Source organism: Rutidosis leptorrhynchoides, chromosome 11 (assembly GCF_046630445.1).
Source record: "Rutidosis leptorrhynchoides isolate AG116_Rl617_1_P2 chromosome 11, CSIRO_AGI_Rlap_v1, whole genome shotgun sequence".
Classification (NCBI taxonomy): domain Eukaryota; kingdom Viridiplantae; phylum Streptophyta; class Magnoliopsida; order Asterales; family Asteraceae; genus Rutidosis; species Rutidosis leptorrhynchoides.
The window spans coordinates 64,505,493-64,577,581 of NC_092343.1; the positions used below are offsets into that span (position 1 = coordinate 64,505,493).

A 72,089-nucleotide genomic window follows, 5' to 3' on the forward strand; every position below is an offset into this window, starting at 1 on the left:
TTATCATAATCATTCATTTTTATCATTTTAATAGACCACGAGAATTTCATTTCCATTTCTCATAAATATACGTCCCATGCATAGAGAAAAATCATTCATATGGATTGAACACCTAGTAACCGACATTAACAAGATGCATATAAGAATATCCCCTATCATTTCGGGAAATCCTTCGGACATGATAAAAACGAATTCGAAGTACTAAAGCATCCGGTACTTTGGATGGGGTTCGTTAGGCCCAATAGATCTATCTTTAGGATTCACGTCAATTAGTAGATCGGTTTACTAATTCTTAGGTTACCAAGCAAAAAGGGGCATATTCGGCTTCGATCATTCAACCATATAATGTAGTTTCGATTACTTGTGTCTATTTTGTAAAACATTTATAAAAATTGTGCATGTATTCTCAGCCCAAAAATATAAAGGGTAAAAAGGCAAATGAAACTCACCATACTGTATTTTGTAGTAAAAATACATATGACGACATTTAACAAGTGTATGGTTGGCCTCGGATTCACGAACCTATATATATATATATATATATATATATATATATATATATATATATATATATATATATATATATATATATATATATATATATTAACACATATAATTGAAGTCGAATAAATTTATATATTATTAGTGATTTAATTGTTATTTTATTTATGTGTTTCATTAATAACCTAATTAATTACATTTATTCGTTTTTATTATAAAAGTATTACTATGGTTATGTTACATGTAGTAAATATGGTTTTATATAATTAATAGTTATTTGATAAAATAATATTGATAATAATATAACAAGAATAGCGGCTGTAGTAGCAGCTTAATAGCGGTGGTACGTGGCGGTGGTTAACAGTAGGAATACTGACAGTCGAAAGGTGTTGCAGGTGGGAAGTTTTGGGTACATGTCGGCCATTAAGTTTTTAATTTGCTCCACATGCACACTTTAATAATGTGTTGTGAAGTAGCACTCAATCCTATTAAACAAATACATATGTCCCTAGTTTCATTTAGTTATTTTGTTTAACCGAAAAAAATATCGTTACAGTCGTGGGTTGTTGGGTTATTCGTACAAGGAAATAATCAAGTTGAAAGGTTATATTATAAGATGATAATGGTTGATATGATCACGATCAATAACCGGTTGGCTACCGTGATAACATCAATAAATGGGTGTGTTTTTGGGGTGATAATCAAGTGGGTTCATGGTGGTGTTTGAAACGGTTTTAATGGTGGTTGAAGTAGTGGAGGTACGGTGGTCGTGATGGAGAATGGTAGCGTGTGGTGGTGTTGAGTGGCGATATAAGTGGTAGTTGTTTGTTAACGTTGATCGACTTAAAGCAGATGAGATGGTGACTCCTTGATCGAATATAATTTGCAAGAAACAAGTGTGATCTTTAATGGTTGTTCCAAGGTGGTCTTGTGTTGGATTCACAAATTGAGAAGGTATATTAGAGAGAAAGAAGAGAGAGTGATCGGGTTGGTGTTTATATGCACAAAAGGTGTACATATATGTGGTTTAATAATATTAATAATTAATAATATTACTATCATGATGAAACTGAATTCAAAGAACGCACAGTAATCTAAATAGGATAGCAGCCACAGTTTTAACATCTTATACCGACAGTTTTAACGGACTGTGTATCGTGGTAAATTGGTGGCGGATAAAAGTGTTCAGAAAAATTCCATATTTTTAAATTAAGTATATTTATTTATTTTGGCCATTATGGTATAAAATTCAATTATTAATTTAATAAATAAAAATTACATCAACTGTCCCTCTCAATTATGGGTAAAATATGAAAAGTGTTAAAACTTAATAAATAGTTCCTAAATACATTTTTAATAAGCCTAAAATTTATAGAACTCATTTTCGTATCACCGTTTATTTTAAAATTACATTTTACAAGTGTATGGTTGGCCTCGGATTCACGAACCTATATCATTTATATATATATATATATATATATATATATATATATATATATATATATATATATATATATATATATATATATATATATATATTAACACATATAATTGAAGTCGAATAAATTTATATATTATTAGTGATTTAATTGTTATTTTATTTATGTGTTTCATTAATAACCTAATTAATTACATTTATTCGTTTTTATTATAAAGGTTTTACTATGGTTATGTTACATGTAGTAAATATGGTTTTATATAACTAATAGTTATTTGATAAAATAATATTGATAATAATATAACAAGAATAGCGGCTGTAGTAGCAGCCTCATGTGACTAAATCACTTATTATTTGAATTTAATAGAGTCTTTGTGCTGTAAAGCGTGCGAGTCGCTCAAAGATGCAAGAGCCTCATGTGACTGGTACAAAATCGTTTGCTAGACTTGCTCATGAAGAGGTACTCATTTAATTTGAAATTTAATTGTGTAAGTTTGATTATTTCTTTAGTATTATTAAAATGTAACTGATTATTTATACAGGCGATGAAAAAAGATGGTGTGTATCCAACAAGAGCCGAAATTTACATAAAAAGTCACACACGCAAAGATGGAAGTATTGTCGATAACCAAGCTAGAGAAGTTGTGGTATGTGAATTAGGAACATAAGATATTTAATGTATATTTATGAAGTTGTTAAAAAGTGTTCATTTTATGTAGGCTTCATTACAATCTGTTACAAGTAACTCTACCAACGCACAAGGAGTTGATGATGATTTTTTAAATGACGCCTATTCTAAAGTTAAAGGGCCTGAATAAAGGGGGTATATTCGTTGCATTGGGAGGATGCCGGCTGTAAAAGAGAATTGTGCTTCAATTTCCACAAATGAGCAAACTGTTCAACGATTACAAAATGTCGTGAACGTTATGTTTAACCTCTTTCAACAACACATCCCAAATGCAAACATAGTTGGAGTCCTTAACGATCTTAACATACAGGTATGGTACTGACATATACAAACAATTTATTTGATATTAGCCCCACACTTTTGAATCTGACTCATTTCTACTTAAAATTATTTTAGATCCCTGGCATGTCTTCGTCTTCTATTCCGAACGACTCACCATCAATTAACCAAAGATCTCCCGGTGCAAGTCATAATAACAATGGTAATAGCATTTTTACTCATCTTAATTTAGTATTTATGAGTTTTTTTGTATACCTGTACAACCATGGCACTGTTCAGATTTGCATCCATTCCTATATATTTAAATATTCTTTTTCCTATTTTTATTTGTTGCCTTTTAATCAATATTTTTCTTGCATGAACAGGTTCTTAGTCTCGTTCAACTAGATACAACACCAGCTGATAAAGTAGGATAGGTGTTTTTTTGATGAAGTTTCAACTGATTTAGCCATCTAGTGTTTTATAAGGTAGTTTATCTTTGGTGTAGTTTAAGATTAGAATTTGTTTAACTTTTGCTTGTAAGCACATGGAAAGATGGTTGAAAGATGATTGATGTTTTGTTGCAAGTAATGCAATTAATGTTTTATGTATATTAATGTAAATTGTCTATGTTTGCATTTGATAACAAAAACAAAATAGAGCCAATTGGAACAATAAAAACGATGTTTACTGTCATAATATTTAAGAAATTTGCCTCTAAAAAGAGCATAATTGTTGGCTTGTAGTTATGTATTTAATCGCATAAAGTTCATGTCACTAAAGCATTCTCATCTATAGTGACATTTAAAAACTCCCAGTATAGCCTTGGATAGTTTCGCTGGCAAATTCAAAAAGTCCCACAAAAAGGATTTAGTGGGAGCGCTTTTAGTGGGACTTATTTTATGTGTCACCGATTCCCATCTCGGCATATGGTGGCACTTTTTGCTGATTTAGTGGCACTTTTTGTATGCCACTAGATGTCATTTAGTTTGTAGTGAGTTTGAATTTAACTTGCTTAATTTCAATTGGAACATCAAAGAGTATTACAATCATTTAATATTTATTTTTAATATACTTTATTTATATTTATAGATATATTTTAAATAATAATTATTATAATATCATATTTTATTTTGCATAATAACTTCTAAATATTAAATCATATAATATTTCAAATTATAATGCAAATTATTATTATATATTTAAATATATACGTATCTATTTACAAATAGTGGTTCGTGAATCGTCGAGAACAGTCGAACGTTAAATGAACTCATGAAAACAGTTCAAAATTTTTGAGACTCAACTTAACAGACTTTGCTTATCGTGTCAAAAATATAATATCGTATTGAGAGTTTGGTTTAAAATTAGTCAAAATTTTCCAGGTCATCACAGTACCTACCCGTTAAAGAAATTTCGTCCCGAAATTTGATCGAGGTTGTCATGGATAACAATAAGAATGTTTTCATGACGAATATGAGTTGATAAATAGAGTTTTATCATCATTGAGTAATATAGATAAAACAATTCAATTATTCGAAGAGTACGAATGAAGCTATCACTAAATAGTGAAATGAGAAAGACATGTTTCATCATAACTTTTGACTAGTCATGGTTGAATTCCAGAATTCAAGAGAAAAGATAGGACTATCAAGAAAATATGTTCTTGATATGTTTATATATTAGATAGAATGTAAAAGTCGTGTAATATGGTACATGGTGACGTTATGATCTGTGAATCATCACGTTCCATTAGAAACTCAGCATGACTTATTGTAATATAATCACGTTGATCAAGTGTCATTATATTATACTAACTCATGCTTCAGTTCCCAACACTTCTTCAAAAACATTCATAATTTAAACTCGAGGGTTTACAGAATATAGAAACTATACAGTTTCCTTTATGATGTAATACTGATAACGCGTGAAAATAAATGATTTCAGATAAGAATATTTATGAAGATATCTTCAGAAATATTGAGAATATTAATATTGAAAGATACGATAATATCTTAGAATTTTAGAATCAAATTGTGATGAAGAAATTCATTCACGATGATTTAGAGCGATTAAGGAGCAAGGTATTCACTAAAGATTTCATCAGAAACAGAATCATCAGGATTCTTTATGTACAAGTTTAGTCCTTGTGATTTGTTCAGAGTTTCAGAACGAGATATCATAATTCTAAGAGATAAATGTTATATGTATATATAATTTTTGATGTAGAAACGCTGCGAGATTCCAAATACTGATTGCTGATTTCCCGATACTTGGTATGGCAATTCCTGTTACAAGATGCCGATGAGTTCATGATAAGACTTCAATAGATAAATATAGTGTTTTGTCGAAGAGATTTAAGCCAAGGAACAACGAAGTTGCTGGTACGTCTGCAGGTAATATGATGGAATATAAAAAGTTCCCCGGTAACAATAAAAGAGCACACATATATATCAAGGTTATAATAAGGTTGTTTCGAACGAAAAATCGAAGTTGACTTGTTGGAGCTGTGACAAAATTGGCTAATTTGGAAAGAGATTGCAAAGTTATTTTTGGTAATAATAACGCTAAAGGAATTAGCACAGCTACGCGTTAAACGTTTACTCAGTTTTCGAGAGTTTTCAGGTGCATAACTATATGCATCGATCTTTTCTTCTGTAGATGAAGTGCGGTTGGTTCATCCTCTCGATTGAGGTGTTTTCAAGAATTATGAAAGGTTTGAACGCAGATTGTAACCGTCAAAATACCATTGAGGTTTAAGATGAAATCAAGTGGCAAACTTGAAGAAATGTTTAGTTTCATATGTTATAAATAATATTTTAATTCATTTTAATTGTCCAATGTTATTAGTCCACAGTCGATAGTCCACAGTTAACAGTCCAATAATTCATATATAGTTTAATTTATAATATTCGAATTAATTAATACATGTCATGACCCGTGTACATGTCTCAGACTCGATCACAACTCAAAGTATATATATTATTGTAGAATCAACCTCAACCCTGTATAGCTAACTCAAGCATTACTGCATATAGTATGTCTATGGTTATTCCACATAATATATATAGATGCGTCGATATGATATGTCAAAACCTTGTATACGTGTCCCGATATTTAAATGCGTAAATAACAGTATTTAAATGACGATAAATAAAGTGCGTAAAATAAATAACAGAAATTAAATGACGATAAATAAAATTGCGAGAATTAAATTACGATAAATAAACTGCGATAAATAAAATGTAATCAGTTAGCTAGGAACAGTTAGTGTGGATTCTTAACAAAAATTTTCTCATAGTTAATTTGTTTGTTTCTAACAAATTTTATTTTGTCCAATGTTTTCTTCATTATGCTACTTGTTGGATTCTGATAGGTCAAAATTCAAATATGAAATTGAATGAAAATGGTTATTCTGTGGTGAACGGATACGTATATCTGTGGATATAAGTAGGATAGTAAATGGCTGTTGAATCAAATTCGAAGAATGTACAGTGTAACTTATTAATGTGAAATCTAAAAATTCCTCGGGTATTACCTACCCGTTAAAATATTTTTACCATTAACAGTTTGTACAAAAGAATTTTTAATTACAATCTTTATGAAAACATATATACATATATATATTTTCTTTAGATGTAATCATGGATTTAATGAGTTAATATGATATTAAACTCATTCAGTTTTCGGTTGGAACTAGAATGAATAATCTCTAAAACTTTAGAGATTACATATTCTCCATGTTGAACGAAGATAAATGAGGTAGAACGATACGTAGAACGAAGATCATACTCGAAGTACAGATAATGATATTGACGCATGGATTGTTGATGGTACTGATGCTGTTATTGATGGTACTGTTGGTGACGGTGATGTTGCTGAAGCTGGTAAATTTTGCACCATATTCTCCAAATTGATTACTCGAGCGCGAAGTTCGCTGACTTCTTCTATTATTCCGGGATGATTGTCGGTTGGAACGAGCGGAGGAATAAGGTTTAGAATTTTAGATAGAATATAATCATGGCAAGATATTCGGGTAATGAGGGAGAAAATAGTATTACGAACAGGTTCGCCGATAAGTGCTTCAGGTTCCTTGCCAAGAGGGGAATGTGGTGGATGGAAGGGATCGCCTCCTTCGCGTCTCCATTGGTTAAGTCGACTACGAACCCATCAGATGAATTGGGGATGGCTGATTTGGTTGATTCATTCTGGTGACGCTGCTTTCGGAGCTCGAGTGAAACTCCATATCGGAATAGCTGTCGGAATCCGAGGAATTCGAACTGGTTGAGGGATTTATCTCGTACGATTAGATGAAGGATTTTCGATAAGAAATAGATTATAGGATGTAGATTAGTACCCTGCTATACATAATTTACGTATGCATATATAATACTAAAATCCCATAAGTTACGGAGGAATCTACGAAAGCTGCCAGGCAAAGGTAACAATAACAGATACGCTAAGATACGAATTTATCTATACACTGTCTATATAACAGAGGCAGTAAGACATGTCTAGACTAAGAATGATAAGCAGGTAATTTCCTAAGGATGATAAGCAGATGATTTCCGACTAGAAATGATAAGTAAAACTTTTGACATGCAGACACGGTCGAAGTCCAGACTCACTAATGCATCTAAACAACTATCAGTTAGACACACTAATGCAAGACCTGGTTCACTAAGACCACCGCTCTGATACCACATGAAGCATCATGTGGGGACAACCACCGTCCCACCCAGTGCCTTCCCAGCTAACCGCCTAGTGACCACTGAGTGTACCTCAGATACTGATTTTAGGGCCTGCCTCTCAGCTACTGCCAACCCTCGTAAGGGATCGCAAGGAGTAAGAGTCAATGCTTCGTCACATGTAACACTGTGAGAACCTCCTTTACGACTAACCCGCCACACATGGACGGCGTTATACCAGCTCTGATACCACATGTAAAGACCCGTCCTAATCCATAAGAACGAATACAATAACATATGATTACATCGCGAGGTATTTGACCTCTATATGATACATTTTACAAACATTGCATTCGTTATTAAAAGACAATCTTTCATTTCACCGACAGTTGATGGCATGCATACTATTTCATAATATATCCAACTATAATTGACTTAATAATAATCTTGATGAACTCAACGACTCGAATGCAACGTCTTTTGAAATATGTCATGAATGACTCCAAGTAATATCTCTAAAATGAGCAAGTGCACAGCGGAAGATTTCTTTAATACCTGAGAATAAACATGCTTTAAAGTGTCAACCAAAAGGTTGGTGAGTTCATTAGTTTATCATAATCATTCATTTTTATCATTTTAATAGACCACAAGAATTTCATTTCCATTTCTCATAAATATACGTCCCATGCATAGAGACAAAAATCATTCATATGGATTGAACACCTGGTAACCGACATTAACAAGATGCATATAAGAATATCCCCTATCATTCCAGGAAATCCTTCGGACATGATAAAAACGAATTCGAAGTACTAAAGCATTCGGTACTTTGGATGGGGTTCGTTAGGCCCAATAGATCTATCTTTAGGATTCGCGTCAACTAGTAGATCGGTTTACTAATTCTTAGGTTACCAAGCAAAAAGGGGCATATTCGGCTTCGATCATTCAACCATATAATGTAGTTTTGGATTACTTGTATCTATTTCGTAAAACATTTATAAAAATTGTGCATGTATTCTCAGCCAAAAAATATAAAGGGTAAAAAGACAAATGAAACTCACCATACTGTATTTTGTAGTAAAAATACATATGACGACATTTAACAAGTGTATGGTTGGCCTCGGATTCACGAACCTATATCATTTATATATATATATATATATATATATATATATATATATATATATATATATATATATATATATATATATATATATATATATATATATATATATATATATATATATTAACACATATAATTGAAGTCGAATAAATTTATATATTATTAGTGATTTAATTGTTATTTTATTTATGTGTTTCATTAATAACCTAATTAATTACATTTATTCGTTTTATTATAAAAGTTTTACTATGGTTATGTTACATGTAGTAAATATGGTTTTATATAACTAATAGTTATTTGATAAAATAATATTGATAATAATAATAATAAATAAAAGTTGTTTCAATTTTTACAATAATAATAGTAATAGTAGTTATTATGATAATAATAGTGATACTAGTATTAATAATAATAATTTTGATAAAAATGAAAATTTTCTAATAATGATAATAATAATAAAAATGATACTTTTAATACAAATGATAGTTTTATTTATAATGGTAACTTTAATATTAATGTTACTCTTAATAATAATAATAATAATAATAATAATAATAATAATAATAATAATAATAATAATAATAATAATAATAATAATAATAATAATAATAATATTATTATTATTATTATTATTAATATTAATATTAATAATAATAATAATAATAATAGAAGTACTACCTTAATGAAAGGAGCTTTAAAAAAAATCAACACCCTTGCCTGTAAGACCTGGATTCTGATTCTGCCCAGTCGCGCACCGCGCGGGGTTATGGCGCGCCGCGCCATATGTCGCTGGCAGACCCCTTTGGCTATTTTAGAGTTTTTAAAAGGGCATTTTGGTCTTTTCGCATTTGAGCCAGATTTGGGGACTTAACCTCATCCACCCATTTCATTTATTCATTTCTTTTTCCTTTTCTTTTCATATTTCTCTCAAGAACTCAAACACCCATTTGATTCAAAGGGATTTTTGGAAACGAAGAAGCGGGTTTTGATCTTTGGCGTAGTAGACAAGTTTGTTCTCCCCGTTCTTAGCTACACGGTGATACTAGTGGTAAGCTCTAACTTCGAATTTCATTTTCGTGTTCATCATTCAATTTTGGGGCTTTTGCTTGTATGATTCATAGATGGAACCCATTTAGTTGTTAATTGAAGATTAACACCAAGATTCGGGTTTATAAGTGTTAAAAGGCGGGTTTTGGGTTGGTTAATGATTTAACCATGTTTAAGACTTGAAAATGGTGTATAATCACTAGTATTAGTGATTATTGATGTATTGGAGACCTTTAGGGTTCTTGTGGTTGACTAATTTTGACTAGAATCAAAATTAGGGTTTGTTGATGATTATGATTCGAATGTCGATTCGATGAGGTTTATGAACTTAAAATGGATTAAGTTGAAGTATAAAACCGAGTTATATATGTTTTGGTGTCAAAACTTGTAATTGGTGAGATTTTGACTTTATGGGTCAAAATTTGGGTTTATGGGCGTTTTTGAGAACGATAGGTGTTTAACACCTATGATTGGGTTATATTGGCGTATTAGGACCATTCTCACTTGTGTTAGTGATTATTGGTTAGTTTGGGCGCGGTTTGTGCTTGGAGGTGCATTTGGGTCGAAATTGCACTAGTTGTCAATTTGGGTTGATTTGTATATCCACCCTAATTGTGTTACTTGTTATGTGATAAATGGAATAGGTACATTCCATCGACGATTGCGGATTATTCGGTGGCATTCTTCAAGGCGACAAGGTGAGTGTTAATATCCTATATGCATATGTATGTGTAGGATGGGTGCGGGTCGGGTGAAGTGGTTCTCGGTTATAGAGCTCACTTCACATATAGGTGGATTTGATGGACTTGGGAACACGTCCAATTGGTACGGTTGTGCGTTTTGGTTGACCACCTTTGGCGAGGTGCACACTTCGTGTGTACATTATCACATGGGCTTGTGAGTTGAATAATTATATACGTATGTATATGAGTTATTTATTTGTGGGGTAAGGGTTTAAAGTTTGTTGTGGACGATACCGTACCCTAGAGTATATTGTGGTGTTAATGAGGGCTTAAAGTTCGATGTTGACGATACCCCATGTATGGAATTTAAGTTCGATGTTGACGATGCCATACTACTATTGTAGTGACGTTGATGAGGGTTTAAAGTTCGTTGTTGACGATACCTCATATGTGGGTTTTAAGTTCGATGTTGACGATACCTCATACGTGGGTTTTAAGTTCGATGTTGACGATACCACGTTAACTGGGATGAATGGGATTTGAGTTCGATGTTGACGATACCATTCGTAGAGCTAGCCTTGAGATCTTGAATACTTTTGGATGTTGTGAACATTCGATGTTTGTCGTATTATTGTGTGTGTGTGTGTGTGTATATATATATATATATATATATATATATATATATATATATATATTATCGTATTGTTGTGATGTAGCTAACCCTCTGGGTGTAGCTTAATGGCGTTGTTCACATCGTCGTTGGTGAACTTACCTTATTGTTGACATTGTTAGCTTGTTGCTTAGTGATCGTACGGTATGCTTAGACTAGCTTGCCTTTATGCTTGGATGCTTCGGTATGCGACATTTGATTATTTGTGTGGCGTGTCCATTTTATGCATATATATATATGTAGTATATTTTCACTCACTAAGCGTTAGCTTACCCTCTCATTGTTTACATTTTTATAGATTTGCTTGGATGAGGTGGCTCGGGTAAGCGTGGGAACTAGTGGCTCGCGTAGTTGCTTTAGAAGGCTTGCTTTTGAATTTGATTAGGATTGGGTAGCGTATCCCCAATTGCCATGCTCGGCTTTATTTTGTGTTAAAAATCATGTGGTTGAAAACTTGTATTTTGTACAAAAGTCGTAAAACGGCCGATGTGGGCCCGGTCTCGTAAAACTCATTTTATTATTGGAACGTGTTATTTTAACTAATATAAAATGTTGTGAAAAGCGTTTGGCCTAAAAGTGTCGGGAAGCAAGAGATCTTTTTCGCAAAAAAAGGAAAAGTTGGACATGCCGTTTTGGCGCCCCACGCAGGTCAGTGGCGCGCCGCGCCACTGTGCTGTACAACAATATTGTTTTTTTAATTTGCATATTTCAATTGCATATGGGTTGGGTTGTTACAAGTGGTATCAGAGCATGGTCTAAGGGATTTAGGTGACTTGAGATAGGTGCCTAGACTTAGACTTTTGTGTGTGCTTATTTGTTGCGGGACTTGTAGGAGTACGGGTCGGAATAGGTTATAGTTAGTGCCTTGTTTGTAGGTGGACTAACGTTTATATTAGTAATGCGGATATTATTAATATACTTTTGTGTTGTGATAATAATTCTCGCGTGTGTTTATATCGCGTAGAATTTTGTTTGTGTTTGTTTATATCATCGAGCGAGGCGGTCGCTGTACTAACGAGTTGATACGGCATATGTGCGTAATAAGGACTTGCAAACCTTATTACGGGTGTAAATCGTGTCTAGCAAGTGATGTACGATGAGTGTTTAGCAAGATGGGGCGGTATTGTTTGTGTGCTTTATACGTTCGTGATCTAATCGCTTTGCATTCCTTAGAATGGCGACGGGAAACGTGATCGAGACGAACGATTTGGAGTTTAACGCTAGAGTTGCGGCCGCCGTTGTGGAGCAAATGGGTGCGTTGGAAGAAAGAATGGATAGGAGGTATTCCGAATTTCGGAGTAGCAGTGAAATGGAGAGTTGTCTTAAGAGTTTCATGAAGACTAAGCCTCCGATGTACGATGGGAAACCGGATCCCTTGGCAAGCACCACTTGGATCTCGGATGTTGAAGGGTGTTTTTGAACGATTGAATGTCCTCCCGAGAAGAGGACAAGGCTGTGACGACCCGGGAATTTCCGACCAAGTTTAAACTTAATATTTATATGATTTCGACACGATGAGCAAAGCCTGTAATGTTGAGTAACAAAGTTTGTAAACTAATTTTCATGAATGCTTTCGACCTTTGATTATTTCCCCGACGATTCACGAACAATTTGTCTATAAATACATATGTAATTAAATATATATATTTATATATATTTATATATATATATATATATATATATATATATATATATATATATATATATATATATATATAAATGTAAGTGTATATAGTAATTTGAATTTATAAAATATAATTTAAACATTAAAATATGTAAAATAAGTTATAAAATAATTATGAAGTAATTTAAAAGGAATCCATATATAAATATGTATAATTTCTATGTATAATTATTTTTATACAACATATATAAAATCTAAAAATGATAATGAATCCATAAAAACTATTACATGATAGGTTATATGATTAATAGATATCACACAACTTATAACATATAATACAAGTTAAATTATAGTTTTATATTATTACTTTCATTAGTATTATTAAAATAAAAATTAATAATAATATTTATATCAGTATTATTATTATTAGTATCTTAAAATAAGTTAATACAATTAATCTGATATCATCAGTAATATCAATATTTTGATGATTAGTAGTGGAATCATGATTTTGGTTATTATTATGATTATTATTACTACTAAAAAAAATATTATTATTATTATTATTATTATTTTTTAAAATTATCATTTTAATTATTTTTATTACTTCTATCAGTGTTCTTATTATTACTAAAATTATCTTAGGATTATAGACATCAATATTATTATTATTTCTAATTATTATTATTAGCATTTTTTTTGTATTATTAATAAAATTATCAATATATATTTATTAGTTAATATTAGTAATATTAATTAAATATGTATTATAAAAGTCATAAAAATGGTACAAGTTTGTTACCCATCCCAATCTACTTTTCTTTTAATTTGGTTGCATCCTCCGAATTGTTTGATTCTGTCTACTAATCTCTATTACCAATCAAACGATCCATTACAGTATTGACAAACACATTCAACCTCTATTATCAAATATCATTTTTTTTTCTCTCGCTGCACAACCATAACTATGTTCTTGAACTTTTTGGTCATATTTTGATTTCGAATGAATTTTCAAAATGTAATAATGCAGTCTTGTTAGGAATCGTCTATCTAAACTATCTGTAAGTTTTCAATCTTCAATTCTTTCTATCAATTTCTAATTTGAGAGTTAAAGTTTTGGTTTTCAAAGTCAACTAAGTGTTCTTGAATCAAATTTTAGTTTGTTTTGATATCTCCAGTTAATTTGATGATCCATAAAGTTTATAGGAATGATTTGCAACACAATTCATGTTGTAATCATAACCTATAACACTCTTAATCTAAAAATCAATTTTTGAGTTCTTCACAGTGATATACACTAACGAGAATTCGAAACAAATTTCAAAAACTAGAAATGTAGAGTTGTTAGGAATCATTTACTTAAACTTCTTGTAAAATCTCAAGTTCCAATTCTTAATAACGAAATCGAATTTGCGAGTCAAAGTTATTTTGTCAAAAGTCAAAGAAAGTGTTCATCGCGAAATTCGTAATCGTGTTGAAGTTGCCAGTTAAATTGATGAGTTAGATAGATTTTAGGAATGATTTAAAACATGTTTCATGTTGTAAAGATTGTCCAAAACGAACTCAAAATTGAAAACAAATTTTTTTTTCTTGGCTACTAGCAAGCAGTAGGATTTTTTTTTTTGTTTTTTTTTTCTCATTTTTTTTATATCATGAACACATTTTTTTTTGTTTCTTGTTGTTTACAAGTCATAAATGAAAACTCGTTCTATTGTTGTTGAGTTTTTGCCCCCGTTTGATTTTAAACTTGGTGAAGAAGATGATGAACATGGCTAAATGAAATACTAGATATATAGTTTGAGTTGCCTTATAAATTAGATAAACAAGACATAGGGAATGGTTAAGTGTGTTTGCGGGTGAGCAGGAGGTCTCTAGTTCAAACCCGGTTCAGGGCATATTTTTTTAGAAAGGCTTTGGAAGGTAGATTTCATTACCAAAATTATTATTATTATTATTATTATTATTAGTATTGTGATTATTATTATTATTATGGTTATTTTTAGAACACTTATTATTACTAATACAAGTATTATTATAAAGACTATAATTTATTATTATAATTATGATTATGATTATTATTATTATTATGAGAATGATACAAATTATTATTATTTTCATTAATATTAGTACTTGTAACATTTTATAATTGTTAGTGTTATTATTATCATCCACATAGGTATTATTATTAATATTATCATCATTATTATTAATATTACAAAGTATCATTAATAGACTTATCATTTAAACATTAATATTAGTGATATTGTATAATTACTGAAAATTTCTATTAAAACTATTAAAAATTACCATTATTATTATTAGTATTATTTTTTACTAAAACTATCATTATTATTGATATCAGCATTATCTATGTCATTATTATTAAAATAATTACGATTATAAAAAATAAAAGTTTTAAAGACGTTATTAAAATTATAAACATAAAAATAAAGATTTTATATATAAATATATATTTAATACACATAACTTAACTATACTAATATATCTATATATATATAATGAAAATATATATAATGAACCTATTAGTCTACTATATATATAAATTACATTACTAATAATAATATAAATAAATATATTTGTTCGATTACAAGTATATGTCTTAATAGATATATGAATGATATAGGTTCGTGAATCCGAGGCCAACCCTACATTGTTCAATGTCGTCATATGTATTTTTACTACAAAATACATTATTGTGAGTTTCATTTGCTCCCTTTTTACTTATTACATTTTTGGGCTGAGAATACATGCAAATGTTTTATTAACTGTTTTACAATAATTATATGCGTGAGTTTCATTTGCCCTTTTTACTCTTTACGTTTTTGGGCTGAGAATACATGCAAATGCTTTATTAACTGTTTTACAATATTTATATGCGTGAGTTTCATTAATCCCTTTTTAAATGCTTTTGCAATATATATTTTTGGGACTGAGAATACATGCGCTGCTTTTATAACTGTTTTACGAAATAGACACAAGTAATTGAAACTACATTATATGGTTGAATGATCGAAATCGAATATGCCCCTTTTTATTAAGTCTGGTAATCTAAGAATTAGGGAACAGACACCCTAATTGATGCGAACTCTAAAGATAGATCTATCGGGCCCAACAAGCCCCATCCAAAGTACCGGATGCTTTAGTACTTCGAAATTTATATCATGTCTGAAGGAGGATCCCGGAATGATGGGGATATTCTTAAATGCATATTGTGAATGTCGGTTACCAGGTGTTCAATCCATATGAATGATACTTTTGTCTCTGTGCATGGGACGTATGTTTATGAGAAATGGGAATATGAAATCTTGTGGTCTATTAAAAATTATGAAATGATTATTTATGTTAAACTAATGAACTCACCAACCTTTTAGTTGACACTTTAAAGCATGTTTATTCTCAGGTATGAAAGAGATCTTCCACTATGCATTTGCTCATTTTAAAGATATTACTTGGAGTCATTCATAGCATATTTCAAAAGACGTTGCATTCGAGTCATTGAATTCATCAAGATTATTATTAAGTCGTTGATAGTCTGATATATTATGAAATGCGATGCGTGCTTGTCAACTTTCAATGTTTGTCTTTCAAAAACGAATGTAATGTTTGTAAAATGTATCATATAGAGGTCAAGTACCTGGCGATGTAATCAACTGTTGTGAATCGTTTATAATCGATATGGACTTCGTCCGGATGGATTAGGACGGGTCATGAAAAAGGCTCGCTACGAGCTTGTTGTGGGGTAGAGCAAAGGATTGGTTAGATGGTAAGATTGATCTTGTCGGTGGTGAACAGTTTATGGCGTTATCATGGGACGAGTTTAAGAAGGAATTCTTCGAGGAGTTCCGAACTTCTGCCGATTTGTCGAAAATGCGTAATGAGTTGCAAAATTTGCAACAGGGTTCTATGGATTTGAATACTCTTAAGACGACCTTTATGGCGAAGGCTCGTTTTGGCCCGGAGTATTTGGGGAATGATCATTTGTTGATGCAAGATTTCTATCGGACCTTGAAGGATTGTTTGCAGAGTTATTCACCTTGGCTAGAGGTTTCGAGTCGTATTTACGAACCAAGAAGAGTGAACCTGCAAGTGAGAGGAGGGTTGTTTCGTATGGTACTCCGAGTAAGAGGACTAAGGGTCCGAGTGTGAGCACGGGTGGTACACGGACGGGTATATCGGATTCTAGTACGTCTAGATGTTACAATTGTGGCATGAGGGGTCACAAGTCTTGGGAATGTGCGGTACCAAAGGGTGATGGCATGGTGTGTTTCAATTATCAAAAGGAAGGACATCGTAAGTCGGAATGTCCCAAGTTAGCGGGGACGGGTGCGGCAAGGAGACGTTAAGGTACGTTTCATTTTAATAAATATGTCCTTTGATTATTTATTATGCGCCGTTGAGTTTGAGTTTATTAAATGCATTGTGTTGTGCATGTTGTTGTTATGGGTGACATTCCCAATGGAAGTACCCTATGGTGACGTTTGATTGTCGAGCGAAGGGCGTAAGACTTGGTGCAACCAAGCATTCCTTAGTATTTGGGAAATGTTTCTACCAAGCCATGGAAATGGGTTTTGGTGTTCGGTTGTTAAGCGCGTGTTCGCTTGTGTGTTGAAGTTGATGAACCATGAGGTTCGGCGGGTGGGATGAAACCCTTGAAATCAAGTGTTTTGGATCTCGACATATGTTGGTAAAGGAGTCTACCTGACGCGACATTAGGTGCCTCTTTTATACCTACTAGCATGGTGTTCGACTCCGATTATGTTGTGGTTACATTGTACTTAGGGTACCGAAGTGAAACCCTTAAGTACATGAGTGACTAGGTGGAATTTGACAAACTAAAGCAATTGGATGATTGCGAGGGTATGGTTTGTGTAATCATGGTACACTTTTCGTTTGAAGTGTTTAAGGATTGATTGAAATCCTTCGTGTGCTCAAGGTTGGAGCAAGATGTGGAGATGGGTCGTGTGAACCCAAATGTTTGTAAAGTCTACATTTGGTAGCATTGTACGGTTGTACGAGTTATGGATATGGAACGTAGTTCCAAGTGGGGGAGTTAAACTCCCGCACGAGGAGGCCTTAGGGTGAGATTTCGGATAATGCTTATGGTAGATCCGAAACTCGTGTTGAGACTTAGTTTTGGTCGATTTGTGGTGGAGTACAACTTTGGTTAAAATTGTACTTATGATTTTTGGATTCGTAGATTATCACCGAGGTGGTAATGTGGTAAATCTCGTTGAGAGACAATGGACGTGTTTGGCGAGCAAGGTGAAATCCCTCAGTTAAGGGATGTGCATATCGGATTCTCTTCTAGAGAATTATTGTTTTGTACTTATGTTTGATGTAGGTGGTTCTTGCTCAATTGTGTGAATGGTTAGTGGTATCCGTTAGGATTCACTATGGCGTAGCAGAGCGCGATGTTACGCTACTCGTTGTTCGAGGCCAAAAGGGCGTTGATTGATGAAGCATGACCTTCGGGGTCCGCTGACTTCATCAAGGTAGTACGTGATTGGTGGAGCATGACTTTCGGGGTCCGCTGACTTCATCATGAGCGTGGTGTTATATCGGTGAAGCATGACTTTCGGGGTCTGCTGACTTCATCCGGTGTTGAGATTGGTGAAGCATGACCTTCGGGGTCCGATGACTTCATCATGGTAGTGGATCGCGTGTGGTTTCGGATTCACGATGACGCGTGTAGTTTCGATCATCTTATTGTGGAAGTGAATCTCGTGTAGTTCGGATTCACAAATGACTCGTGTGGTTTCGGTCATGGTATTGAGGAGTGAATCTCGTGTAGTTCGGATTCATAAATGACTCGTGTAGTTCGGTCATTCCTCTGGGATACTGACTCTCGTGTAGTTCGAATTCACTAAGGCGCGTGTAGTTCGGCTAATCCCGATTGTTGTTGAGGTGAAGGTAGTGAGTCGTGTGTGGTTTCGGATTCACTAAGGCGCGTGTAGTTTTCGGCCAGCCTTCGTGTTGTGTGATCTATCGGTTGTTTTATACACCGATAGTAGGGTCGTAAGGACCATGTCGTTTGATCTATTGGTTATTTTATACGCCAATGGTGGGGTCGTGAGGACCATGTTGTATGATTAGTAAAGCGATAGCCGTGTTTCGCTCACATGATGTTACGGGTGTGACGATAGTTAATTTTGTACACCTTGGGATTTGCTTTTCCATAGTCATTTTGGGCGCTATCGGTTCTAGCCGTTGGATTATGATGTTATGGTAGTTGCGTATGGGTCGTATTGCGCACTACAAGGGATGTTTAGTGGTAAGTGTTATCCGTAAGGATTTACTTCTTCTCAGTCTTCGTCGGTTTAGATGGTTGACCTTAAGTTTGGTATGTGGTTACTTTAGCATTGTACTTGGTAATGGTATGCTAGGGTTTGATATCTCGGTTAGAGATTGGATGAGTTTTCCCGATGCGAGGGAATGAGCAGGGTTTTAGTGCTAGGATTGTAGACTTGATAAATCGCGGGTGACGATTTAGTTGTTAAAGGTAAGTGGGGAAGAATTATCTAGGAAAGTTCGGATTGGGATATGATTGAGGACCGTTGAGTGGGTCCGGATTGGTTAAGTGGTGAAGATCACGAGGACGTGATCGATTTTAAGTGGGGGAGAGTTGTAAGACCTAGATTCTGATTCTGCCCAGTAGCGCGCCGCGCGGGGTTATGGCGCGCCGCGCCATATGTCGCTGGCAGACCCCTTTGGCTATTTTAGAGTTTTTAAAAGGGCATTTTGGTCTTTTCCCATTTGAGCCAGATTTGGGGACTTAACCTCATCCACCCATTTCATTTATTCATTTCTTTTTCCTTTTCTTTTCATATTTCTCTCAAGAACTCAAACACCCATTTGATTCAAAGGGATTTTTGGAAACGAAGAAGCGGGTTTTGATCTTTGGCGTAGTAGACAAGTTTGTTCTCCTCGTTCTTAGCTACACGGTGATACTAGTGGTAAGCTCTAACTCCGAATTTTGTTTTCGTGTTCATCATTCAATTTTGGGGCTTTTGATTGTATGATTCATAGATGGAACCCATTTAGTTGTTAATTGAAGATTAACACCAAGATTCGGGTTTATAAGTGTTAAAAGGCGGGTTTTGGGTTGGTTAATGATTTAACCATGTTTAAGACTTGAGAATGGTGTATAATCACTAGTATTAGTGATTATTGATGTATTGGAGACCTTTAGGGTTCTTGTGGTTGACTAATTTTGACTAGAGTCAAAATTAGGGTTTGTTGATGATTATGACCCGAATGTCGAATCAATGAGGTTTATGAACTTAAAATGGATTAAGTTGAAGTATAAAACCGAGTTATATATGTTTTGGTGTCAAAACTTGTAATTGGTGAGATTTTGACTTTATGGGTCAAAATTAGGGTTTATGGGCGTTTTTAAGAACGATAGGTGTTTAACACCTATGATTGGGTTTAATTGGCATATTAGAACCATTCTCACTTGTGTTAGTGATTATTGGTTAGTTTGGGCGCGGTTTGTGCTTGGAAGTGCATTTGGGTCGAAATTGCACTAGTTGTCAATTTGGGTTGATTTGTATATCCACCCTAATTGTGTTACTTGTTATGTGATAAATGGAATAGGTACATTCCATCGGCGATTGCGGATTATTCGGTGGCATTCTTCAAGGCGACAATGTGAGTGTTAATATCCTATATGCATATGTATGTGTAGGATAGGTGCGGGTCGGGTGAAGTGGTTCTCGGTTATAGAGCTCACTTCACATATAGGTGGATTTAATGGACTTGGGTACACATCCAATTGGCACGGTTGTGCGTTTTGGTTGACCACCTTTGGCGAGGTGCACACTTCGTGTGTACATTATCACATGGGCTTGTGAGTTAAATAATTATATACGTATGTATATGAGTTATTTATTTGTAGGGTAAGGGTTTAAAGTTCGTTGTGGACGATACCGTACCCTAGAGTATATTGTGGTGTTGATGAGGGCTTAAAGTTCGATGTTGACGATACCTCATGTATGGAATTTAAGTTCGATGTTGACGATGCCATACGACTATTGTAGTGACGTTGATGAGGGTTTAAAGTTCGGTGTTGACGATACCTCATATGTGGGTTTTAAGTTCGATGTTGACGATACCACATTAATTCATTCGATGAGGGTTTTAAGTTCGATGTTGACGATACCTCATACGTGGGTTTTAAGTTCGATGTTGACGATACCACGTTAATTGGGACGAATGGGATTTAAGTTCGATGTTGACGATACCATTCGTAGAGCTAGCCTTGAGATCTTGAATACTTTTGGATGTTGTGAACATTTGATGTTTGTCGTATTATTGTGATATATATATATATATATATATATATATATATATATATATATATATATATATATATATATATATATATTGTCATATTGTTGTGATGTAGCTAACCCTCTGGGTGTAGCTTAATGGCGTTGTTCACATCGTCGTTGGTGAACTTACCTTATTGTTGACATTGTTAGCTTGTTGCTTAGTGATCGTACGGTATGCTTAGACTAGCTTGCCTTTATGGTTGGATGCTCCGGTATGCGGTATTTGATTATTTGTGTGGCGTGTCCATTTTATGCATATATATGTATGTAGTATATTTTCACTCACTAAGCGTTAGCTTACCCTCTCGTTGTTTACATTTTTATAGATTTGCTTGGATGAGGTGGCTCGGGTAAGCGTGGGAACTAGTGGCTCGCGTAGTTGCTTTAGAAGGCTTGCTTTTGGATTTGATTAGGATTGGGTAGCGTATCCCCAATCGCCATGCTCGGCTTTATTTTGTGTTAAAAATCATGTGGTTGAAAACTTGTATTTTGTACGAAAGTCGTAAAACGGACGATGTAGGCCCGGTCTCGTAAAACTCATTTTATTATTGGAACGTGTTAGTTTTAACTAATATAAAATGTTGTGAAAAGTGTTTGGTCTAAAAGAGTCGGGAAGCAAGAGATCTTTTTCGCAAAAAAGGAAAAGTTGGACAGGCCGTTTTGGCGTGCCGCGCAGGTCAGTGGCGCGCCGCGCCACTGTGCTGTACAACAATTTTTTTTTAATTTGCATATTTCGATTGCATATGGGTTGGGTTGTTACATTGCCGAGGCTCGAACCCATGACCTCTCGCTCACTCAAACACTACCAAACCACCTGCTCTACTCATTTTTCTGAAATAAATCCCGAGTTTATATTATATAACCTTTATAATTGTCAGTCCCTCTTCTTCTTCTTTTTAAAAAAAATGACATGGCCGAGGATTGAACCCGCGACCCCTTGGTTACACACAACACTCTTGACCACCCTTCTGCCTCAATATTTCTGTATATATACCGAATTAAATTTGCATAAGCAATTTATCTGCTAACATTCTTCTGCTCGATCACTATTACAATTGGGTCAGCCCAAGAACTAAAATTATACGGTCCACTAAACAAATAAAAGGAACACGGCCCAACTAAGAACATATACCGTGGCCCAAATATATATATGGCCTGCTTGGTTTTTCATAAAATTTTCGACAGAAATGCAGTAGAAATCCGATATCCACATCGCCACGTCATTTCTCCACTAGCTTTATTATTTCTCTATTGCACACACATCTTTATCATATATTATCCTCGGTTCTTCATCATCAACGTTTTCTAATCATCTTCATTATAGCTTACCCTCATCGTTCACTATTTCGTAAAAACAGAAAACAAGAATGGCGGCTGTAGTAGCAGCTTAATAGCGGTGGTATGTGGCGGTGGTTAACAGCAGGAATAGTGACAGTCGAAAGGTGTTGCAGGTGGGAAGTTTTGGGTACATGTCGGCCATTAAGTTTTTAATTTGCTCCACATGCACACTTTAATAATGTGCTGTGAAGTAGCACTCAATCCTATTAAACAAATACATATGTCCCTAGTTTCATTTAGTTATTTTGTTTAACCGAAAAAAAATATCGTTACAGTCGTGGGTTGTTGGGTTATTCGTACAAGGAAATAATCAAGTTGAAAGGTTATATTATAAGATGATAATGGTTGATATGATCACGATCAATAACCGGTTGGCTACCGTGATAACATCAATAAATGGGTGTGTTTTTGGGGTGATAATCAAGTGGTTTCATGGTGGTGTTTGAAACGGTTTTAATGGTGGTTGAAGTAGTGGAGGTACGGTGGTCGTGATGGAGAATGGTAGCGTGTGGTGGTGTTGAGTGGCGATATAAGTGGTGGTTGTTTGTTAACGTTGATCGACTTAAAGCCGATGAGATGGTGACTCCTTGATCGAATATAATTTGCAGGAAACAAGTGTGATCTTTAATGGTTGTTTGAAGGTGGTCTTGTATTGGATTCACAAATTGAGAAGGTATATTAGAGAGAAAGAAGAGAGAGTGATCGGGTTGGTGTTTATATGCACAAAAGGTGTACATATATGTATATATGTAGTGGTAATAAAAATGGTTTAATAATATTAATAATTAATAATATTACTATAATGATGAAACTGAATTCAAAGAACGCACAGTAATCTAAATAGGATAGCAGCCGCAGTTTTAACATCTTATACCGACAGTTTTAACGGACTGTGTATCGTGCGAAATTGGTGGCGGATAAAAGTGTTCAGAAAAATTTCATATTTTTAAATTAAGTATATTTATTTATTTTGGCCATTATGGTATAAAATTCAATCATTAATTTAATAAATAAAAATTACATCAACTGTCCCTCTCAATTATGGGTAAAATATGAAAAGTGTTAAAACTTAATAAATAGTTCCTAAATACATTTTTAATAAGCCTAAAATTTATAGAACTTATTTTCGTTTCACCGTTTATTTTAAAATTACATAAGTTTGAATTTAACTTGCTTAATTTCAATTGGAACATCAAAGAGTATTACAATTATTTAATATTTATTTTTAATATACTTTATTTTAATTTATAGATATATTTTAAATAATAATTATTATAATATCATATTTTATTTTGCATAATAACTTCTAAATATTAAATCATATAATATTTCAAATTATAATGCAAATTATTATTATATATTTAAATATATACATATCTATTTACAAATAGTGGTTCGTGAATCGTCGAGAACAGTCGAACGTTAAATGAACTCATGAAAACAGTTCAAAATTTTTGAGACTCAACTTAACAGACTTTGCTTATCGTGTCAAAAATATAATATCGTATTGAGAGTTTGGTTTAAAATTAGTCGAAATTTTTCGGGTCGTCACATACAATTTTTTGGGAGGATGCGTGGATCAAGGAAAATGCTCTAAAAGATACGTACAAAAGATTGGTGCGGCTAGGGACAAATGTGAATGTGGTGGTTGCGGATTGAGTTAATTGGGATGGTCATCGGTTTTCACCGAATTGGTTTTGGTCGCGGGTTGTCACAGGGAGGACGAAAGGGGAGCTAGAGGATTTGGAAAGATTGATTTCGACCTTTAAGATGGCGCCTGAAAAAGAGGACTCTTGGACTTGGAACTTATGCGGGTCTGGTAAATTCACAACTAAATCTCTTACAAAGCAAATCATGGCTAAGTGTTTCCCTCCGAATGCTTCTAATCTAATAACACTAAAAATGACTTTGTTCCAATTAAAGTGGGTGTTTTAGTATGGAGGGCAAGGAGGGGGAGACTTCCCGTCTTGTTTGAATTAGACAAACGGGGTGTTGACCTTAACTCTGTCCTTTGCCCTTTGTACGATGTTGCGGTTGAAACGGTTAGCCATGCTTTGTTCTCGTGTAAGTTGGTTCGAGAAATTTGGGATAAAGTACTCAAATGGTGGGGCATGGGTTCGACACATCATAATATCGACAACATTCTATGTGGGAGCTCTTATTTGCCTTGTTCGAGTATGGGTGAAAAGATTTGGCAAGCAATGGTGTAGACTAGCGTCTATCTCATTTGGAAAAATAGAAATCAAAAGGTTTTTAAAGGAGTGTGTTGGTCTTCATCGGTGGCTCTCAACGACATACAAGTAAAGAGTTATGAATGGATCGCGAAAAGAAATAAAACAAAAAATATCGAGTGGCTAGATTGATTGCAAAATCCCAATCTCTTAGTTTTGTAATCATTAATCTTTGTTTTTTATTTCGCGTTGTAATTGAGATGTAAGTAATGGGAGGCATATGATTCTATCTCGGCATCATTTGATACTTTCAAATATTCAACTTACACCGCTCTCTTGGGACGAACTTGATAAGAATACTTACATTGAAGTGCTATAATAACTGGGTTCTAAGTGCTCGTTAGTTGTGTGTGCTTATTTGTAGTGTTTGAATCAAGTATAAATTTAGAGGGTAAAAGATGTATATCGCAACACACATCAATATTCAAGTTTAGAAGCCTAACCCAACTTACTAGCCTAACCAACACATTTTGTCATTGTAAGTTTTTAGGTGTAGATTTTTTTTCTTATCATAGTAGTTAACTTTATAACTCATAATTTTTAAGGAGTCCTTTTCCTAAATCGAGACTACATGAAAAATTATTATTTTAAAAAATTAAGCATATAGAATATGTACACAATTTATACACTCCATAGAGTTTTGTTAGGACTTACACTGTCACACATGTTATATTTTTCTACTATGATAACTTTGTTATTTTCTTAATTATATAAGTCCTAACTTATACAAAAGGGCACCATAGCTTCAGTAAGATTATATTAACCATCAATGGAAATGATGGTTAACAACAACATATTCTGTTTTTTAAAGATTATGTAAAAAAGAATTCTTATTACCTGCCTCAATCATCTAAAATATGTCAACCACCCATTGCACGAGCCTACTTTCCATCTTCTAAAAATGCATATACGATACTCTGTCTACCTGCAATTAAAACACATCTGTTGACATAAAGAGAGCCAATTCACACCCTTTTGCATTAACTATTGAAGATTTTCAAAATGAAACAACAGAAATATCAATTCAGAACCTGTTGAAGATAAAAGTCATAGAATTATACAAGAATAATATAGATTATAAAGTTTTATCAGCTAGTAAGAAAGTTAGATATACTTAACTAATTGATCAATGTTTTTGAGTAAAACCCAGTATTATAAATGGAAAATTTCAACTACTTGCTGAAAACAAACTACAGTATAACTCATGGGAACTAAGAACTAAAGCAAAATCATAGACACATACAAAAACAAACATGAATTAGTGAAACAAATTAGAATTCCTCCTGATCATGATTCGAAGCCCAATTATTCAATAATCACATTGATTAAAACCACACGTTCAATTTCAATAATCAAAGCAGGTAAATTTCGCTTTCATAAATACGCAAAGATTCAAGACAATGTATCAGTTACAGACTTATAGTCATCAATAATACTTCATAGACCACGATGCAGATTTGGATGCGGATCTATGATATGAAAACTATTCTATAGACCAAGATGCAGATTTGGTTGGATACATAAAATGATATACAGCTAATCATTAAGTATTCAACAATAAAGAAGACATACATAGACAAAAAACTGATTAAAATTAGGAAATCACAAAACATAATCCTTAAAAAATAAAGTTTTTCGATGAAAAACAACTATTTAAATTCGTGTAGATGAAAAAAATAAGAAAATAGGCTAGATAAATTCTGAAAAATGTACTATTTTTTCATCTTGATCCTCTATTCACATTATTGGATAGATCTACTTTGAATAGTCTACTAAACTGTTGTATAGATTTATTTGTGAATATATGTTCACATGACATACGTTAAAGTGCATTTAAAACTCGAAGTTCCCTTATATCATGTCTTTCTTTGGCATCACTCAATCTTAGTCAATGTTTCTCCTACCAAAGAAGTTTCTCCATAAAGACGCATTCGGCAAGGAGATCCAATCTCTCTATTCCTATTTATCATAGCCGCCGAGGGATTAAACATAATCATAAAAAAGCAATCACAAAAAGTGTGACGACCCGATAAAATCGCCATTGACGGTGCCGTCAACTTAGGTCCCGTTACGTGGTCATAGTCCCTAAATGAGACGCGTTTGACCAAAATTATGTCGCATTCATTTGAAACGTGTATGACTTGCAAAGTTTTAAGTTACCAAACGGTTCGACAACGAGTTTAAGTTTACAGAAGTTGTAAAGTATAAATGAAATAACTTGCGACATAATATAAGTTGAAAATCACGAATGCTATCAATAGCGTATGCATGTAAACATTAAGTTTGAATCCAAAGGTGCTATCAATAGCGTATGCATGTATGCTTGACCCCAAGCAAGTAATCAAAGTGTGCGGAAGCATGTATCAAGTAGCCAAGTATGAACCTGAGAAACATACAGAAAACTGTCAACGAAAAACGTTGGTGAAATCATAGGTGTAATTGTAAACGTTGTTTTTGAACCACAAAATTTTGTATGAAGTTGAATATCCAAATCGTTTGCATTCCAAAGATGTTGTTTGTTTGCCGAGCACCCAATTATCAAGGCTTAACTAAATGTTACCTCTGAATCATAGTGTTAGAACCTACACTATACCCGAAAATATATTTCATCCGCTAACGGTAGCGAACAGTCCGAATGAGGGTTCGTCAAACCCTTATGGCCATACAACATAAGTTCACGCTTACACCCTACAAGTGTAACTAATGATAATTGGACTTGAGGATATTTGTTCTTACTTGCACGTGGAATGTTTGTTTTCGTACTTGTGTTCAAAGTATAAAGTATAAACCGTATATGTTTCTCATCCCATGATTTAAAGAGTAAAAGTTGTTGAAAAGGTGGGACTATGATCTCACCGTAGTTGCATGCCAAAGTACTTCATTTTAAACGTTGTGCAATGAAAGTTGTTTAGTCTTGACCTAAAAAAGTAAGTTATATCAATACCGGGTAAGACACAAGGTCGGTCGAAATGTGTTCAATTAGTCCTATGGCTCGTTACGACTCGATTATATAGCATGTGAGTCACGTTGTCAAGTTTCATGCAAGAATCAAGTATAAGAGAAAAGTTAGAACGATTAAACAAAGTATTAGTTAAGTTTGAATAAAAGTCAACTTTGGTCAAGTCAAAGTCAACAAAAAAGTCAACACATTCGGGTCGAGTCTCGGACAATTTTTCTGAGTTATATAATCATATATGAGCATGTTAGAACAAGTTACATGTTAATCAGAGGTGCGTAGCATAGTTAGAATTAAACGTGAAAACGCGAAATTGAACAGCCCACTTTTCAGGCAAACACCGCGCCGCGGCAAAGTACCTGGGCTGATTCCTGGGCTGTTTCAAGTGTTCAAGTCTCGAACCAAAATTCACCAATTCACAAATAATGAATCGCAAACATTCAAAACACGTATCTTATATCGTTGGAAAGGTAATTTAACAAGGAATACAACTAAACACATATCATTAACCAAAAACATCATTAAAATAACTAAATCCTCGTCGAATGATCGTTAAATGTTCGTCATTAAAGTTTCAAGTTCATAAAATGCATTTCATGATTCGAGAATCCAATTTACACATACGATACACCGTTTCGAAGGTAATTAAACATACATTGAAACTAAACACTTATCAACAACATTTCATAGCATTCAATGCATCAAAAGTTCATATTTAAGTCTATCAAACCCTAACCAAAATCACAAAATCAATAATCATGTTAGTGAAGTTTTCCAAGTCAACCTACACATCAAATTGAAGCTAATGATACTAGTAACACATTTAATACATGAACTTTAACATTTAATCAACATTTAATCAACCAAAATCAAAGATTAAACTAACCCATTTTTCATATTCAAGCTAGTTACTCATACAAGCAAAATCAAGCAACCAAATTACCTATACATCAACCTAATGATCCATAGACACTAACTAACACCATTTCAAGTCTATAAAACGAAATTAGAGAAATCTAGAGTTTTTAGAAACCTTATATCAAGTATTGAAATTAGTATCAAAATGTAGAGGATGAAGAGAGGATTCAAAAAGTACAATTTGTTTTTTTGTAAGCTTCCTAGATCGAATTTGGATGATGATTCTTTGATTTGGATAAAGATGGTGTTCTCGAACTAGAGAGAAAAAGAGGGAGGTGGAAGATAGATGGAATGAATGGTGGGGAGGTGGGTTGACTAGTTGACCTAGTCAACTAGTTTGTCCACTTAGCAACTTTAGTCCCTCGAGTTTAAAAGCGGATGCGTAAATTAACCAAACGAATTATTTTAAATACGCTAGAGTGAACGAGAGATGTTAATATTAAATAAAGGACTTTAAAATAGATAAACGGATGATACGAATACAGATAGCGAAAGATATTATATAAAGAAAAAGGCGGGCGTTAAAATAAATTAACGGAAAAAGGAGGGTTATTACAAAAAGGTTTCATCAAAGGCATTGAAGTGGGGCGTGACAATATCTTGGTCTCACACTTGCAATATGCCGACGACACTATTTTCTTTGGTGAATGGAGTAAACGCAACGCTTCAATTATTATTAAACTCCTAAAATGTTTTGAAGATTTATCGGGACTTAAAATCAATTTCAAAAAGAATAGCATTTATGGTATAGGAATCATCATTGAAGATGTTAAAGAGTTAGCTACAGGTCTAGGCTGCTCCGCATGATCGCTTCCTTTCATATATCTTGGGATGCCTATTGGTGTGAAGATGCGCAAAACAACATCATGGCAACCGACAATCAACGAATTCAGAAAAAGACTTTCGGACTGGAAAGCAAAAACTATCTCATTTGACTGTCGACTAACCATGGTGAAATCTATTCTCAGTAGTCTTCCTTTACATTTTTTCTCTTTTTTCGTGCACCATCTAGTATAATTGAAATACTTGAATCATTAAGACATAATTTTTTCTGGGGAGGTACATCCGATCAAACTAAAAAAAATTGTGTTGTGTTAAATGGGATCGGCCACTAATTTCTCACGCGGGGGGGGGGGGGGGGGGGGGGGGGGGGGGGGGTTAAATATCGGCTCTTTATTATTGCAAAAAAAAAAAAAAAATCTTTATTATCAAATGGTTGCGACACTTTAACAACGAACCTAATACTTTTTGGACTTAAATCAATAAACAATAGATGGTGGGCTTGTTGATACTAACAATGGCAAGCACTCGTTTGGAACAACTACTTGGACTGAAATCATCAAAGCTGGATTTTTAACCAACACTATTAGCATTAACTTCACATCATCTTCCGTGAGAAATATATGCAGTGGTACTTCAACAAGTTTTTGGCATGATGTATGGCTCAAAAATGAAAACCTTCAAAGATTTTTTAACAGATTATATCAACCGGAGGCAAACAAGGAGGTTGCTATATCTGATTGGTTAATACAAATAACTAATGGTAGCGCTGGAAATTGGAATTGGATTCGTTCACCGAGAGGGAGAACACTAACTAAATTAAATGAACTAATTCAACTTATTGAGTCTTTTTGCTTATCTGACAAGATTTATACATGGAATTGGAGCTTGGACGCATCGGGATCATTTACAACCAAAGTTTTATCGAGGATGACTGATGATAAAAAGTTCGATGCAGCTGCAACAGATTCTGAAATAATTCGAAACAAAGCATTACCTCAGAAAATTGATATATTCGTCTGGAGATCTCTAATGTGCAAAATCCCTACCAGGTCGGAACTTGACAAACGAGGGTTAGATCTAGATACAATCTTATGCCCACTTTGTAATTCATCCATTGAAACAGTCGAACATATATTGGTCGAATGCCCCGCATCCTGCAACATTTGGTATCTTCTTTTAAAATGGTCGAACTCCTCTCAAACAATCACTATCCAAAACATAGAAGAAGCTTTCGTGGAAAATCAAAGCTTTGCAAGCACGTCTCAAGGCAAAATAATACGACATGCTACAAAATGGGTATGCGACTACTCTATTTATAAATATCGAAATCACAAAGTTTTTACATAATAAAGATTGGTCACCTAACATGATCTTATCGGAGATTCAAATTCAAAACTTCAACTGGATATCAAAACGCTTCAAAAAAATCTTCAATCGAATGGCATGAGTGGTTGATCAACCTCATTCTCATAAATCCATCCATCGGTCCACCTCTGTGCTTCATACATCCTGGGTGAAATTTGTATATTTCGTTTTGTGCCTTAAGATAGTACTCGATTCATGTTGCTTATCTTGACGTGTTTTATAGCCGATATGTGTATTGGGCTATTCCACATCTGTACATATATTGGTTATTATTAATAAACTTTTTTGCTTTTAAAATAAATAGATTTTGACTTCTAATATTTATTGAAATTATAAGTTTACGAGATACACCTTAAAATATACTCTCTCCGTTCCAATTTAATTGTCTCCGAACATAAAACACACAGTTTAAGAAAATGTCCTAAAAATACTGTAATTTCTGTTTACTTTTCAGTTTTACCCTTACTTTTTCTTTCTCTTTTGATCCTATTCATATACATTAAGGGTGTAATATAACTTAATCTTTTTGTTTTTTTTCTATTTATAGAAGTGGACAATTAATTTGGTATATCCCAAATGGTATAATGGACTTTAGATTTGGGTAGATTTGGGACAGATGTAGTATCACACACACGGTTGTAAAAAACTCGATTACTCCGACTAATCCCCAATTAATCATTTTTATGAGCAATTCGTTCCGATTTTGCAAAATCCGTTTAATTAATCGGTCAACGTCAAAATTAATCAACATTTTAATATGAATTTAAAACTATAACTTTATAGTTTTTAAACAAAATGAACAATTTTAAACATTTATGTCAAAGTTTATGTTTATATTTATGGTTTTCTTTTATATTTACACATAATTTTTGAAATTTAATATTTATAATTTAAATGTATAGGGTACAATCCTATTATTCACCGATTAATCTTCGAATTACCGATTACTCATTTCAAAATCTCGATCGATTAATCCCCTAATAACGAATTTTGCAACCTTGATCACACATATCAAAACACAAAGTACCGAGTATAAATTTTTTCTTCTAAACATAAATCTAAGGGTGATGATATGTACACAACCTAAAATTATTATGTACACAACTATGATATTTTACAGTGTTGTACAGTACAACACTGTAAACCATGAAGGTTGTGTACATAACAATTTTGAAGGTTGTGTAAACGATGAAGGTTGTGTACATAACAATTTTGAGTTAAGTAGATATCACTTCTCTAAATCTAAACCTAACATGGAATCTTGTGGTTATTCGGAGTACCTTTTTTCTTTCTCACACGGATAGTAGTTTATAAATGCCAGAAAGGAATAAAGATAAAGGAATGAAATGATGTAATCTATCTATGTATCTATTATCTATTATCTATTATCTATTATCTATTATATCTACTATTAATTAAAAATTAAAAAATAATACTAACAAAAGAAATACAATTCGCTAAATTCCAAGCTGTTGAGTGGGTTGTGGTTGGTGACTCGGTGGCGTGGGGTGGATGATTGGTCCCACCGTCGTCCTTCTCGATACGACACTTCTCCGAGTAGGTCCATCTTCTTTTTCAGTTATATACCCTTCAACACTTCAGCCTATTATCGTTCATTATACATATTTTATTTTAAGAGATTTTCACCCGGTACTTTTTAATTCATACTACTTTTTAATTCATGTACACTTAATTATCTAATATACTTTTAAATGCAGTTAAAATAAGAATGTAAATTCCATTTCCTGGATTAATCTAGAGGCATAATTGTGTGTTTATGAGACAAAAGTGTACATGGATCAAAAAGTTGTGTGTAATGATCACCTCATTTTTTATTTTTTAGTAATTATTACGGATTTATGGAGTATATTATTTTTGATTCTTTATTATGTTGAAGCTTTTTTTTTTCCTTCCAAAAACAGGAATTAAATTCACAAATGACTTCTCACAAGTTGTGAAAAGCCCTTAATTACAAGCATGATCATGATCGATTTAGATATACCATATCCACCCAATCTATCTAAATCCATTATACAGTGATAAACATATACAGTGAGCTCAACTCACTCTTTTCTCTACAATAGCAACCAATGTTGTATTGACCATTTATAGAATTGATGCTAAAGCATTCCTTTCCATTAACAAGTCATTGCCATCCGGGCCATTCCAAATATCATGTATTTTTTATTTCATTATATCATGTATTTTTTATTTAAGTTTCAGTTTGCGCGTATGTATTTTACTCCCGCTCGCGGGGAGTATTAGAATATATTAGAATAGAATATATTAGAATGTAAATATGGTCCAGCCCGATTATATGTATTGGCTCGGTCCATTAGAGTTTTAGCATTAGAGGTTCACACTACTACAGAAAATGTGTTTAGAAGTGTGTGGTTTGGCACTTTAGAGACCGGTTCTTGAAGCCGTTTCTAAAGGGGGGCGTTTGTAAAACTTTTAAAGAGCCCGTTTCTATACTGGGTGGTTTAGAGACCATGTTTTAAACTTCAACCTATTTCTAAAAGAGTTTAGAGACCTGAACATTATTGCTAACCTGTTTATGAAACGTTTTAGAGATCAGTTTCTTATTAAAACACCTATCTTTATTGAAATAAATTGGTCTTCAGATCGTACATTAATTAATACTCCCTCCGTCTCATTACAAGTGTCCACTTACTTTTTGCACACAGTTTTAGGAAATCCCACTAACTCCATTCTCCACCAATCAGAAATCTTCTCTCTCCAGAATAACCTCTTCTCATTGGTTGAAACACAAAGTGAACACTTGAAATGGGACATTCCAAAATAGAAATGTAGACACTTGTAGTGGGACGGAGGTAGTAACAAGTTGTAGGATTGAATACGCACTACTATGGACTAGGTAAATGGTACAAAAAATTGAAATTGACCGTACAACAACTAGTATTCCCAGTAAATGCCAATTTGCCACTGTGCACCATCATGAACACAATTACACAAAACAGTATATTTATTTTTTTTATTTATTCATATAGTATAATTTTGAATACAAACCTCAAATTTCAATATATTTGGCACACAAAACAACGACTCGAATGATAATTGTACAACATAGTACTCCGTAAATAATAATTACAAATCTTCGTAAAATATGATAGCCACAAACAAATATTCTCCAAGACTTCTACTTCATACGAGTTTGTGTGCATTCTTTTTCTTGTGGTTGTTGTCATCCGTATATATAGTCATATTCATGTTCAAATACTCCGTATGTGTTATGGATCCTGTAAACAAAGCCATTGTAATCAATTTATGAATAACTACGTATAGGTGAATATTTCAAGGGGATAAGATGCGAAAAATAATCAAAACGGTTGGTGTATGATATGGCAAATGGTTACAACATAACCAACGTAGCGCAACTTTCAAAACCATAAATTCTGATATTATTTTCAAGTGATGCTGGCATTTATCTCAGAGCTCTTTAATTCCGTAACCTTCACAATTTTAAATCATATTATCATATAACATAATTTAATTACTAAAACACAAAAATTTAATTAAAGAAAAGGCCAACTGCGTTTTGAAAGCTATACTCCGTACCACTATCAAAATCTTGAGGTCAATTTCCATTCTCTATTGCGTCTGGTATATTCTCCGGCAACTGAACAAAATAAAAATAAGAGGTTAATAAACATTTATCAGTATATTACGGAGTAACAAAGTAAACAAATTTTGGGGTTAGGGTTTAGCACGTTCAGTTGTTGCTGATGTAACGTAATTGATATTGTCGGGGTTGTCGTTTCTGGTGTTTTTGTTGTAGTTGAACTTGTTAGTGTTGTTGATATAATGGTTGGGATTGGCTGGTTTAGTCGTGAAGGAGATGGAAGAGTATGATAATGGTTCTGGAACTATTATTATAGTATATCCTATATGCATAAGATTTGAGATTTGGAGAGTGGTTGGTTAGATTATCCGTTTTTTGAGTAAAAAAAAAACAGAGGTTGGACTTTTGGAGGCATTTTAAACTTCTCAAATTTTTTGCATTGCCGCCAAAAGTATATAAGTAATTTTACCAGGTTCAAAAATATTTAAGCAAACTAGTATAGACTATAGACTTTAGAGACCATTTGCGTACACACAACCGGTCTCTTTGTGGAAAACCGCTTAATTTTAACGAACCAGTCTCTAAAGTGGTGAATAGAGATGTTTTTGATAAAAAAGAACCGATCTTTATTATCAAAAAGAAATAGAGACGGGTTTATACTTAAGTAGCCAATCTCTAATCGTTTTATAAACCGGTTTTCTATGACATTAACTAAAACCGATTTCTATTACCCGTGTCTAAAGTAATTTCTGTAGTACCATTTGTACTCTATAAATATTGTATCAATAATACTCAATAACCTACGAGGTTTTCTATTATTCTACATGCATGTCTTAAATGGATGATTACCTTGCAATTTGTTGTGGGTGGAAATTGTAATTGTAATTAGCATTATAGTTTATTTGAAATGTTGGGAGCCTATCTGTTAGGAGTTACGATGTTTGGATTACGTGCAGGAGGCTACTACATTGTTTGGATCATGTTTTTGTTCACTGAAAAAAGAAATGGTTGACATTTATTAGACAACACAATAAGTCAAATTTAGTTGATTGGTAGGACCTGCAAATTCTTGAATAATAATTATAATTTATAATTTATAATTATAATATAATATGAAAAGGTAATGGGAGAATACTTGGTTTACAATTTTGTGTTACTCCGTATGATTTTTATGTAAATCTTAATATAAACTGTTTGATGACTTTGATCCATGTGTATCGGTATTAGTCATTTTGATGGTTGTTGGTTGATGGTTCCATTTTGAAACATTATGAATGATACAAGCAAGCAGGGAGGTTGTAGGTTTATGGTTCCATTTTGTCAATCAATGTCTTCTTTAACTAACTTACAACATTCAACAGTGTTTAGAAATCTCGCCCAAAACCATGACAACTTTATCTTCTACGTTAAATTTTAAATTTTATAAGTTATAAGCAATATAATACTAACTTCATATATTTGTTCGCCGTCTGATTATCTACATTCATAATATTAGATTTAATTTTTATATAATTTGTGTATATATATATATATATATATATATATATATATATATATATATATATATATATATATATATATATGGGCAAGTTCATACGAGAACCACTAAAAAGTGAGAACTGCGAGAACTATTTAATTTAATAGTTTTTATGCATTTAAATGCAACAAATTACATGCAAATGTTAATTAATGCACATATCATTAACAAACATATATTCATTAACTCAAATTACATGTTAAATTGTTAATTATATGAAATCGTTCACATGTTCGGAAACAAATATGCACATGTGAACGAGAAACTATATATTTAATTATATACGTAAAATATAAATGTTTTTCAACTATTTTATGTTCATGCATACTATTTATCAAGGTTTTTGTGTGATTCAATCTAGTTACATGTGAAAATCTTTATAAATCAAAAATTCTCGCAGTTCTTGCCTTTTTTATGATTCTCGTTTGAACTTTTGACTATATATATATATATATATATATATATATATATATATATATATATATATATATATATATATATTCAATTTTTTCCATATATTATGTTCTTATATATTTCTTTAAAATATTTTCATGCTTATGCCCCGCGAATTCACGGGTTATAAACTAGTACTAATTAATCTACAATTCACCAATGAACATTTGCTTCAATGGTATCATGCCTCAGTGTGGAAGAGCCCGCGATTAGTTGCCAAGCAACCCGGATTCAATTCCTGGAGGTGAAAAGTTTTCTCTCCAATTTCTTGCGTTAGTTGCCAAGCAATCCAGGTCCCGCGATTAGTTGCTAAGCAACCCGGGTAGGAGTTTCCTTCCAGCGTGTGGTGGTGCAAATGATGAGGGTGGTTGAAATAAATGATCCGCTAATGCAAATTCGTCGTTCAAAAAAGATAAATTAATTTATAATTCAAACTTCCTGAAGCTCAAACACGTGTCGCACTCTATAACTATTATTGAAAACACCAATTCTAAATCATAAATAATTTTGACACTAACACTAAGACTTGATACAGATTTATTGATAACAATAATCCTCTAAACTAGTACTTCATCTGTCTCATTCCAATAGTCCCCAATTGACTTTCAAAGTCATTTTTAGTCAACTTTAACTTGAAATATCTTTATTTGTATTATATATTATTTGATAAAAATTATACCAATCTAAACACATTTAAACATTAATCCATTCATATAAATTTCATCAAATAATATATAACACGAACAAAAATATTTTGAGTCAAAGTTGATCAAAAAAGACTTTAAAAGTCAAATGAGAACTATTGGAATGATACAGATGGAGTACTACATTCTGTTCTGATTGGCTTAGGGCGGTCAAACTCTCCTCCCATCTCTTTAACAGTTGAGTGATCTCTCATTCTCTCTCTCTTTCTATAGAGAAGTTGTCAGTTCTTCAAATTTGAATAGTTATAATGAACTGAGTTTGAATCATTTTATAAAACAATAAAAAATCAAAAATTTCAGATTTATTTGACAAAACATAAGTCCATGTCATTTGTGTACAACCGTTAGTAAAAAGTACAAAATTATCCTAAGCTTTTCTCCATATTAATTTGAGTTGGTCCCACATGTAACGACCCGACCAAAACCGTTATTGACGGCGCCGTTAACTTAGGTCCCGTTGCGTGGTCGTAGTCCCTATATGAGACTCGTTTGACCAAAATTATGTCGCATTCATTTGAAAGGTACAAGACTTGCAAGTTTAGTTTACAAAACCGTTCGACAACAAGTCTAAGTTTACAAAAGTCATAAAGTATAAATGAAATAACTTGCGACATAATTAGTTTAAAAACACAGTTGCTATAAATAGCGTAAGTATGTAAACAAAAGTTTGAATCCAAAAGTGATATCCCTAGCGTATGCATGCATGGTTGACTCCAATCAAGTAATCAAAGAGTGCGGAAGCATGTATCAAGTAGCCAAGTATGAACCTGAGAAAACATGTAGAAAACTGTCAACGAAAAACGTTGGTGAGATCATAAATGTATTTGTAAAAGTATATTTTGAACCACAATAGTTTGTATAGATGATTATCCAAATCGTATTTATTCCGAAGAATGTAGTTTGTATTACGAGCACCCAATTACCAAAGCTTAACTGAATCTTCCCTCTGAATTTTGAATATAGTGTTAGAACATACACTATGCACGTTGAAATTATATTTCATCCACTAACGGTAGCGAACCGTCTGAATGAGGGTTCGTTAAACCCGTATAGCCACACAACATAATCACTCGCTTACACTTACACCCTGCAAGTGGAACTAATGATAATTGGATTGAGGACTTTTGTTCTAACTCGTCTGTATCTTTGTATTCGTATTTGTGTTCAAAGTATAAAAGTATGAAAAGTATATATACATGTGAAATGTATATAAGTATGTAATGTATATGTTTCCCAGCCCACGATTTAAAAGAATAAAAGTTGTTGAAAAGGTGGGACTATGATCTCACCTCGAGTGCACGAGTATAAAAGTACTTCACAAAGTAACGTATGCATGAAAGTTGCTTAGCCTTGACCTAAACAAGTAAGTTGTGTCAATTAACCGGTTACGATACAAGGTCGGGTGAAATGTGTTCAATTAGTCCTATGGCTCGTTACGACTCGATTAAATATAGCATGTGAATCAATTTGTCAAGTTTCATACAAGAATCACGTATAAAAGCATGTTAGAACGATTGCATAAAAGTTTGGTTAAGTTTGACTAAAAGTCAAACTTGGTCAAAGTCAACGAAAAAGTCAACACGTTCGGGTCGGGTCCCGGACTATTTTTCTATGCTAGTTATTCATATACAAGTATATTAGAACAAGTTTCATGTGAATCGGAGGTCGGTAGCTAGTCAAACATTTCACGTGAAAAGGGATATAATGAGCAGAATCTGGCCAGGCCAGTTCGCGCGCCGCGCGGGGATGGGGCGCGCCGCGCCACCATCTGGGCAGACCCTTTTCTGTTTTTCAAAGTATGCGCGAACCAAAACTCTTTCCAACCCAATTCTTGACCCGCAAACACCCAAAACATGTGTCTTATATCATCGGAAAGGTATTTTTACAAGGAATACAACTAAACACAATTCATCAATCACAAACATCATTTACAATAGCCGAAATCTCATTAAGTGATCAATAAAAGTCCATTTTCAAAGTTTCAAGTTCATCAATCGCATTTTAAGTTTCGGGAATCCAATTCACACATATGATATGCCGTTTTGAAGGTAATGAAGCATACATTACTACTAAACACTAACAATTAACATTTCATGGCATTCAAGCATCAAAAGTTCATGTCAAGAACTATCAAACCCTAGTCAAACATCACAAAATCCTTAATCACGTTTATGAAGTTTCTTTAATCAATCTATACATCAACATGAAGCTAATGATGCTAGTAACACTTTTAAAACATGAACTTTAACAATTTAACAACATTAACTCATCTAAAATCAAAGATTAAGCACACTCATTTTCAAGTTCATGCTAGTTACTTCAAAACAACAAATCGAGCAAATAAATCATATTTTCATGTTATACACGAGCCATAGACACTAACTAACACCATTTCAAGTCAAAAACACGAATTTAGAGAAATCTAGAGTTTTAGAAATGTTACCCAAACGAGATGAAGTTGGTATCAAATTGTAGAGGATGAAGAGAGGATTCCAAATATGTAATTTGTTTTGTTGTAAGCTTCCTAGATCGAATTTGGATGATGAATTTGTGAATTTGGTGTTTGAGTTCCAATAATGGAAGTAGAGAGAAAAAGAGAAAGAGAGGTGGGATTGAATGTGTGGTGGTAGTGGTGGGTTGACTAGTTGACCTAGTCAACTAGTTTGCCCACTAGCCAACTTTGGTCCCTCAAGTTTCAAAGCGGGTGCGGGAATTAACCAAACGAATATTTTAAAAACGCTCGAGTAAACGAGTGATGTTATAATTAAATAACGGGAATATTATGAACGTTAGTCAATGGAAACCACGAATTTAAATCACGAAAGGTATTATAAAAAAAAAAGATAGTGTTAAAAATAAATTTAACGGAAAAACGCGGGATGTTACATTACCTACACCTTAAAAGAAATTTCGTCCCGAAATTTAGTTGGAAGTAGTAGTCGTTGTTTCTTCCTCGAGATCTTGCGTTGTCGGTTCTACGAATAAGTGAAGGTACTCCTTCGGGTATTTCAACGAACTTCGACAGTCGCGATTTTACGTTGGTTTAAAGTTTGGTTCCACGATTTACAGTTTCAACCGGTCCTCCTTGGAAGTGAGGTTTATCGTCGTTAGTAAGCTCATCGAAAAGGAATAACAAGTTCTTGTTTCGCAAAACACGTCTTTAAGTTGATACATAGAATGTAGGATGAACGGAATTTGTTTGAGTCGGAAGTTCGAAGTGGTAAGCAACGGGCACAACACACCCCAAAATTTCAAAAGGACTAAAAATATCGCGGATTTAGCTTTCTACGTTTCCGAAACGGACTACACCTTTTCAAGGTGCGACTTTTAACGTTACGTGGTTTTCCACATGGAATTTGAAAAGTTTACGTCTAACAGTGGCATAGCTCCTTTGGCGACTACGGTGGTCTCGAGCCTTTCTGAGGTTAAAGAAGTTTCTTGGTTGTTCCATGAATTAGCTCGGGTTCGGTGGTTTGATTATCATCTACTTCGGTTCAACAATTTAAGAAAATGACATTCACGGCTATACGGGTCCTCGAAACGTGTGACGTTAATACTCGAATGAAATTTTATTGTAGTAAGAGAATTTGACTAAAGGCAAGTACTTTTCTCAAGTAAATTTGAAGTCGATAACACGAACTCGTGTTATGGTTTCCAAAGTTTGAATCATATGTTTGCTCGGTCCGTCGGGTTGTGGTTGATGTGTTGTACTCATGTTTAAGCGTGGTCCCGAGACTTTTTGTAAGGCACTCCGAAATCTAGAAGTGAAACAAGAATCTCGATCTAAAATGAGGTACATTTCTGTAAGGTATGTTTGAAAAAGTTTGTTAGGACTTGAAAACGTTAGATAGAACAAGTTTCTCAAGAAATTCGCGCCGCGGAAGATTTATCGTTTTCCAAAAATGTTCGTCGGGACTATTCACCCTCGAGGCGAATACTAGTATAATGTGGAGAGTCTCTCTCTCCATTGAGAGTTTAGAATAAAAGATTTACTGAACCGGAATTACGAGTGTAAGGCGAGAGAAGTTTCCGCCTCGATGCGAGCATAACGAGTAAGTTGTAGTTAGTCAATAAGACTGTGCGAGGACGAGATAGTATACACGTGTAACGTATGGTCAAAGTTGGGAGAATTCGTCATTCATTCGGAAGCATAAATATAGTTCGACAATAATCGAAGATGTGTCCCTGGTATGGTGGTTGTCAGTACTTTCGGAGTTTTCAGATGTCCAAACATGAATAGATGAAGTCATGTACATGGCTCATGGTGGTGTTTAGGTTGATCGAGTCTAACCACCATCACGTGTCACTAGAACTTTGGTATGTCTTACCGTAATATAACCACGTTGATCGAGTGTCGTTATATTACGCTAACTCATACCTCCATTCCCACATCACTCTATAGATTCAAGTTCGTGTAATCGTGAAGTTTAAAATAAACAAAGTGTAACGACGTCTCTAACGTGACTCGTATTGAATCGAAAGAATTAGTGCAACTATAAAGAAGCGTTCCCCGAGGGAAGTGTATAAATGATTGTTCACGTCAATGTGGTTCGAGTCAGACAATAAGGTATTCAGGTATGAAAAGAGTAACGAGTCATGATAACGAGTAGCACGCAACCGTAGTGATAAATGTTGATGACGATACTCACCTAGAGTAGTGATGGTAGTAACACCAAAAAGTAGATAGTAAGAAACACCAGTGGGAAACCGATAGTAAGTTGAAACGGTGGCAAATAACAATCCGGGAGATAGAGTTCCCGAACAAGTGTGACTAATGAAGTCGTCGTCATCCATACGTGTATGAATCATGAATTTACGTGTGTTACCAAAAAGTGGCGGAATACGAGTTCGTAAGATGAAAACTTGGTACCATTAAGAAGTTTACCTAAGAATGATTCAATTATAATGCACAAGTAGTCAAGTAAGTGCTATCTATAGCAAATGTATGTCAGAATGCAATGGTTAACTATCCGGTTGTAGTCTAGATTCACTAATGCGTCCTAACGACTCTGTCAGACACACTAATGCATATCCTAGTTCCCTACAACCAACGCTCTGATACCACTTGTAACGACCCGACCAAAACCGTTATTGACGGCGCCGTTAACTTAGGTCCCGTTGCGTGGTCGTAGTCCCTATATGAGACTCGTTTGACCAAAATTATGTCGCATTCATTTGAAAGGTACAAGACTTGCAAGTTTAGTTTACAAAACCGTTCGACAACAAGTCTAAGTTTACAAAAGTCATAAAGTATAAATGAAATAACTTGCGACATAATTAGTTTAAAAACACAGTTGCTATAAATAGCGTAAGTATGTAAACAAAAGTTTGAATCCAAAAGTGCTATCCCTAGCGTATGCATGCATGGTTGACTCCAATCAAGTAATCAAAGAGTGCGGAAGCATGTATCAAGTAGCCAAGTATGAACCTGAGAAAACATGTAGAAAACTGTCAACGAAAAACGTTGGTGAGATCATAAATGTATTTGTAAAAGTATATTTTGAACCACAATAGTTTGTATAGATGATTATCCAAATCGTATTTATTCCGAAGAATGTAGTTTGTATTACGAGCACCCAATTACCAAAGCTTAACTGAATCTTCCCTCTGAATTTTGAATATAGTGTTAGAACATACACTATGCACGTTGAAATTATATTTCATCCACTAACGGTAGCGAACCGTCTGAATGAGGGTTCGTTAAACCCGTATGGCCACACAACATAATCACTCGCTTACACTTACACCCTGCAAGTGGAACTAATGATAATTGGATTGAGGACTTTTGTTCTAACTCGTCTGTATCTTTGTATTCGTATTTGTGTTCAAAGTATAAAAGTATGAAAAGTATATATACATGTGAAATGTATATAAGTATGTAATGTATATGTTCCTCAGCCCACGATTTAAAAGAATAAAAGTTGTTGAAAAGGTGGGACTATGATCTCACCTCGAGTGCACGAGTATAAAAGTACTTCACAAAGTAACGTATGCATGAAAGTTGCTTAGCCTTGACCTAAACAAGTAAGTTGTGTCAATTAACCGGTTACGATACAAGGTCGGGTGAAATGTGTTCAATTAGTCCTATGGCTCGTTACGACTCGATTAAATATAGCATGTGAATCAATTTGTCAAGTTTCATACAAGAATCACGTATAAAAGCATGTTAGAACGATTGCATAAAAGTTTGGTTAAGTTTGACTAAAAGTCAAACTTGGTCAAAGTCAACGAAAAAGTCAACACGTTCGGGTCGGGTCCCGGACTATTTTTCTATGCTAGTTATTCATATACAAGTATATTAGAACAAGTTTCATGTGAATCGGAGGTCGATAGCTAGTCAAACATTTCACGTGAAAAGGGACATAATGAGCAGAATCTGGCCAGGCCAGTTCGCGCGCCGCGCGGGGATGGGGCGCGCCGCGCCACCATCTGGGCAGACCCTTTTCTGTTTTTCAAAGTATGCGCGAACCAAAACTCTTTCCAACCCAATTCTTGACCCGCAAACACCCAAAACATGTGTCTTATATCATCGGAAAGGTATTTTTACAAGGAATACAACTAAACACAATCATCAATCACAAACATCATTTACAATAGCCGAAATCTCATTAAGTGATCAATAAAAGTCCATTTTCAAAGTTTCAAGTTCATCAATCGCATTTTAAGTTTCGGGAATCCAATTCACACATATGATATGCCGTTTTGAAGGTAATGAAGCATACATTACTACTAAACACTAACAATTAACATTTCATGGCATTCAAGCATCAAAAGTTCATGTCAAGAACTATCAAACCCTAGTCAAACATCACAAAATCCTTAATCACGTTTATGAAGTTTCTTTAATCAATCTATACATCAACATGAAGCTAATGATGCTAGTAACACTTTTAAAACATGAACTTTAACAATTTAACAACATTAACTCATCTAAAATCAAAGATTAAGCACACCCATTTTCAAGTTCATGCTAGTTACTTCAAAACAACAAATCGAGCAAATAAATCATATTTTCATGTTATACACGAGCCATAGACACTAACTAACACCATTTCAAGTCAAAAACACGAATTTAGAGAAATCTAGAGTTTTAGAAATGTTACCCAAACGAGATGAAGTTGGTATCAAATTGTAGAGGATGAAGAGAGGATTCCAAATATGTAATTTGTTTTGTTGTAAGCTTCCTAGATCGAATTTGGATGATGAATTTGTGAATTTGGTGTTTGAGTTCCAATAATGGAAGTAGAGAGAAAAAGAGAAAGAGAGGTGGGATTGAATGTGTGGTGGTAGTGGTGGGTTGACTAGTTGACCTAGTCAACTAGTTTGCCCACTAGCCAACTTTGGTCCCTCAAGTTTCAAAGCGGGTGCGGGAATTAATCAAACGAATATTTTAAAAACGCTCGAGTAAACGAGTGATGTTATAATTAAATAACGGGAATATTATGAACGTTAGTCAATGGAAACCACGAATTTAAATCACGAAAGGTATTATAAAAAAAAAGATAGTGTTAAAAATAAATTTAACGGAAAAACGCGGGATGTTACACCACACGTCCAAGTGAATCAATAAAAATGGAACATTCTTCCTTGTGTTATTAAGTTTAAATTTACTTGTATGACTTTTTGAAAAATACATATTTCACAAGTTAATACGGAATTTGGTGTAATAGTTTTAAAAACAAAATACTTAAATACTTTGCAGATGGATGATCCAACCTTTTCTATGTCATAACTGAACTTCCCTACAAGGGGTTCCGTGTGTCAACATTACAGTACCGTTGAGTTACTTCATCCACATAATATAACCCTTACCGTTAAGTGTCACCCTTATTCATCATCCATGTCCTGATATCTTTTAAGGTATAGAAAGGGGTACAATTAAAACAGTAGAATTCAGATTTTTTGTAACGTGACTAATTGATAACATTTTATGAGGCGAGGTTAGAATATTATATAATTCGAAGGTTGGAGTAATTTCAATTGTCCCCCATTTACTTGGACAATTTCTGTTTGAACATTATTTATTCAAGGTTCAGATTCAAAATAAAATCAGCTTTTTCCAAAGTTATAGTGTTAGCACCAAAGTCAAAAAATCATTAATTACTTTGTGTGTCATTTAAAACTATATTTGCTTTACCATTTAAAATTTGTAATAATGTCATAAATAGTAGATTAAACCTTTCAGGAGCGTAACTTTTGGGGTTCTGTTTACAATATCTTAGAACAATAGGGAATAGTTTATAAAAAAGTTTTACTCAAAGATTTCTTATTAAAAGGAAATATGACATGATGGATTGATGGTGGGGTTTGTTTGCACTTTATAGCATTGTTGCAAAAGACTCCCTTCCAAAAGACTCCGTGTTCAGTAGTTGCGATGGTTTGGTGATTAGCCCATCATGTCTCGAAGAAAACTGTCTAATATAACAGTTAATGGTCAAAATTCGGGTCAAAGTTAAAAATAATCGAGTCAAAGTCGCCAAAATTCACAAAGGCCATAAAGTTGGTAGTCAAATTTGACGTATTTTACTTTGATTTTTTTGTATTAAATTAATAGTGATAGCGATTATGGGAACAAATCAATCAATTAAAGTTTCTGACTTTAATTTATGTATACATATATACATTTATATACTTATATATTTAATAGTCAACTTTGATCAACGTTCGTCTAGATCCGTCTCGAATGTCTCGACCTTTTTAGAACCCAACCGTCTCGACCCCGTTTCACGTCTTTTGCAATAGTCAAATGGGATTTTAAATTGCAAAATAAAAGAATCTGGGAGACTTAATCGTAAAGTTGTAACAAACCCTAATTGATTACCTCCCTTGTATTTTTCCAACCACTATCTCAGCCGCAAGTCTACAGACACCACATCCTACTCCCAGATCCGGACTAATCTTCATCGTGATGGCTGCTTTCAAATGATAATTATAGGTATAGGTATGTGTTGTAGTATATTTTTATTTTCTTTTTATATTTTCATTTACACTAGTATGAATGTTGAGTATGGGTTGTAATTTGTTGGAGAGTAGCAAGTATGAAGTAGGCTGTGTCATTGATGCATAAAACAACCAGGTGTTGATCACTTATGCGCTCTTTATGGTTAGAGAAGTATTCCATAACGAATTTAAGAAGTTTGACTCGTATAAGTCACGCCTATCAATGGGCAGATAATTTGATCTTAGCTGCTGCAACTCTTTTATACTTGCTTCTACCTTTTCGAATACCTAGCTTATATAGATGATTTACTTTCATACACTGGTTGTAAAAATCACTGAGGTTCTACATACAATTGTTAACTTTTGTTAATTAAATGATTAAAAATATTTATTCATATTCTATAATAATTGAATTTATTATTTACATTTATTTACATATATACTAACCGCCACCCCAATTCCCGTCGTTTAGCCCCAAACACCAAACAAAATTTGTAAAAACGACACCCCAAAAAGAAAACCAAACACCCCTCTAACTTTGAGCAATTTTCAAGTTCAACCCTCAAAACAGGGGTGCAAAATGTAAACTTATTATTTAAATTAAAAAATCTTAAACAAATTTCACCTATATTTTCAACGGACGATATCTTTCCGCTCGACTCGCGTCAAATTTTTTTAAACCCACCGTTCAACTCAAAAAAATCTTACGATCACAACGGGACTAACTATACCCGAAACGGACACTTCTAAAAAAAACGCTCAATACCTCGGACTATATTCAACACATATACACACCTACAATACGTTCCGTTAACTATGAATACGCAACCAAAACTCCACGCGGCAACGCGCGGGCCCACTTTACTAGTTTATTATATTCACGACCTCATGTTTATTACTAAAATGATTAAAGTGTTTATCACACCTCATGTTCTGCAAGTTATTAAACAAGAATAGAAAACACTACAACTTTTGTTTGAAAGTTCAACTAAATTGTATTCTATTCACGACTACATAGGTATGCATTGAAGTTTTATTTTTCATAACTAAAATGATTAAAAAAGTTTTTTCATATTTTGTATATTATTAAAAGTAAACATCAAATTTATTTGCAAGTTTCATGAAGGACAGTGTCTATCGTCAATTGGTTATATGGTTATGAATATTTTTGATATACAAGTTGTTGGTTGATATGACTCATTGACTATATATATATATATATATATATATATATATATATATATATATATATATATATATATATATATATATATATATATATATATATATATATATATATATATATATATACATATACACTAGTGAAATGACCCGTGGAACGAAACAGTTTAATGATATATTTTAGATATTAAGTGAATTTAAATGCTAAAGTCATTTAATTTAATGACCCGATGAATTCCGACTAAGAAACTTCTCGTTGTTTTAACAAACGCATTGATGTACTTAACTTGCTCGGAATAAATGAACTACATTTATTCTCTCACTATCTTCCAATTTTCATCACAATTACTATTTTCCTTGTCATAAAAGCTTATATTACAACCTTTTAATGAGACGTGTATTTCACGTACATATATAACGTAATTAATTTCGTAAAGAGAACTAATATTTGAATTTGAATAATAATATAATTATAATTATAATTATAATAATAATAATAATAATAATAATAATAATAATAATAATAATAATAATAATAATAATAATAAAGTTTGTTCAAAAATTGATTATTTTTATTTTTAATAATAATTATTAGTAATATCAAATGCCTCTTGAAATTTTATCAAAAATTAAAATACAATTATTATATGAAGGTTGTACAATATGCTTCAAATTTTGTAAATGTAGTCATGGAGTGTTTTGTAAAAAGATTGTACAATTTATTTTAAAATTTGTATATATATATGGTAATGTGAGTGTTTTATTATATGATTATACAAAAGGCTTCAAATATTATACATATGATCATTGGGTGGGTCAACTTCACAAGTCAACAAATTAATAATCTCATCCCCAATCCCCAATGTATAAAAATTTACACACAATATCGGCCATACATTTAATCTCGGATTAAAATACTAATTTAGCCCATACACACACTTTCTTAATCCAATAAATTTCTAATTATTGATCTATATTTTCATTTAGCTGGATGCATGTGTGAACAATTACCGTAATAATGGAGTAATAATTAATGAGAGTGGATTTTTTTCCCGTAAAACATGAAATTAATAAATAAGTAGATTTAATTTAATTAGTAATTAATTAAATTAATGACATCAACTTAAGGGCTTAGATTTTTTTATTTTTCTTTTTGATCTTTTTTTAATAAAGGAATTAGCCTAATAATGACATTATCATTATAAGATTTTAATATAAACTATAGATAGATTGTAAATATTGTAGTAGATACATGGTTACTTATTCAAAGAATATTATAGTATAGTTAAATTACAGAGTAAACGTAAAAAAAAAAACACACCTTGAGATGAAGACTCAATATACACAACCATATATCATCGTATGTCATCTGTAGCCTAAATTTTTTTAACATACACTAACTCCATATACTTGTACTCAAAGTATGAATAAAATACAAAATAAAACATGTAATCAAACAGATTTTATTTGTAGAAAAACATAAGTGAGGAAGAGTGAAGTATGCAATATAGTAACAATTTGCACATGTCAATCAGTTTCGCCCTAATTGGTAAATTATATATTATTATTATATACCTATATCTAAAAGGGAAAGGAGAAATGAATAGTACTACTCCTTTTTCCACTTTCCGCAAACTTAGTCCCCTAACTTTTATTAAAATACAAATCGCACCCCCACTTTATACTCTTATTAAAATACAAATCGCACCCCCACTTTATACATATATTTTTCCCAAACTTAACCCCCTAACTTTTATTAAAATACAAATCGCACCCCCACGTTATACTCTTATTAAAATACAAATCGCACCCCCACTTTATACATATATTTTTCCACAAATTTCACAAACTTAACCCCCTAACTTTTATTAAAATACAAATCAAACCCCCCACTTTACTAACTTTTTTTTTCTTCTAATATTCAATTTTCACAAACTTAACCCCCTAACTTTTATTAAAATAGAAATCGAACTCCCACTTTGTACGTATATTTTTTTCACATTTCACAAACTTAACCCCCTAACTTTTATTAAAATACAAATCGAACCTCCACTTTACTTAATTTTTTTTAAATAAAACCCGAACGCTAAAAGAAGCAACTTTCACAAAAGGAACAACCCTTCAATGTTAGATGTCGAAAAAAAATTCTTTTTTACAAAATAGATCAAGACTTTTTTTTAACTCGCATTCAAAACGGAGCCCCCGGCGCGAAGCGAGGGCTCCACAACTAGTTTAAAATAAAAGGAGATTTGATCACAAAAGATCTGAACTTAAACCATGACGAATTATGATGTGTCGTCAAAACAATACACCAGTTAATTCTAAAACTATTTTTGTATTTAATTGATTTTATATTTATTTAATTAGTTAGACGTCAATAATAATATTTCCATAACTGATTTATGTATTTAAATTTATTCTGAAATTAAAATTAATTTAATAATGACATCATTAGTTTTTTTATGGAGATGACATGTGTCCACCATTAGTGTAAAATAAGGTTAGAATTGAGAAATGATGACATCATCATTTTAGCAATTTAATATATATATATATATATATATATATATGCAATTATGCATACAAATACATACATACATACATACTGAACAAATAATTGAAGAATAACAAGATATGATCTTTCAATCACAGAAGAATGAATCTCTAATCACAAGAGATTAACTGAATTAAAAACAAAGAAAATAAATGATCCAGTACACTCAGTATTACAATGATTCACTTCTAACAAGATCAATACAGTTTGATCTTGTTATAACTCACATATTGAAACAGAAATCTCAAACCCTAATTTGAGAGAGAAATCGCCCAAAATAAAGAAAAATAGAAAAGACTGAATGAATAAATTATGAAGAAAATAAATTATATATAAATAAATTAATTTGCAGAAAAGCCCTCCAAGTCTTCATTTCTTGTACAACCAGCTTTTGCTTTTTACAGTTCAGCCACAAAACTTTAGTTCCAGAAATGACAACTTTAGCCCCTGCACAATCTTAACCCAGAAATAAGAAAAAAAAATAAAAGAAAAGAAATGTTTAGATTACTTTATATAATTCAATATCCCCCTTAATCTAAACATTTCAAAAAATATTGAGAAGTGTAAGAAGATTACACAACATATTATGTTGTGTTCTATTTAACCCTTTAGTAAAAATATCAGAAATATTCTCTGAAGAAGAAATCAAGTGAGTTTCCAAAATTCCAGAACTAATTTTTTCTCTAACAAAATGCAAATCAACTTCAAAATGTTTAGTTCTTTCATGAAATACAGAATTTCTTGCAATTTGTAAAGCTGACTTACTATCGCAAAAAAATTTAACAGGTAAATCAACTTTAATTTCTAAATCTTTTAAAACTTTTAAAACCCAAATTATTTCACATGATATAGAAGCAAGTGCTCTATATTCAGCTTCGGCTGAAGACCTTGAAACAGTTGACTGCTTTTTACTTTTCCAAGATACTAAATTTCCACCAAAATAGATGCAAAAACCAGTAACAGATTTTCTTAACATATTGCTTTTTGCATAATCAGAATCAACAAAACCAGATAATGATAAGTAATTAAACTTTTTAATTGTAATTCCCTTACCTGGAGATCCTTTCAAGTATCTTAAAACTCTTAAAGCAGCCTTCATGTGAGAATTCAAAGGAGCATGCATATATTGACTCAAACAATGCACAGAATAAGCAATATCAGGTCTAGTTAAAGTTATATAGATTAATTTACCAACTTACTTCTGATATTCACTTATATTTTCTAGTAAAAAATCTGAGTCTAAAAAATCATCTTTATTAGAAAACACAACACCAGATTCTAAAGGAGTCACAGCAGGTTTACTAGCAAGAACACCAAATTCAGCTAAAACCTCTAAACAGTATTTTCTTTGACAAAGAACAAAGAAATCATCATTTTCAACAAGTTCTAATCCAAGAAAATATTTAAGTTTACCTAAATCTTTAATTTTAAACTTAGATTTAAGAAAAACTTTACATTCTTCAACAAAAGCTTCATAACTTCTAGTAATGATAATATCATCAACATAAACAAGCAAATACACAAAGTTAATACCATCAGTCTTAACAAATAAGGAATAATCATTAACACTTAGTTTAAATCCATATTCCAACATAACATCACAAAACTTTTCATTCCATTTTCTAGGAGCTTGTTTAAGACCATATAAAGATTTAACAAGTTTACACACTCTAGTATCACTTTTATCAAAATAACCTTCAGGCAAAGTCATATAAACGTCTTCAGTCAAATCACCGTAAAAAAAGCATTATTACTGTCAATTTGATACAGAGACCAGTTATTCTTACATGCAATAGATAAGATAAGTCTGACAGTAACCATTTTAACAACAGGAGAAAAAGTTTCATCAAAGTCAATTCCTTCTCTTTGATTAAAACCTTTAGCTACTAACCTAGCTTTATATCTATCTATTTCACCAGTTGACTTATACTTGATCCTATATACCCATTTAGATCTAATAGGCTTTCTATCTTTATTTAATTCAGTTAAGATCCAAGTATTATTTCTATTTAAGGCCTCCATTTCATCATTCATGGCATTAACCTAGTTTTGATCTATACAAGCCTCCTTGAATGACTTTAGTTCATGTCCTTGGTTAAGTTGGTAACAAAACAGTAATTTTCAGACCCTAGTTTAGAATAGTTCAAGTAATTATTGATGATGTACTTAGCATTATTGTTAAGTACATAATCTTTGAATTTAATAGGAACTTTAGTTTCTCTACTTGATCTTCTTAACTGAGGTGTACAGTTTAAAATATTATCAGTTAAATTACCCTCAGGGACAGTTTTTGTCTCAATACTTTCATCATTAGATGTTGCAGGTACACCATCACTTTGTGACTCAATTGAGCCATAAAGTAAGGCATGATTGCCATCATCCTTAGTACTGTCTCTCCCTTCATCATTGGGACTTTCAGACTCAGTTGACTCAATAATACTTATTTTTGTTTTTTGGTTTTGATTAAAAGAAGAATCTTCAAAACAATCAAAGAAATTTTGATAATTAACATTTTCTTTTGAAAAATCAGTTTTAAAAACAGAATCTAGTTTAAAAGGAAAAATGTCTTCATAAAATTTTACATCCCTTGAAAAAATAAAAGTTTTGTCATCTAAACAGAATAACTTGTAACCCTTTTGAAAATTAAAATACCCAATGAAAACACATTTTAAAGCTCTACTGGAAAATTTGTCATGATTATTCAAAACAGTAGCAAAACAAAGACAACCAAAAATCCTTAAGTGGGAGAGATTAGGACATTTTCCATAAATCAATTCATAGGGACACTTGCCAGACAAAAAAGAGGAAGGAAGCATGTTAATCAAATAAGTAGCAGTTAGAATACATTCAGACCACAGATACAGAGGTAATCTCCCCTGAAACATAAGAGATCTAGCTACATTAAGAAGATGCCTATGTTTCCTTTCAGCTATGCCATTCTGTTGAGGAGTATAAATACACGTAGTTTGATGTATAATGCCTTTATCTTTAACAAAACTACTCATTTTATTATTTAAAAATTCTGTTCCATTATCACTTCTTATAACTTTGACAGTTTTACCAAATTGATTTAAAATTAAATTGTAAAACATTTCAAAACAGCTAAATACTTCTTCTTTGGTTTTTAACAAATAAGTCCAGACAGCCCTAGAAAAATCATCAACAACAGTTAGAAAATATCTAAATCCCTCTTTACTTTTAACTTTATAAGGACCCCAAGTGTCAAGATGTATTAAATCACCCAAATTTTTTGATTTATGATCACTTAATGGAAAAGGATCTCTTGTTTAATTAGCTTTATGACAAGTTTCACAAGGTTCAACATTGTTATTAGCTTTATTAAAACCTAGTTTATCACTTAATTCATTCAAAGCTTGATTTGCAGGATGTTCATGCCACAGTTTATTTTTAGACAAATTTGAATAAATCATGTTACATTTAAACATCTTACCATTGAAATTATCATCAAAGAAGTAAAGACCATCGAATTCACTACCAGTCCCCATGAGTCTTTTTTGAATTAAATCCTGAATATAACATTTATTTGCATCAAAACTAACAACAAGATTGCTATCTTTAATCATTTTATTCACAGACAGTAAACTAACACAGTATTGAGGAATGACTAAAACATCATACAGTTCAATATTATCAGACAGTTTTAAATTTCCCATTTGTAAAATTTTAGCAACAGTACCATTGGGATGATTAACAGTTAAATTTAAATCAGAAACATCAATAACTTTGTTTAAATTTTGAGAACTTGAAACCATATGTTGGTTTGCACCAGAATCAATAATCTAACTGTGATGCCCCGTACAAAACCATTGTGTACGAATCATCAACAACAGCATCATTACAAGGTTAAGTACTATATGCGATTTCAAAAAGAGTTTGCATTCATAAATAAAGTGATGTCTAAACCAAAATCGAATGTTTTACAATCCAAAAGCATGCTTCACTAAGTAGAAGCAAATAATAAGTGTATGTGACCACAATGGTCGTTACAAGTCATAATTCAAAAGTACTAAAGTTTGAATGCAAGGTAAAATAGTTCATGCGATGACAACTCTAAGCAGCGGGTGTCTACATCACGACTAGTACACAGCGGAAGCTAACCTCAAGCACCTGAGAAAAACATGCTTTAAAACGTCAACACAAAGGTTGGTGAGCTATAGTTTAAGTATAACAGTATGTAAGGTAGGCCACGAGATTTCAGTGCTACAAAGAGCATTTCAAAACAGTATGATAAAGTATATGTTAACCGTGGGCACTTGGTAACTAACTTAACGTTTATACCCCCTGAAAGTACACTTGGCAAGTGCGTATGTCTACGAAGTATTAAACACTCGTTAAATGCTAGCGCTACTAGCCCGAGTGGGGATGTCAAACCCTATGGATCCATATCTAAGATTCGCGTTCATGGTTCAAAAACCAATGATTAAACGTTACCGAGCTAAAGGGAATGTTTATGCCGTTGTATAACCCACACATATATAAGTTTAAGTACTCATGCCTAGTATGTAAAACATAAAATCCGCATGTATTCTCAGTTCCCAAAATAAGTTAAAGTAAAAAGGGAATGCTATAACTCACAATGATAATGTAGTCGTAAAGTCGGTTCGGAAAAGGTGTGCAAGTAATCGGTCTGAAGGTCCTCAACCTAAGGCAAATAGTACTAAGTCAGTAAATTGTCTTAATAGGTTTAAAAGTATGTAAATAAGGTCTTAAGGGTCATCATCATTCATCATTTAACAAAAGGTGTAAAGTAGGTTTCGTTCATGAAAGTAGTTTAAAACAAAAGCTGACTTCGATCAGTCACCACAGCCCCTAACCTTACTGAATTAAGGTGAGACCAGTGGCCATGGCTCCGTATATGAGTCCCTTAAGTGTGGTAAAATTTACAGAAGCAAACTTGTCTTCGTTTGACCGTGGTGACGGTCTAAGTGCGAGTAGGTCAGAAATTTCTGCACAACGTTAAAGGACATAGTGACGATCGGAGGGCCATAAATCGTAAACCGTAACTCGGATTAAGACGAGTCCTATATGAAAAGTTATCTAATCGAAAATTTCTATCTAAAAATCATGGTCTCAATAACCCAGGTCTACTGTTCTGTTACAGAAACAGCATGTCAGTAGGGTTTGGACAGAAACAGTAAGTTTAAGTGAGTTCCGGTGGTCTTGGTGCTTCATGTTCATCACGGTTCTCATCCTTGATGCATATAGCATCAAGTGTACAACTCATTGATGTGTCTACATCATATTTACCAAGTTTTGACCATCATAACCCAAGTGCAAGTCTAAGGCATGAAGCACAACTCACTTAAGAGTTATATGAAGTTGATGAACCAAAGTTACATCAAGGTCTTAGATCTAACACTTACATGAACTTTAAAAGTTAATATTGAACTATAAACTTGAAAGTAAGCTAACTAATCAAGATCTTAAAATGTAGAACATAGTTCTTAGTTAGATCTTGAAGATCCAAGACTCAAAAGTCTAGATCAAGCATAAGTATACAAGGTTATATTTAAAGAAAACTTATTTGTATGTTCTTGAAATTTCAAGGTTAACTTTTAGTTCAAGATTAATGAGATCAAGACTAACTTGTAGTACTTGACCATTTAAACTAATTACATGAAAGTAAAGTGCAAGAAGAAGTAAACTAAGTAAACATGTAATTTGTTCATGGTTGTTCATACTTTAAAGATTCAAACCAAAGTTTGATCTTTAGAAAGTAAACTTTAAAGTTTACTTCATGAACTTCAAGTATGAGTTTAATCAACACATGAACTTGCAATCTTTTAAGAAATTATATGTAGAACCATAACTAGTAAGTTATGTTCTTGAGTGTTCTTGATAAATACAAGATATTATGAAGAATTAAACTAGTAAGTTTGATCTTGCAGCTAGTAAAGAACAACTAACAATTACATGTAACAAACTAACAACAACAAGTAATCAAACTACAAGTAACAAAAGATTTAAACAAACAAAGAATGATGATGATAATGGGGTGAAAGGCCACGGTTTTGATGAAGAACAAAGGGAGAAAAAGAGCCTTGTTACTTACTAGTTTAGAGAGAATAATGAGAGAAGAATGAAAGTATGTTGAAGTGTGTATGAGAAAGAGAGAAAATGCAAGTGAACAAGTAATGTAAAAAAAGATTTTGAATCCCCTTTTCTCTCATCAAAGGCCACGGCTGCAGCAGCCCATCAAGGGGAAGTGTTTAGTTCTTTGGTTACTAGTGTGTTAAAGCTTCAAAAGTTGGATAAAGAATGGTTATGCATGGGGATTATGAGTGAACTAGATTCCAAATGCTCAAACTAACTAGTTACAAGATCTAATTACTACTTACATGTCTTAGTGGGCTAGCTAAGTCCATTAATAATGTAGGGTGGGCTTCTAAAGTCCAAAGTCATGAGTCCATTACACTAGTCAAGCCCAAGTTCAAGTATTTAACAAATAAATCCAATTAAAGCCCAAGTAACTAACTAATCACCATAGTTAATTAAAATGATTAATAAAATTAATCATGAATGTAAATAATACTTGAAAATATTATTCGTGTAAGTTTCGGGTGTCACAAAGATGTTTCGGGCAATTAAAGTCAAGTTCGGGCAATCATGGCAACATGTAAATGTAATAGCATACATTCGTTTAATCACAAGTATTAATAATAACAATTATTAATAAATAAACGTTGAAAAATCCAGGGTCGTTACATTACCCACCTGTTAAAGAAAATTTCGTTCCGAAATTTAAGCTGAGGTAGATGGAGGAGTCGGGAAAAGGTGAGGATACTTTCGCATCATTTGATCCTCTCGCTCCCAAGTAAGCTCAGGTCCTCGTTTGGCATTCCATCGTACTCGGACGATCGGAATCTTGTTGCATTTCAAAGTTTTGATCTCACGATCCATAATTTCAACAGGTTCTTCCACAAAGTGAAGTTTGTCGTCAATTGTAAGTTCTTCCAGTGGTATGATAAGTTCAGGTGCAGCAAGACACTTCTTCAAGTTTGACACATGGAAGGTAGGATGAACTGAGCTCAATTGTGCTGGTAGATCCAAACGGTATGCAACGGGTCCAACACATTCCAAGATTTCAAAAGGACCAATGTATCGTGGGTTTAACTTTCCACTTTTTCCAAAATGAATCACACCTTTCCAAGGTGCAACCTTCAACATAACACGATCACCAACGTTGAATTCAAAGTCTTTACGTTTAAGATCGGCATAATTCTTTTGACGATCGTGGGCAGTCTTAAGTCTAGCTTGGATCTGAGCAATCTTCTCTGTCGTTTCATGGACTACCTCGGGTCCGGTGATTTGCTTCTCGCCTACTTCGGCCCAAAAAATAGGAGATCGGCACTTACGGCCATACAATGCTTCAAAAGGTGCAGCATTAATGCTCGAGTGATAACTGTTGTTGTACGAGTATTCGGCGAGTGGCAAATGCCTTTCCCAGGCCTTTCCGAAATCCATGACACATGCACACAGCATGTCTTCCAAGGTCTGAATCGTTCGCTCACTTTGCCCGTCAGTCTGTGGATGATACGCAGTACTCATGTCAAGACGAGTTCCCATGGCTTCTTGCAAAGAACGCTAAAATCTAGAGGCAAAACGGGGATCACGATCGGAGATGATCGATAAAGGTACACCGTGTCGTGATACAACCTCCTTGATGTATAGATGAGCAAGTCTTTCCATTGTATCAGTTTCCTTCATCGCTAGGAAGTGTGCAGATTTGGTAAGGCGGTCAACAATAACCCAAATAGTATCGTATCCGCCCACCGTCTTTGGTAGCTTGGTGATGAAATCCATTGTTATCTGTTTCCACTTCCATTGTGGGATTTCTGGTTATTGAAGTAACCCAGAAGGTCTCTGATGCTCGGCTTTAACCTTCGAGCAAGTCAAACACTTACTAACATAAGTCGCAACGTCCTTCTTAAGATTCGGCCACCAATACTGTTCTTTAAGGTCGTGGTACATTTTGCCTGCACCGAGGTGAATCGAATATCTCGATTTGTGTACTTCATCAAGTATCAGGTTTAGTAGATCTCCATAATAAGGTACCCAAATTCTTCCGGCATAACATCGGAGTCCAGACTCCCTAACCTCGAATCGAGAGACAAGTATGTTCAAATGTTCATGAGATATATTCTCCTCCTTGAGAGCCTCATCTTGGGCTACTCTGATCTGACTGTTGAGGTTCGAATGGATGGTGATGTTCAGAGCCCTAACACGAAGAGGTGCCATCCTCTCCTTTCGGCTTTAAGCGTCAGCTACAACATTGGCCTTGCCAGGGTGATAACGGAGTTCACAATCGTAGTCATTCAGTGTCTTAATCCATCGACGCTATCTCATATTCAGTTGCTTCTGATCAAAGATGTGTTGAAGACTCTTGTGATCGGTGAAGATAGTGCTCTTAGTTCCATATAAATAATGTCTCCACAATTTGACCGCAAAGACAACGACTCCAAGTTCAAGATCGTGAGTAGTGTAGTTCCGCTCGTGAATCTTCAATTGGCGGGAGGCATAGGCAATAACCTTTGATCGTTGCATTAGTACACAACCAAAACCACTCTTCGATGCATCACAATAAACAACAAAGTCGTCGCTGCCCTCAGGAAGTGATAGGATATGTGCGGTAGTTAACTTCTTCTTCAAAGTTTGGAATACTGATTCTTGTGCGAGTTCCCAAATGAACTTCTTGCCCTTGTGAGTCAGCGCGGTCAAAGGACGCGCAATCAGAGAAAATCCTTCAATGAACCTTCGGTAGTAACCGGCGAGACCTAGAAATTGACGAATATGCATCGGAGTAGTGGGGGTCTCCCACTTGCTGATGGCTTCAATCTTGACGGGATCAACTTTGAAACCCTGGTCGCTCACAACATGACCCAGAAATTGAACTTCCTTCAACCAAAATTCACACTTGGAGAATTTGGCGCAAAGTTGCTCTTGTCTCAAGAGTTCAAGTACTAGTCGGAGGTGTTGCTCATGTTCTTCTTCACTCTTAGAGTAGATGAGGATATCATCTATGAAGACGATAACAAACTTGTTCAAGTAAGGCTTGCAGACACGATTCATGAGGTCCATGAACACGGCAGGTGCATTTGTTAATCCGAATGGCATCACGAGAAACTCATAATGACCATAACGGGTCCTGAATGCAGTTTTCATCACGTCACTTTCCTTCACCCTCAGCTGGTGATATCCGGATCGTAAATCGATCTTTGAGTAGACGCTCGATCCTTGTAGTTGATCAAAAAGATCATCAATTTGTGGAAGAGGATACCGATTCTTGATAGTCAATTTGTTGAGTTCACGGTAGTCGATACACATACGGAAGGATCCATCCTTCTTCTTCACAAACAGAACCGGTGCGCCCCAAGGCGAGAAACTTGGTTGGATAAATCCTCGATCAAGTAGCTCTTGTAGTTGACTCTGCAATTCTTGCATCTCGGAAGGTGCGAGTCTATAAGGTGCGCGAGCTACATGTGCAGCTCCTGGCATTAAATCGATCTGAAATTCTACAGCTCTCGGCGGTGGTAATCCAGGCAATTCCTCTGGGAAGACATCGGAAAATTCGTTCACAATTCGAACGTCGTTCACGCTCTTCACTTCAGTTTCTACTGCTTTCACATGTGCTAGGACAGCAAAACGTCCCTTCTTCATAATCTTTTGCGCTTTCACGCAACTAATGAGGTTCAACTTCGAGGTACATCTTTCTCCATAGATAACCAGTGGTTCACCGTCTCCTTGTGGTATGCGTAGTGCTTTATCTCCACAGATAATATCGGCCTTTATCTTGCTCAACCAATCCATACCAACGATCACGTCAAAACTTCCCAGTTTGATAGGTATCAAATCAATTTCGAAATCTGCACCAGCTATGTTGATAATAGCTCCACGACTAATATGGTCAACCTTTTCAAGTTTTCCATTGGCGACCTCGACAAGCATACTCTCTTTTAACGGGACTAATGACCAATTAATCTTATCGCAAAAACGTCTACATACATAACTTCTATCCGCACCAGTATCAAACAAGACAGAAGCTAAAAGATTGTTGATTGTGAATATACCTGTCACCAAGTCGGGGTTATCGCGTGCATCCCTTGCATTAACATTAAAAGCTCTACCACGAGGTGGTCCTCCGTCTTTTCGCTTGTTTGGGCACGCATTTCTGAAATGGCCCGTCTGCCCGCATTCGTAGCACTTCTTAGGTCCATTGGTATTCGGCTTCCCATTCAAAGTGGTGACCTTGCAGTCTTTTCCGATATGCCCAGCCCGTTGACACTTCTCGCAGACAACATTGCAATACCCAGTGTGGTGTTTGTAACACCTCTTGCATTGTGGTAAGGTTCCCTTGTAGTTCGGGTTAGAGTTGGTGTTGTTGTTGGGGTTGGGGTTTCCACCATTGTTGTGCCTCTTGGCGGGGGTTTGATCGTAGTTTCTCCCCCTGTTGTTGTTGTTGTGGTTGTTGTGGTTGTTGTCCCATTTTCTCTTTTCGCTACTACCAGTCTCAAACTTAGCCTTCTCCGGCTCATCAATAAGAATCTGATTCATGAGGGTATGCGCCATGCGCATTGCTTCGGGAACATTTGGTGGTTTGGACAATGTGACGTTTCCTTTGATGGACTTAGGGAGTCCCCAGAAGTATCTCTCCATACGCTTGAATTCCGGGGTGACCATTTTCGGACACATAAGAGCTAGTTCCAAAAATCTCCTGTTGTAACCATCAAGGTCGTTCCCAATGGCCTTTAACTGCATAAATTCGATTTCCATCTTCTGGATTTCGGTTCTCGAACAATACTCATCAATCTTAGCCGCTTTGAATTCCTCCCATGGCGTAGCATACGCCTCATCAATGCCTTTCGCTTGAGCTAACGTGTTCCACCACGTTAGCACGCCGTCAGATAGCGTGCACGAAGCAAACTTGGTCTTATTATCCTCCGAACAGTTGCTAACTCGGAATACTGATTCAAGTTTCTCGAACCATCTGGTGAGACCAACCGGTCCCTCGGTTCCACTGAAGTTATGCGGTTTGCAGCTCTGGAATTCCTTGTAAGTACACCCATTTCGAACGGGTGGGATAACCGGTGGTGGTGGCGGTGGAGCTTGGAGATTTCTTTCTGCTAGGGCTGCGGCTACACGTTCTTGGATCATCTCTTCAATTTGAGCAGCAGTAGGTGTGGATCGACCGTTAGCCATGATGTTCTATACAAACATTTTGACTCAAGTCAAAATCCAGCATTCAATATAAAATAATATAGTGTATAACAACCAACATGTAAACAGCACAACACATGTTAATTAAGTAACACAAGTTGATACAAGTACCGCAAAACACCATAAAGTTACGTAAATAGAACACTTGTGAAAAAAGTAACATCACAAAGTTTCCATTCCTTAATAATAATAAGTTTCATACATCTGAATAAGTTCGTACAATACATAAGTGAAATATGAAACTACAACTAGATTACATCATGAAATCTAATACAAAAGTCCTACGGTGAAGGTGGGTGTAGGATGTCTAAAACCTGAGCCAACTGCTCCTCGAGCTCAGTAACCCGAGCTCGGAGGATTCCCACCTCCCTTGTCAATTCCTCGACAGTGGGAGCTGGTGGGGCAGGCGGTGTAGATGGTGCCGGTGGTGCAGGTGGTGCAGCCCTCACGAAACGAGGTTCAGATGTCCCGGCTCCAGAAATAGTCAGCACGTAACGAGGTGCCTTACGTATGAGTGGGTCGGCAGGGTACGGCACAAGCCGCTTATGGGAAGTAACCCTCCGACGCCGACCAAAAGCGTCAGTAAAAGCACGACCTCCATTCACCCCTGGAATAACGGTGCCATCAGGACGGTACCGCTTCTTCGGCGGGGTGGAGGGTGCCTGTATAGGTATATCAGCAGGGTCCTCGTCGTCACTGGAGTCATCCGAAGAGGTGTCGTCTGATGGAGCATCAGTGGAAGACCCGTCGTCTGAATCATGTGGTGGCGACACTGGTGGCTCAACTGGCAGTCCGAAGGCGGCCAACATCTGTCTGTGTCTGCCTGGCGGAATCGACACTAAACGTCCGTCGGGAGTGCGTCGGCAAGGCGTGAGCATATGGTTACGAAATGGCCCTTCCCCGAACTCCGCGGGAATCTCAATCCCACCGATGCGGGGCTGTGACCCCGAGGTCCGGGAGCAGACGGAGCTGGAATCTCCGTAGGGCTCACGTATCAATCAGAAGTAGCCACTGGTGCAGGCGGCTAGCTGCTAGTCCCGGAAGATGAAGCGCTGGGGTCACTCGTGCGTATCGGGATCGGTGGATAGGCAACAGTGGTAGGTGGAGTAGCTGAAGAGTCTAAACTGCCCAAAACGCTAGCAGGTGGTACATCCGACATCTGAACAAGGAAAATAAATTTTCCATGTCAGTAAGTCATAAAGCAAGCACGTATTAGGCCAATAGTTTAAATCATGTATAACAATAAGTAGCATGACAATAATAACGAATCGTACAGAAGTAGCATGAAATCGAAAGCAAGTAATATCATGCAGTAGTGAAATCATGTAGTAGCATACGGCATATAGCAGTAAAAGTAAGCAGCAGCATGCAGTAAGTTCAGTAGAAACACGTAAACTAGCAAGTTGTAGATTAGTCCTATTAGTGAATCCTACTCGGGTCGGTCTTAGACTCACTAATGCAACCTAATTCCCTACAACCAATGCTCTGATACCAAATGTGATGCCCCGTACAAAACCATCGTGTACGAATCATCAACAACAGGATCATTACAAGGTTAAGTACTATATGCGATTTCAAAAAGAGTTTGCATTCATAAATATAGTGATGTCTAAACCAACATCGAATGTTTTACAATCCAAAAGCATGATTCACTAAGTAGAAGCAAATAATAAGTGTATGTGACCACAATGGTCGTTACAAGTCATAATTCAAAAGTACTAAAGTTTGAATGCAAGGTAAAATAGTTCATGTGATGACAACTCTAAGCAGCGGGTGTCTACAGCACGACTAGTACACATCGGAAGCTAACCTCAAGCACCTGAGAAAAACATGCTTTAAAACGTCAACACAAAGGTTGGTGAGCTATAGTTTAAGTATAACAGTATGTAAGGTAGGCCACGAGATTTCAGTGCTACAAAGAGCATTTCAAAACAGTATGATAAAGTATATGTTAACCGTGGGCACTTGGTAACTAACTTAACGTTTATACCCCCTCAAAGTACACTTGGCAAGTGCGTATGTCTACGAAGTATTAAACACTCGTTAAATGCTAGCACTACTAGCCCGAGTGGGGATGTCAAACCCTATAGATCCATATCTAAGATTCGCGTTCATGGTTCAAAAACCAATGATTAAACGTTACCGAGCTAAATGGAATGTTTATGCCGTTGAATAACCCACACATATATAAGTTTAAGTACTCGTGCCTAGTATGTAAAACATAAAATCCGCATGTATTCTCAGTTCCCAAAATAAGTTAAAGTAAAAAGGGAATGCTATAACTCACAATGATAATGTAGTCGTAAAGTCGGTTCGGAAAAGGTGTGCAAGTAATCGGTCCGAAGGTCCTCAACCTAAGGAAAATAGTACTAAGTCAGTAAATCATCTTAATAGGTTTAAAAGTATGTAAATAAAGTCTTAAGGGTCATCATCATTCATCATTTAACAAAAGGTGTAAAGTAGGTTTCGTTCATGAAAGTAGTTTAAAACAAAAGCTGATTTTGATCAGTCACCACGGCCCCTACCCTTACTGAATTAAGGTGAGACCAGTGGCCATGGCTCCGTATATGAGTTCCTTAAGTGTGGTAAAATTTACAGAAGCAAACTCATCTTCTTTTGACCGTGGTGACGGTCTAAGTGCGAGTAGGTCAGAAATTTCTGCACAACGTTAAAGGACATAGTGACGATCGGAGGGCCATAAATCCTAAACCGTAACTCGGATTAAGACGAGTCCTATATGAAAAGTTATCTACTCGAAAAGTTCTATCTAAAAATCATGGTCTCAGTAGCCCAGGTCTACTAGTCTGTCACAGAAACAGAAGGTCAGTAGGGTTTGGACAGAAACAGTAAGTTTAAGTGAGTTCCGGTGGTCTTGGTGCTTGATGTTCATCACGGTTCTCATCCTTGATGCATATTGTAGTGACCCGAACTTTTCCATGTTTATATATAATAATTGAGATTGATATTTACATGATTAAATGTTTCCAACATGTTAAGCAATCAAACTTGTTAAGACTTGATTAATTGGAATATGTTTCATATAGACAATTGACCACCCAAGTTGACCGGCGATTCACGAACGTTAAAACTTGTAAAAACGACATGACAATATATATATGGATATACATATGGTTAACATGAGATTATGATAAGTAAGTATCTCCATAAGTATATTAACAATGAGTTATATACATATAAACAAGACTACTAACTTAAGGATTTCGAAACGAGACATATATGTAACGATTATCGTTGTAACGACATTTAAATGTATATATATCATATTAAGATATATTAATATATCATAATATCATGATAATATAATAATTTAACATCTCATTAGATATAATAAACAATGGGTTAACAACATTAATTGAGATCGTTAACTTAAAGGTTTCAAAACAACACTTACATGTAACGACTAACGATGACTTAACGACTCAGTTAAAATGTATATACATGTAGTGTTTTAATATGTATTTATACACTTTTGAAAGACTTCAATACACTTATCAAAATACTTCTACTTAATAAAAATGCTTACAATTACATCCTCGTTCAGTTTCATCAACAATTCAACTCGTATGCACCCGTATTCGTACTCGTACAATACACAGCTTTTAGATGTATGTACTATTGGTATATACACTCCAATGATCAGCTCTTAGCAGCCCATGTGAGTCACCTAACACATGTGGGAACCATCATTTGGCAACTAGCATGAAATATCTCATAAAATTACAAAAATATGAGTAATCATTCATGACTTATTTACATGAAAACAAAATTACATATCCTTTATATCTAATCCATACACCAACGACCAAAAACACCTACAAACACTTTCATTCTTCAATTTTCTTCATCTAATTGATCTCTCTCAAGTTCTATCTTCAAGTTCTAAGTGTTCTTCATATATTCTACAAGTTCTAGTTACATAAAATCAAGAATACTTTCAAGTTTGCTAGCTCACTTCCAATCTTGTAAGGTGATCATCCAACCTCAAGAAATCTTTGTTTCTTACAGTAGGTTATCATTCTAATACAAGGTAATAATCATATTCAAACTTTGGTTCAATTTCTATAACTATAACAATCTTATTTCAAGTGATGATCTTACTTGAACTTGTTTTCGTGTCATGATTCTGCTTCAAGAACTTCGAGCCATCCAAGGATCCGTTGAAGCTAGATCCATTTTTCTCTTTTCCAGTAGGTTTATCCAAGGAACTTAAGGTAGTAATGATGTTCATAACATCATTCGATTCATACATATAAAGCTATCTTATTCGAAGGTTTAAACTTGTAATCACTAGAACATAGTTTAGTTAATTCTAAACTTGTTCGCAAACAAAAGTTAATCCTTCTAACTTGACTTTTAAAATCAACTAAACACATGTTCTATATCTATATGATATGCTAACTTAATGATTTAAAACCTGTAAACACGAAAAACACCGTAAAACCGGATTTACGCCGTCGTAGTAACACCGCGGGCTGTTTTGGGTTAGTTAATTAAAAACTATGATAAACTTTGATTTAAAAGTTGTTATTCTGAGAAAATGATTTTTATTATGAACATGAAACTATATCCAAAAATTATGGTTAAACTCAAAGTGGAAGTATGTTTTCTAAAATGGTCATCTAGACGTCGTTCTTTCGACTGAAATGACTACCTTTACAAAAACGACTTGTAACTTATTTTTCCGACTATAAACCTATACTTTTTCTGTTTGGATTCATAAAATAGAGTTCAATATGAAACCATAGCAATTTGATTCACTCAAAACGGATTTAAAATGAAGAAGTTATGGGTAAAACAAGATTGGATAATTTTTCTCATTTTAGCTACGTGAAAATTGGTAACAAATCTATTCCAACCATAACTTAATCAACTTGTATTGTATATTATGTAATCTTGAGATACCATAGACACGTATACAATGTTTCGACCTATCATGTCGACACATCTATATATATTTCGGAACAACCATAGACACTCTATATGCGAATGTTGGAGTTAGCTATACAGGGTTGAGGTTGATTCCAAAATATATATAGTTTGAGTTGTGATCAATACTGAGATACGTATACACTGGGTCGTGGATTGATTCAAGATAATATTTATCGATTTATTTCTGTACATCTAACTGTGGACAACTAGTTGTAGGTTACTAACGAGGACAGCTGACTTAATAAACTTAAAACATCAAAATATATTAAAAGTGTTGTAAATATATTTTGAACATACTTTGATATATATGTATATATTGTTATGGGTTCGTGAATCAACCAGTGGCCAAGTCTTACTTCCCGACGAAGTAAAAATCTGTGAAAGTGAGTTATAGTCCCACTTTTAAAATCTAATATTTTGGGATGAGAATACATGCAGGTTTTATAAATGATTTACAAAATAGACACAAGTACGTGAAACTACATTCTATGGTTGAATTATCGAAATCGAATATGCCCCTTTTTATTAAGTCTGGTAATCTAAGAATTAGGGAACAGACACCCTAATTGACGCGAATCCTAAAGATAGATCTATTGGGCCTAACAAACCCCATCCAAAGTACCGGATGCTTTAGTACTTCGAAATTTATATCATATCCGAAGGGTGTCCCGGAATGATGGGGATATTCTTATATATGCATCTTGTTAATGTCGGTTACCAGGTGTTCACCATATGAATGATTTTTATCTCTATGTATGGGATGTGTATTGAAATATGAAATCTTGTGGTCTATTGTTACGATTTGATATATATAGGTTAAACCTATAACTCACCAACATTTTTGTTGACGTTTAAAGCATGTTTATTCTCAGGTGAATATTAAGAGCTTCCGCTGTTGCATACTAAAATAAGGACAAAATTTGGAGTCCATGTTTGTATGATATTGTGTAAAAACTGCATTCAAGAAACTGATTTCGATGTAACATATTTGTATTGTAAACCATTATGTAATGGTCGTGTGTAAACAGGATATTTTAGATTATCATTATTTGATAATCTACGTAAAGCTTTTTAAACCTTTATTTATGAAATAAAGGTTATGGTTTGTTTTAAAAATGAATGCAGTCTTTGAAAAACGTCTCATATAGAGGTCAAAACCTCGCAACGAAATCAATTAATATGAAACGTTTTTAATCAATAAGAACGGGACATTTCAGTTGGTATCCGAGCGTTGGTCTTAGAGAACCAGAATTTTGCATTAGTGTGTCTTATCGAGTTTGTTAGGATGCATTAGTGAGTCTGGACTTCGACCGTGTTTACTTGAAAAATGATTGCTTAACAAATTTTGTTGGAAACTATATATTTTTTAACATGTGAATATTATGTGATATATTAATCTCTTAACACGTTTGATATTATGTGATAGATGTCTACCTCTAGAACAAGTCCCATTGACTCACCTAATAATCTCTTAACGCGCAAAATATTGGGAGGATTACCAATTCTCCGATGAATCGGATTCCGACGAGAATTCCGATGATGTTATAGAAATTACCCCAACTGAATTTAAAAAGGCAAAAGAAGATAATAAGGGAAAGGGCATAAAAATAGAGAAATCTAATTCCAACCCCGATGAACTTTATATGTATCGTCAACCCCCGAAGTCCTTAAGTTGTAACAATGACCCGGGAACCTCTAAACCACCAGGTTTTTCTAAACCAATGTGGATAACGACGGCTCGTATTAGGGGAACATCATATATCCCTAGAAACTTGGCAAAACGAACCAAAATCGAAGAAGAAGAAACAAGCGAGTCGGAATAAGATAGTTGTATTCGTGTGGTGTAATATAAGTAATATAGTGTGCTTATGCTTTATGATATATGTAAAAATTGCTTGTATTAATAAGTATTTTTTTTTTTTTATGAATCTAACTCTTGTCTATTTTACAGTATAAAAACACAAAATGGATAGACAACCCAATATTTTAAGAGACCTACCCGGAGACATGATTGATGAAATCTTGTCTAGAGTCGGTCAGAATTCTTCGGCACAACTATTTAAGGCGAGATCAGTTTGTAAGACATTCGAAGAACGTTCCAAGAATGCCTTGGTTTATAAAAGGCTTTCGTTCGAAAGATGGGGGATATCACATTGGGAAATCCATAAGTTACGATGTGTTTACTTTGACGCATATATTGCGGGGAACCCAAATGCTATTTTACGCAATGGGTTAAGAAATTATTTTGACTCAATATATCCGAATATTGGACTTCGTGATTTAGAAAAAGCGGCTAACATGCAACATAAAGAAGCATGTTATGCTTACGGATTAGTAATGTTCGCTTCTCACCAAAGTGAGAACAAGAACATCGGCCTACAACTATTAAACAAAACGTTCCCACAAGTGACGGAGTCGGTAATTGGGGTAAGAAATGTGGTTTTTAGATTGTTACGGGACTGTTGGACATTACGTAACCCTCGTCCCTTTGACGACGTTACAACACGCTGTCTTATCAACGGCCATAACGGTTATGTTCCACAAGACCAAGGATGAGAAGTAATCCTAGTAAAGCCAGAATGCATGACTTGTTTCTGGACGTATGAATTATGTGTCTTTATTGCCTTTGCTGAACGACTTGTGTACTAGCTAGAATTATCTTCACAACCATCTTGTATCAAATTTATTGTGTGCTATATTTCATGCTATATGTAAAATAAGCGGTATTGTAAGTTTGTAAAATATTGTGTAAAAGTTTGAACGCGAAATATTATTATAATCAGTTTTTCATATAGAATTGTAGTAGTTGAATTGTATATTAGCTACTAAGTATGAACTTAACGGGTAGGTACTACCCGAATTTAAACTTATAAAACGCTAATATGAAGAAAAAGCTTTTATAAATGAGTTCATATTATGCTACGAAATACTATTAACTACTCTTAATATTCTGTATGATTAACTTGTTCCATTTGACTATTTTGAAGGAAATGGCACCGACTACTCGACACACCGTGAATATGAATGAAGAGGAATTCCGTACTTTTCTAGCTTCAAACATAGCCGCAGTACAGGCTGCGCTACATACCAACAATAACCTTGGATCTAGCAGTACAGGAAATCGTGTAGGATGCACCTACAAAGAATTCACTGCCTGCAAACCTTTGGAATTTGATGGAACCGAAGGACCGATCGGATTGAAACGGTGGATCGAGAAGGTCGAATCGGTGTTTGCCATAAGTAAGTGTACTGAAGAGGACAAAGTAAAGTACGCTACGCATACCTTCACAGGTTCTGCGTTAACATGGTGGAATACCTATCTAGAGCAAGTGGGACAAGACGATGCGTACGCACTACCGTGGTTAGCATTCAAGCACTTGATGAACGAGAAGTACCGTCCCAGAACCGAGGTCAATAAGCTCAAGACAGAACTTAGAGGGTTACGAACCCAAGGATTTGATGTTACCACGTACGAAAGACGATTCACAGAATTGTGCATATTGTGTCCGGGAGCGTTCGAAGATGAGGAAGAGAAGATCGACGCGTTTGTGAAAGGATTACCGGAAAGAATCCAAGAATATATAAGTTCACACGAGCCCGCCTCCATACAACAGGCATGTAGAATGGCTCACAAACTAGTGAACCAGATTGAAGAAAGAATTAAAGAACAGACTGCTGAAGAGGCCAATGTAAAGCAAGTCAAAAGAAAGTGGGAGGAAAACGGTGATAAGAATCACCAATACAACAACAACAGTAATTACAACAGTAATCGCAACAATTATCCCAACAATCGCAACATCAATCGCAACTACAACAAACGGCCCAACAACAACAACAACAACAACAGCAACAGCAACTACAACAATCATCCCAACAACAATAATAACCGCAACAACAACAACAATCAGAAGCAGCTATGCCAAAGGTGTGAAAAGTATCACTCGGGGTTCTGCACCAAATTTTGCAACAAGTGTAAAAGAAATGGTCATAGCGCGGTGAAGTGTGAAGTCTACGGACCAGGGGTTAATAGAACGAAAGGAACAAATGGTGTCGGAACGAGTAATGGCGGAGCAAGTAGTGTCGGAGCAAGTTATGCCAATGTAGTTTGTTATAAATGTGGAAAACCGGGCCACATTATTAGAAATTGCCCGAACCAGGAGAACACGAATGGACAAGGCCGCGGAAGAGTTTTCAATATTAATGCGGCAGAGGCACAGGAAGTCCCGGAGCTTGTTACGGGTACGTTTCTTATTGACAATAAATCTGCTTACGTTTTATTTGATTCGGGTGCGGATAGAAGCTATATGAGTAGAGATTTTTGTGCTAAATTAAGTTGTCAATTGACACCTTTGGATAGTAAATTTTTACTCGAATTAGCAAATGGTAAATTAATTTCAGCAGATAATATATGTCGGAATCGAGAAATTAAACTGGTTAGCGAAACATTTAAGATTGACTTGATACCAGTAGAGTTAGGGAGTTTTGATGTGATAATCGGTATGGACTGGTTGAAAGAAGTGAAAGCAGAGATCGTTTGTTACAAAAATGCAATTCGCATTATACGAGAAAAAGGAAAACCCTTAATGGTGTACGGAGAAAAGGGCAACACGAAGCTACATCTTATTAGTAATTTGAAGGCACAAAAACTAATAAGAAAAGGTTGCTATGCTATTCTAGCACACGTCGAGAAAGTACAAACTGAAGAAAAGAGCATCAATGATGTTCCCGTCGCAAAAGAATTTCCCGATGTATTTCCGAAAGAATTACCGGGATTACCCCCACATCGATCCGTTGAATTTCAAATAGATCTTGTACCAGGAGCTGCACCAATAGCTCGTGCTCCTTACAGACTCGCACCCAGCGAGATGAAAGAACTGCAAAGCCAATTACAAGAACTTTTAGAGCATGGTTTCATTCGACCAAGCACATCACCGTGGGGAGCTCCTGTTTTGTTTGTCAAGAAGAAAGATGGTACATTCAGGTTGTGTATCGACTACCGAGAGTTGAACAAACTTACCATCAAGAACCGCTACCCACTACCGAGAATCGACGACTTATTTGATCAACTACAAGGCTCGTCTGTTTAGTCAAAGATTGACTTACGTTCCGGGTATCATCAAATGCGGGTGAAAGAAGATGATATTCCAAAGACTGCTTTCAGAACACGTTACGGTCATTACGAGTTTATGGTCATGCCGTTTGGTTTAACTAATGCACCAGCTGTGTTCATGGACCTTATGAACCAAGTGTGTGGACCATACCTTGACAAGTTTGTCATTGTATTCATTGATGACATACTTATTTACTCAAAGAATGACCAAGAACACGGTGAACATTTGAGAAAGGTGTTAGAAGTATTGAGGAAGGAAGAATTGTACGCTAAGTTTTCAAAGTGTGCATTTTGGTTGGAAGAAGTTCAATTCCTCGGTCACATAGTGAACAAAGAAGGTATTAAGGTGGATCCGGCAAAGATAGAAACTGTTGAAAAGTGGGAAACCCCGAAAACTCCGAAACACATACGCCAGTTTTTAGGACTAGCTGGTTACTACAGAAGGTTCATCCAAGACTTTTCCAGAATAGCAAAACCCTTGACTGCATTAACGCATAAAGGGAAGAAATTTGAATGGAATGATGAACAAGAGAAAGCGTTTCAGTTATTGAAGAAAAAGCTAACTACGGCACCTATATTGTCATTGCCTGAAGGGAATGATGATTTTGTGATTTATTGTGACGCATCCAAGCAAGGTCTCGGTTGTGTATTAATGCAACGAACGAAGGTGATTGCTTATGCGTCTAGACAATTGAAGATTCACGAACAAAATTATACGACGCATGATTTGGAATTAGGCGCGGTTGTTTTTGCATTAAAGACTTGGAGGCACTACTTATATGGGGTCAAAAGTATTATATATACCGACCACAAAAGTCTTCAACACATATTTAATCAGAAACAACTGAATATGAGGCAGCATAGGTGGATTGAATTGTTGAATGATTACGACTTTGAGATTCGTTACCACCCGGGGAAGGCAAATGTGGTAGCCGATGCCTTGAGCAGGAAGGACAGAGAACCCATTCGAGTAAAATCTATGAATATAATGATTCATAATAACCTTACTACTCAAATAAAGGAGGCGCAACAAGGAGTTTTAAAAGAGGGAAATTTAAAGGATGAAATACCCAAAGGATCGGAGAAGCATCTTAATATTCGGGAAGACGGAACCCGGTATAGGGCTGAAAGGATTTGGGTACCAAAATTTGGAGATATGAGAGAAATGGTACTTAG

The 72,089-nt window shown here is 34.5% G+C and overlaps 1 long non-coding RNA gene across 1 annotated transcript; it reads right to left on the reverse strand.

Annotated features, from left to right (window-relative positions):
• Positions 1–33,737: 33,737 nt before the first annotated feature.
• On the reverse strand, positions 33,738–34,501 carry LOC139876459 (uncharacterized). The gene is made up of 3 exons (XR_011768098.1): positions 34,397–34,501; positions 34,245–34,305; positions 33,738–33,925 (listed from the first exon to the last, which is right to left on the reverse strand). It is a non-coding gene; the product is annotated as an uncharacterized lncRNA (long non-coding RNA).
• Between the last annotated feature and the right edge of the window lie 37,588 nt (positions 34,502–72,089).